Raw genomic sequence first — 72,089 nt, 5'->3', positions numbered from 1 at the left:
ATGATCTGGCTATTTTAAAGCTGAACTAGTGTGTGTTGAGGGATGTAAGGTCTCCTAGGTCACCTACATCATTGTTTATTAGTTCAGTAGATGGACCACCTTTATGCAAGGGCACTGCAACTAACATTCTTCTCTCCTTGAGGACATAACCAGTTGAGAGACTCAGGCTAAAGAGATGACGTAGGGATTTTGCTAAGTGGAACTTTACACTTCTCAGCAGGCATCCAGGAATATTGTCAGGACCATGGAAGTAGTATTTTTAATTCTGAAAAGTGCCAAAAGGACTTGGTCCAAATTGATCTCATGGTGTTTTTTATTTGGGATTTTGTGAAATAAGAATAACAATGCTGCCTATCTGGAATGTTTTTCCAGTAGCTGGCATTTTTAAATTATTAAACATTCAATTATATCTGTAACGTAAATATGAAGTATACCTACTTACATGTCAATAATTATGTTTTCTCATATAATTTCAATAAAATTGAATTATTTAACAAAGATTATAAAATTTCCTTGTTGCTCTAATGCTCTCTAAAATTATTTTATAGTAGTAAATTCTTGAACTTGGTCTGACAATTGGCACAGAGGATTAAGAAGCTGTTAATGAGTTGGTTCCAGTGGTCCAGGGTTTAATTCCATCAGCCTCCATTACCTAACGATGTGACTCTGAACATGTCACTTAACCAGATAGTGTTTCTGGACTGAATCTGAAAGAGATCAGTGGAGATCAGTGCTGTACCCCAGTATACAAATACATTTGCTGAGGAAACTATTCGTATGTTCAGCAGTAATGAAGGCATGTTCACTCCCTGTCAGGTCACTGTGGGTAATATTAATAAGTTGTTATATAACCTCAAAATGCTGGTAGAAATATATTTTTAAGTCATACCCAACAACCTTTATCAGCTTTAAAAACAGTTGTCAATGAACCAACATGACCACTGTAGGCAGACACAACAGACACTACATCGGTAAAGTGTCTTCCTGGCTGCAGTGTTGGTTCATTGACAATTGCTTTCAAGGTTCTATTTTTATTTTAATTTTATTTCATCAGCCTTAGCATGAGAGATTTTATGAGTGAGGTAAAGATGCTATTTGTATTCTTTTTGTTTTATTTTTTTAACAAATGCCTCTTTTCAGGGGTGACCTATGTGAACTGTCTGGCTAAATGCTCTGAGTTGCTCAATTTGCAAGTAGAGACTGAGGGGCTCAAGCCTGTGACAACAAGGGTAGCAGCATAAAGCCTCAAACTTCTGATGAACTTTCAGACATTATTAGGAGCAAGAAGTTAGTCATAGTTACAATTATGTCAAATGATAGGTGTCATGTAAGAAAATATATATATATTTTTAAAAAAGACATAATTATGTGTAACATTTTATACTCTTCTCAGAAAGAAAATTCATTTGTCCTTTGTTGACTGGGTTAGTCCCATTAGCCTATAAGCCTATTTTCAGGGAAGACTTGTGGTGGTATTTATACTACAAGGGGAAGTTTTGTCCAGGGCAAAAGAGAGCTTCCCCTACTCTAATAAGTGCCATGGGATCTTTTACATCCACCCACACCACCACCAACACAAGCTGATGGGACTTCAGTTTAATGTCTCATCTAAAGGATGCCACTTATAGTGTCAGCAGTAGATCTACCTGGTGCAGGAATGGAACTGTCAGCCTTCTATACCAAAGGGGAGTGTCCTACTTATTGCACCACTGACACTGACATATACTATTGGTTAGAGCTGTAAAAGAGATTGGAGGTACTGTTTTAACAGAATTGGCATAGCTGCTGACATACTGGATATGAGATTTGCTTCTCTCATTTTTAATGTATTGAGATTTTGTTGACTCTAACAGAGTACTGATCCAAGTGGTCCATTTTCAGGCTCAGCCCAGGATTTACAAGCAAATAAGCAGAAAAAACAAGATACAAAAGTAATATGATAAGTAGGTTACACGATGATTTATAATAGAAACACAATAATGTAAATAATGATGCAATAACATTTTAGTAGAAATGTATGAATTGTCATTAGAACATTTGTTTTGCTTAAATTAAGGATTTGTGCATTTTTAATCAGGTTTCTGTTTATGTTTTTATTAAATTCCTGTTTCAGTCTATCGTTTGCATTTATTTCCTGTTATACTACTACATGCTATGTATAGATGTTTTCAGTGTGGAATATTTAGTCTGATGTAGCAGTCTTTAGTGTTAAAACAAAAGTGCTTAATTATTTTATTAAAAGTGTTTTCATGCTTAATTAAGAGTGTTTTTTCTTTATTTTCTGCCACAACTGTACTGCTCAACTGTCCAGATTTTCACAGAATGTCCAGATTTTTGCCTAATATTTTGATCTGTTCCTTATAAAATTTTGGGTTTTCTGACAAATCATTAAGGATTGAAGTCATTAAGTAAAGATAGACATTTCAGTTTCTGACTTCATACCCTTCAGAAAATTCATACTAATACAAAAGCTGCTATTCTGTCAACTTTCTAAGTTTATGAAACTGATATTTAAGAATTGTCCCTATTTTTAGGCATTTCTCCACCCATTATTTATGGATTTGTCCAGACTTTTTTGTGCTAATAGGTTGAGAGATATGTCCACAAATGCAGTAATTTTTGTTGTATGTTATATGTTAATAACAACCAAATGAAAATGTTAGAGACTTAACTGTTCTGAACATTTGAAATTAATTGGTGCTCCTTAAGTTGCAATCAAAAAGGCACACAGGCACTAACACACACACACACACACACACACACACACACACACACACACACACACACACACACACACACACACACACACTCACATGCACCCATACACACACATAAACACACACACACACACACACACACACGCCAGACAGATACACATATAATTAAAAGCTGAGTCCATGTTAATGTTATGCTCAAGAAGTAGCACAGAGATGGAATGTCTTTGGTATTTTGACAGCTGTTATTTTATTACTTGTCAATAAGTGATCAAAACAGGAAAGTCTTTGTAAGCATTCTATGTATCTTATTGCACATGCTTCCCTGATATGGTTGCTACAGTTACCTGGTACTAGATAATGCCCTCAGTTTCTTTAGGGTGGTGCATTTATGTATAACAATGCCAAAAAAGTGTGCCTGTCCTTAGTTGTCACACTTTCATCCCACAAGGATGCGGTAATTTGTTTTGAAGATCATGCCAGATGGCTGTGACATAATGTACAGTATTTGAAGCTGAAAGCAGTGGTGCCAGCTGACTAGAATCTTTGTGAATTAATCTGTCTTTTCTGAAATTGTCAGCTCACAGCACATGACAGATAAAATGCATCAACTCCACTGTTTCATTTCCAAATCTCACAACAGTCTGTCAGCAGGCTAATTGGTATGTATTTGTCAGCTGTCTTCTATACAGCCAGTGGTTTGCTAACATCAGAAATGAAACAGTTCTGAGTCTGAAATGATTAAAGCTAAGAGTTACAATCAAATTAAACTATGAAGCAGCTGCATTAGCAATGTCAGCACTTATTCTGAATTTAGTTGTAATACATAAGAACTAGGAACTTCAGTAAAGATCATACATTTAAGACTATGTACTTATTTTCTAAAGTACTACAAATTTAATTAAATATTAAGGTTGCATAAATATGCATCTTTGGTGCTAAAAATTCTTTATTAGTATATAAAAGTAGGGGTTATATTCCTGCTCTAAAAGCAGTTAAAAGGTCACAGGACACTTGTAAATGAAGACTAGGAGAACATATTGGCCACAATTCCCAAAGTCAGCATAAATGCTGTCTCATATCCACCCAGAAAGGCACATGGGTCCAATGGAACCTGCCCATTCAATACAATCTAATAAATGAATATTTAATATATAGTAACTCACTGAATTAATTGGCCCCCAGGTACAGGAAAAAAGGTGATTGTGTTGGGAGAGTCTGGTATTCAGGGGTAACTACAGGTAAGCAGTGGGTTGGAAGATAAAGAAAGGAATGGGTAGACAATGTCTACTTCTTCCTCTGGACGGAGCTGCGGAAGCTGTATGACTGTAAGACTTTTACTTAGTTGAAAACTGATTTTACTGTTTGTAGTGATGGCAGATTAATAATGCATCTACATCTCGGTGTACCTACTCCTTGATATCACGAAAAGCCATATTTTGTAAGAGAAGAGCCCTTTAATCACCGGCTTGAAGGAAACTCCTCCTCTTCTAGGACTATATAGGGATGTAAATGTAATGCCTAATGAATCCACTAAGAGGCGTATCTTGTCCCAGTCCTTTATTTATTTATTTAACGTTTGTTTACTGGGAAAGTCCGAGTTGGAACAAAGCCAACTTTCAGCAGAGGCCTGGGGAGAAACACTCCAGACACGTCTTTGTAACAAGGGAGGAAACCGGAGCACCCAGAGGAAACCCACACAAATGCAAGCAGGACATGCAGACTGCACACAGAAGGCACTTCAGCCGAGAATTGAACCAGAGAACCTCTTGCTGTGAGGCGACAACACTACCGCTGCACCACTGCTCCATCTGAGCAGTTTGCCATAACAGAAAGATATGGACTTAATGTAACTTGTTTGCTTTGACCAAAGTGATTCTATTCAGTTTCTCAATACCTTTACTCCTATCTTAAAATGCTAGTTACACTGACACTAGTATGGCAGTTAGCACACAGGATTAAGGCTATCAGCTGTCAGTGAGCAGCTTTCTATGGTCCAGGATTTGAGTCTCTCAATCTTCATTTGCCTACTGTGTGACCTTGAGCAAGTCACTTTGTGACACCCCATTACTGGAAAAGAAATCAAGGAGTCCCAGTCCTCGCCACTGGCACCAGTGGGGGATGTACACTGGGAGGATGACAAGGTACACACACAGTATTTCTAGATGCAGATCTCTGCATCAAGTGCAATTTCCCTTAAGAGCACACAGAGACCACAGTCAGTCCAAGGCTGGTTTCTCACTCTTTCTCCAGATCCCCGATAAGACTCTCCACTGGCACAGCTATAGAGTTGAGTCCTTAGGCAGGGTTCCAAGCCAAGTCCTCCAACAAACACTCTCTATGTATAACCAGTGCTTCGTGTCCCTGCCCAAGTAGCTGACACACACATTCTTGGAGGTTTGTTTTACACACACACACACACACACACACACACACACACACACACACACACACACACACACACACACACACACGGAAAAGGCTGGCACAGGTTTACTAGCTATGCCCCCTTCTGTCCAGACTATAAGGTAGTTATCACTGCCACCAGAACCCCTCATCACCTACTTTAAGGCCCTTAACAAAGGGTGTCCAATCTTACTGTGTAATGTTACTATTAATACAAATGGTAGTTTGACCAAGTGCAATGCTATTAGGAGTGGCCCACAGTGTCACAAAGTAAATATGCAAGTACTCTCAAAACTTAAATATCTCTAGACAGATCAGCCACAATGAAAGGTTTAAATATATTTAATAATAAATATTAAAAGAGCAAGAAAATACTCAGTATATATTTATAGTGACATCAGAGTTCAAAATCACAGGAAATATTTAAAACAACATTGCAGGGCAATCTCAAATAAATAAAGAAAAACATCTAAATTAAGTGATTTATATTCCTGGCTATATATGAGAATTATAATGTTCCCTAGGCTTACTTACTCAGAGCAAAGCAAATGTGTGGTGAATGGATCTTTTCCGATCCAAGATAGAATACAGAATACTCCTGGCTATGCTCATGTTCAGTCCCAGGTTAACTGACTCACATCTGCTTAACACCGTAACATAACTTACAAACCTCCAAGTAGTATTCTCACTACTAGAACATCTCCAGTCGGTAGATGCTATCACTCATCTGTCTTGGTCTCCTTTCCTTTCCCCGCCTTTTCTGATTTATAATACACACAATATATTTAATGTCAAGGTTGTATTCATTTGCTATACATTTTACCATCAGTGTTGTGCTGTTCTATATTACACTGTAATTTTATGTAGACCTAAAACATTTGTGAATCTATGTACTGTTTTTTTCTAACTTTAGCAATCTGTATGCTGTATTATTAGTAGTACAGTCTATGCTTTACCATTTTTTGTGAAGTGTTTCTGTCCAGGCCTCCACAGAAAATGGCTTGTTTTTCTGGCCCAGATGAACTTTCCAGTCTACAGTAAAAATATAAAAATAAATGTTTCATGCTATTCCAGCAGTAACCAGAAGCTTAAGCCTTTCAGATGAAGTATGCCATATCAGAAGGGTTGCTCAGAAACCTTCTATAGAAAAACTTTCTTAGGCAATTGGAAGAGGTTTTCCTTATGGTGACTGAATGGAATTTGCTTTCCTATATACTTAAAACTCTAGTCCTTTAATACTAGTCACACCTTTTCAGTCAAGGTCTTAATAATTCTGTTGTTCAAATCCATCTCTTCAGCAGGTGCAACTTTCACAAAGGCATAAAGGGGAAAGTGTTTGATATCTCTGAAAGTGTGTTGAATGTACTTGAGGGATAATCCACTGTCAGAATTCTACTCAGGTAGCTCATTCTCCTAAGGATTTGAATTTCACGTGGTCTCTTCTGTTCTGTTGAAATATTACTGCTGGGCTAGCTTGCAGAATGGCATAATTTCTTGTCATCTGACTCCTAGTTCCCAGGCTCAAAACAACCATTTATGACAGCTGGTAGCATTTAGCATCTACCTGTGAAAATACATAGACCTCAGATATTTTGGCAGATGGTGGAAGTCATAAAACAATTTACATTCCTCCACATTTAAAGGCAATATAGGAAGCTCCCTAGTATAGACATTGTGTCTGCTGCTGCACTGAAACTGAAAGATAACATCTTTTTATGGCCTACCCATAAAGTAATTTAATTTCAATTATTTTTCTGAAGTTAACCTCCTGTATTCCAGTTTCCAGTGTTAAAATATACATTTAAACAGTTACAAGAGTGCATATACATTTCTGTTTTAGTCCAGTAAGGTACACTGTGAATACATTTCAACAACACTTTGTAAAATACCTCTTCAGCATACATCTGTACAAGCCATCTTATATGACATACAGCTCTAATACATTTTAACACAAACATCTTATCTGAATCATGTTGATATTCATAAATGACATATAATTATTTTCAAAATTCCAGATAGCTGTGCTGGCAGTATCTCCTTTTGTTACACTTCTATATAAATCATGTTAATATTACCAAATGACATGTAATTATTTACAAAATTCCAGATAGGTTTGCTGGCAGTACCTCATTTGTCACATACTTAACCCAAAAAAATCCTTTGGGGCAGTTGTGAATTTGGCCAAGGCTCTTCAGTGGTCTCCTTAACTGTATGCCTATGTAGCTCATAACCCTCAGTGCCAGTCTTAAGAAATTAATTTAGTTCCAGTAAAAGTTAAAATTACTTCCACAATCTCACTACATTACCTTTTTTGTGAAACAATGCTTACACGTTATTCTGTATAATGATTGCTAAAGGTGAACAAGTAGGAATGTTTAGAATTTCATGTATGAAAGTTATTCCTTTCATTTAATTTGACCTTGTAACACACATTTAATTAATGCCTGATTTAAGTATTTCTGCCCCTGATTCCTGCTGTTCTTGATTTTGTAATGTCTTTGCAACAGTATTTTAGCTTTCTATAAAGACTTTTTTCCTCCTTTTTGGAATGTAATGTGATGTTCAATGCGTGACTTGGCCCATTGCAACAAGCTCTGTCAAAGTGAGATGTTTATTCACCGATGAGCAGGCAGCAGAAGTGTGAATGAAAGGAGAAAGTGGTACCTGTGACTGAGACTGTGAATACACAAGGTAAGGCACAAACAGCTAAAATATTTAGGACAATTGTTTTTGAATCTAGTTTTGTCTTCCTCACAAGATGACCATCAGCTACTTCTGATACTTCTCCTCAATCAGCAGGTTTATGGAGCCTTCCCGCATCCCCAGACTTGCTCAGGACTGGTGAGAAGATTGAGGCATCAAAGGACAGTGTAATACTGCTGCCAATAAAGTGTTTTACCTATTAATTCAAATCCCTATAGCAGCCTAGTAGCACCCTGAAGGTGGGGCATGTGATAGCTGGTCTGCCTCTCACTTCCACAAAGTGCTGATGTCAGATGGATGCCCCACTGATGTTGCTGCCTTAGGGTGTGAGTGAGACATCCTGCTGATGTCAGCCGGATGCTCCACCCACCCAAAGGCAGCACCATGGGGCTGTTTCCCTGGTATTCCTCAGAGAAATCAAACCTCATGAATGAGCTCCAATTTCAGAAGGTCGATCTTCTGAAATATCGATCATATGTTCTCGACCATATGGTCTTCGATATTTCAGCCGTTCGATCTTCTGAAGTGTAACTAGGTTTTTCGTCTGTAGATGGCTTTTTATTTCTGTAGTTATTGGAGAAGATGGTGGTTTACTGTGTTATACAATGAGTTGCTTATTTATTGATTTTTGTGCATTTTTTATAAATTCTGAGGTTTAGATGTCTTTTGTTGCCTCACAGTAAGACGCTGTCCGGTTCGATTCTCAGCTAGAGCGTCTTCTGTGTGGAGACATGCGTGAATGGGCATACCTTCATTGAAGGTTGTGCATCAGGGCTGGTAACTCGGCACGTAAAAATCAACTACCAATCATTAGCGGACTGGTGTTCCGCTGTGGCGACCCCTAACCTGGAAAAGCCGAAAGACACAACAATAAAAAGATGTCTTTTGTGTTGTTGTTTAATTTTTTTCAGGAGTTTGATTTTGTTGATCTTTGTGGGATGAATGCTCTTTTGTCCACAATTTATATGTTTTTGTTTGTTTCATTTTTTCCTTACTATGTATTTTATGTTTCTTTACTGATTTGGTGAAAAGGTTTGTTTGTTGTTTTTAGGGTTTAATTAGCTTTGCTGTTGTTGGATTTCTTTTGCCAGAGGGCATGATTAAATTTTAATCTTATTGTCATCACTTGCATATTTTACCATGTTATACAAACAGGTTAATGGAGTTTGTTTTTTATTTACTGTGCATTTCTAAGGATTTTGTTGGGAGGGGTAAACTAGTTTGTGCTTGTATTTATGTATAATTTAATTTTGGTTTAGGGTTATTTTTGTGTAATTTCATTAGATTCTTGAAGTGATTGGGAATTTGCTTGTAGTGACTATACCCACATTTTTTTATGTGGTTGTATGTGATAAAGTGATAATAGCCAGGCAGTTTCTACTCCCATCATAGACATCCGTGTTAGAGCTGGAGTGGAAATAACTAGATCATTATTATTTCATCACACATTTGTGTATTAAAAGCTCAGTGAGTATGTCTCTGAGCAGTTTTATTTGGTAATAAAAGTTTTATATTTATATAGTAGCTGTGAAACGTTGAAATGGCTGTGTAGATAAGCAAAGGTATCCTGCCTGGTTATCGCAAATCACATTACATAATGTGGCACACCAAATAAACATCCCACGTTTTTAAATTTCATGACTGTTGCTATAGTTAAGTGTTCTGCACTAGATCTGATTCACCTTTTCTTCTTTAACCATAAAAAGTAAGTTCATGCCCTTTGTCAAAATACTTACATAGGATTACATATTTAATTTTTTGACCAAGTACTAAAAAGTATTTGATAACATAACTAGTCTAACAGCTGTGTGGATCCTGAGACTGACACTGCTCCTGGTGGCATTTCCTAGGGAAAAGACTCAGTACTGGGCTTGAGCTCTTATTTTTTTATACCTGTCAAACTATCTTATTGCAGCACTTTGAGCTGCTGTAGAACCTAGAACTGCAAAATTAACAAATTTAATATTAAAATGCAAAACCCAAGAGAAAATGAATATAATTACGGAGTGTCAGTGGCTCAACAGTTAGCAGCCTTTCTTTATTTCTCCCTCAAAAATGTTTTATTTTTCAAATACAGTTGAATAAATTCCATAGTATTTGTATATAACATCTTAATAACTATGTACACTATTTACATCAGCCTGACACTATAACAGAGCTCAATATATACAATTACTTTATATGTTTAACAATCCAGTTATCAGAGTGTATCTGTTCAGTTATTGTAAAGTAGTAAACCAAAAGGTGGTGCTGGCGCTTAATAAAAGCAAACTATGAACCAAAAAATAAGCACCTGGGCAAAATGTACTCCAGAAATACGTAAAAAAGAAATTAGTTCTCCACCAGTAGAACAAAAAGTTTTTTGTCAGCAATTTATTGAGGTTAGTGCTTTCGTCAATCCACAGTTGACTTCCTCAGAACAATGAATCACACAAAATACCAGTTTAAATAGATAGCCCATATAGATAATTGGTTAAAATCTCTCCAATAGCATATGACATTATATGAGTATATGAATATTAAACAGCACATGAATATTAAACATTCAGTCATCAAAGAAACAGGTTTAAAATCAAATATCATTAAATCAGATGTAAATCACATAATTCATAGTGGGGACTAAACTGTTTCTGCTTTTTCTTTTAAAATGGGCATAATACTTAAAAATGGTCATTCAAACCGGGGGGGGGGGTGTGGGCCACTAGCCTCAGCTGCCATAACAGTTCTTTCTTACACAAAGTATTTTGCCAATCACCCCCTCTAAGGTCTGTGTCTAACATATCCAAGATAGCAAACTTATAACCCATAAACCCTGCACAATTCAAACTGTGCCTAAACAAGGCATTAGTTTCTTTTTTGTTTTTAACATCATAGAGATGTTCATAAATTCTTGTTTTAAACAATCTCTCCATTTTCCCAACATAGAACGAAGTGCAGGAATTGCATTTAGCAAAATGCACTAATTTAAAAGGCAGTTACCTTTCCTAAAGTATAGAGTATAAGTACTGGTGTTAACCAAGGTGATGGATTTTGTTACCAAGATATATTGGCAGTAGGGGCATCTTCCACAAGGTCTAGTTCCACTCAATTCTATCTTTGTTGTCAATTTTGGCATTTTTCCTCTCCAAAATAGTCTTCAGATTAGAACCAATCTTAGTGGCAAACATAGGTTGGGTGCCTAAAATATCATATATTTCACAGTCAGTTCTAAAGATACTCCAGTTTTGTTAAGAATATCTTTAATTCCCTTGTAATGGGGGCTATATTGAACAACACAGCTTGCTGAAAATCAATATTAGCCCCAGTATCCACATGTTTCCCCATGTATTAAGCCCCCTCCCTAAAAGTGGTGGATATGTTTTACCCCACTCTTCCAGAACATCATGAAGAATGGGATCAATAAATTCAATGGGGTATCCCCTATCCAAAAACATCTCCTTAAGAAATCCAAACTCCTTAATACCTTCATCCTTGATGGAGGTCATTCTAGCTATTCTGATAGCCTGACCCTTAATAATCCCTTTCTTCTGAAATGTAGGGTGATGACTGTTGTAGTGTAAATAGCTATTACAAAAAGTTTTTTTCCGGTAAACCTTGGATATAAAACACTCCTTTCCTTTTATTATCTTGGTGTCCAAATAACTAATTTCTTCTGAATGACAGACATAGGTAAATTTCAAAATACTAGTCATGTGATTTAGATATTGAATAAAGGCAGGTATTGTTTCCTTGGACCCTTTCCAGAGGATAAAGATATCATCCAAAAATATATTGTAATGATGTCTGAAAAAAATTCACTCTTAAATACATGCTCAAGTTCCCATCCCAATAAGACCAAATTAGCATATACAGGGGCACAAGCGACCCCCATGGCCACTTCTTTGGTCTGTTGAAAATACTGCCCCTCAAAAAAGATATAGTTGTTCTCCAAAATAAGTGCCATAATCTTGCATATCAGTTTAACCTCATCTGAGGGGAAAAATATAAGTATTTTTTGATTATTTTAACAGATTACTGTTTTTATAATTTAATATATATAAAGCACTTTGTCTATTCAGAATCTTCAGAAATCTTTTTCTGTTTAAAAACTTTCATAGCTTGTTGTCTTAGGCTATTGTATAAACTGAAACATTTACTCTGTGTAATTATCTCTTGGCTAGTGGGGGCTGGTTCTTTAGTGTTCTTGTAAAAAAGTTGTTGTTCTGGTCTTTGGTGCAGGCTGGAGAAGTTGTTTGACCGCAACTGAGCTACAAAATATAAGTATTTTTGATTATTTTAACAGATTACTGTTTTATAATTTAATATATATAAAGCACTTTGTCTATTCAGAATCTTCAGAAATCTTTTTCTGTTTAAAACTTTCATAGCTTGTTGTCTTAGGCTATTGTATAAACTGAAACATTTACTCTGTGTAATTATCTCTTGGCTAGTGGGGCTGGTTCTTTAGTGTTCTTGTAAAAAAAGTTGTTGTTCTGGTCTTTGGTGCAGGCTGGAGAAGTTGTTTGACCCATAACTGAGCTACAAAATATAAGTATTTTTGATTATTTTAACAGATTACTGTTTTATAATTTAATATATATAAAGCACTTTGTTTATTCAGAATCTTCAGAAATCTTTTCTGTTTAAAACTTTCATAGCTTGTTGTCTTAGGCTATTGTATAAACTGAAACATTTACTCTGTGTAATTATCTCTTGGCTAGTGGGGCTGGTTCTTTAGTGTTCTTGTAAAAAAAAGTTGTTGTTCTGGTCTTTGGTGCAGGCTGGAGAAGTTGTTTGACCGCAACTGAGCTACAAAATATAAGTATTTTTGATTATTTTAACAGATTACTGTTTTATAATTTAATATATATAAAGCACTTTGTCTATTCAGAATCTTCAGAAATCTTTTCTGTTTAAAAACTTTCATAGCTTGTTGTCTTAGGCTATTGTATAAACTGAAACATTTACTCTGTGTAATTATCTCTTGGCTAGTGGGGCTGGTTCTTTAGTGTTCTTGTAAAAAGTTGTTGTTCTGGTCTTTGGTGCAGGCTGGAGAAGTTGTTTGACCGCAACTGAGCTACAAAATATAAGTATTTTTGATTATTTTAACAGATTACTGTTTTATAATTTAATATATATAAAGCACTTTGTTTATTCAGAATCTTCAGAAATCTTTTCTGTTTAAAAACTTTCATAGCTTGTTGTCTTAGGCTATTGTATAAACTGAAACATTTACTCTGTGTAATTATCTCTTGGCTAGTGGGGCTGGTTCTTTAGTGTTCTTGTAAAAAAAAGTTGTTGTTCTGGTCTTTGGTGCAGGCTGGAGAAGTTGTTTGACCAACTGAGCTACAAAATATAAGTATTTTTGATTATTTTAACAGATTACTGTTTTATAATTTAATATATATAAAGCACTTTGTCTATTCAGAATCTTCAGAAATCTTTTCTGTTTAAAACTTTCATAGCTTGTTGTCTTAGGCTATTGTATAAACTGAAACATTTACTCTGTGTAATTATCTCTTGGCTAGTGGGGCTGGTTCTTTAGTGTTCTTGTAAAAAAGTTGTTGTTCTGGTCTTTGGTGCAGGCTGGAGAAGTTGTTTGACCAACTGAGCTACAAAATATAAGTATTTTTGATTATTTTAACAGATTACTGTTTTATAATTTAATATATATAAAGCACTTTGTCTATTCAGAATCTTCAGAAATCTTTTCTGTTTAAAAACTTTCATAGCTTGTTGTCTTAGGCTATTGTATAAACTGAAACATTTACTCTGTGTAATTATCTCTTGGCTAGTGGGGCTGGTTCTTTAGTGTTCTTGTAAAAAAAAGTTGTTGTTCTGGTCTTTGGTGCAGGCTGGAGAAGTTGTTTGACCGCAACTGAGCTACAAAATATAAGTATTTTTGATTATTTTAACAGATTACTGTTTTATAATTTAATATATATAAAGCACTTTGTTTATTCAGAATCTTCAGAAATCTTTTCTGTTTAAAAAACTCTGTACTGTTTGTCTTAGGCTATAACAAAAACTTACTCTGTGTACTATGTATGGGGCTCTTGGCTTTGGGTCTTGGTTGTTCTTTGTTCTTGTAAAAAAATTCTGGTTCTTGGGTGGCTGGAGAAGTTGTTTTTGTTTGAACGCAGCTGAGCTACAAAAATATATATTTTTTGATTATTTTTAACAATTACGTTTTTTTAATTAAATATATATAAAAGCACTTTGTCTATTCAGAATCTTCTGTTTAAAAACTTTCATAGCTTGTTGTCTTAGCCTATTGTATAAACTGAAACATTTACTCTGTGTAATTATCTCTTGGCTAGTGGGGCTGGTTCTTTAGTGTTCTTGTAAAAAAAGTTGTTGTTCTGGTCTTTGGTGCAGGCTGGAGAAGTTGTTTGACCGCAACTGAGCTACAAAATATAAGTATTTTTGATTATTTTAACAGATTACTGTTTTATAATTTAATATATATAAAGCACTTTGTCTATTCAGAATCTTCAGAAATCTTTTTCTGTTTAAAACTTTCATAGCTTGTTGTCTTAGGCTATTGTATAAACTGAAACATTTACTCTGTGTAATTATCTCTTGGCTAGTGGGGCTGGTTCTTTAGTGTTCTTGTAAAAAAAGTTGTTGTTCTGGTCTTTGGTGCAGGCTGGAGAAGTTGTTTGACCGCTGAGCTACAAAATATAAGTATTTTTGATTATTTTAACAGATTACTGTTTTATAATTTAATATATATAAAGCACTTTGTCTATTCAGAATCTTCAGAAATCTTTTTCTGTTTAAAACTTTCATAGCTTGTTGTCTTAGGCTATTGTATAAACTGAAACATTTACTCTGTGTAATTATCTCTTGGCTAGTGGGGCTGGTTCTTTAGTGTTCTTGTAAAAAAAGTTGTTGTTCTGGTCTTTGGTGCAGGCTGGAGAAGTTGTTTGACCGCAACTGAGCTACAAAATATAAGTATTTTTGATTATTTTAACAGATTACTGTTTTATAATTTAATATATATAAAGCACTTTGTCTATTCAGAATCTTCAGAAATCTTTTCTGTTTAAAAACTTTCATAGCTTGTTGTCTTAGGCTATTTTGTCCCACCCTCCCTCCCTGTTGGTGTCTTGCTCTTATACTTGGTGGCTTTGCAGTTGCCCGCCCTACTGTGACACACCTCCTAGTCTAGTGTCATTAGCTCATTCTTCTTAATACAGAGAGAACATTTGATAAGGCCTTCTGTTCCTCCTTTTACCTTTTCAAAAGTAAAACAAAACTTTTTTTTCTTAGCCTGAACCTTCTTGTGTTCTGACTGTCCTTCTCAAACATATTGGAAATATACAGTATATTTCAGAGCATTTGTTATAACTGTATTTGCTATAACTGATTTAAGTATTTTTTCTGGCTTTTGAATATTTACTGCTTAGCGACTGCATCTTAGCCTGTTTATACAGCTCTGCATTCTATTTAAACTGTTTTGTGTTGATTAACTGTTTTGCACTCTTAAAAGTTATTTGTTGCTTAATTTTACCTGTAGGCTAACACACTCAAGTGTGCTAGCCATAAAAGCATTTATAGCATTTACTGTCTGTTTTTCCTTGTCTCTGTAAAAATCTCTTGTTTTCCCACCTTACTGAACTAGAGTAGTCCAGTTTCAGAGTTGCTGATCCTGGGCTTTGTTTTTAGTTCCTGTTACTGATCCATTGCCTTATTAGGAAGGAGGAAGTTTCTTTGCTTACCAGTGGGAGTGGGAAGCACTGAGCAGCCTTTTGTCCGAATTGGTGAAGTTTCAGCCAGTAACTAGTAGTCTATTAATCGTAATGGGCCAATTCCTAGCTCCTATCAGCCCCATACTATAAGACACGCTTAACACCTGTTTTCCAGCTTGTACCAACTCTGCACAGATCCTCGTGGTGGTCTGCAGAGTGATCCAAGCAGCAGAGAGCTAAAGTGACTTTCTACCAGATATAAGTATTTTTGTGGCTTTCCCACTGTTATTAAGCTAGCGACTGCATTTGTTCTGTTTTACTGCTACTTTAACTGATTTCTGCATTTTACACTGTTTATTGCACTTTAAGTTACTACTTGTTGCAAATTGTTTCTGTAGGCTACACACTAAGATTTACAGCATTTATAGCATTTACTGTCTGTTTTTTCCTTATCTCTGTAATAAAACAAAAATCTCTTGTTTTCCCACTTTACTGAACTAGAGTAGTCCAGTTTCAGAGTTGCTGATCCCTGGGCTTTGTTTTTAGTTCCTGTTACTGATCCATTGCCTTATTAGGAAGGAGGGAAGTTTCTTTGCTTACCAGTGGGAGTGGGAAGCACTGGCCTTTTGTCTGATTTGGTGAAGTTTCAGCCAGAAACTAGTAGTCCATTGGTCGTTTTGGGCCAATTCCTAGCTTCCTTCAGCCCCCTGCTATAAAACACGCTAAACTGTACTGCTGATCTAACCAGCATATCCTATAACTGAAAAGTTCATCTCTACTTGATTCCCAAGTAGACTATTCTCTATCTGTAAAGCCTAGCACTTACTCCTACAGTACTTGCACCTTGATAAAGCACTCTTATTATAGATAGTACCCCACCAGCCCAAAACCCACTTCCCCGAGTCCTTTGAAAGTTCTTTATCTACTACTTCTAGTATGTCGAGGATCAGTTGCTAGTGTCCTCTCCAGCTCAACTGGTGAACCTGGGAATATTGAGGCAATGTTACAATTGCCTCATGTACTGAACAATCCTCTCCTTCTCCCACAAAACACAAATACATGCGAGAGATGCAACTATACGGCCAAACTGGAGGCTGAGCTCTCTCAACATAGGACTGGCAAGACCAGACAGGAGGAGAAGGCAACCACACACAATACATACCCAGTCACACATGGTACCATCACAACTTCAAATCATACACATACTCACACAAAGACATACGGAGGCTCTGGTCAAAAATTTACCAAAACAGCAGAGGCCACCAAAGCAGACACCCAAACAACTACCACCTCACGACCCAACACATGCAACACATAGACCACACAGTCAGAGTGTCAAACAGTCACAGCCCTTAAGGCCAAACAAAATGCCAGACACACTTGTCATTGGTGATTCCATAGTCAGACACACTGGCGTCCCGCTCACCAGACTGAGTAAGGAGAAGGTCACAGTAAGCTGCCTGTCGGGCGCTAGAATCCGCCACATAACGCAAGCACTCAGGTCTCTCAACAGCAGGTACCGACTCAGTCATTGTCCACGCTGGTGTCAACGACCTGAGCCTCCTTGGACTACATCAAAAGGGACGCCGAGGAGCTCTCTGATTATGTAGCCCAGGCAGGTATGACCCTGACCTTGAGCAGTATCTTACCTTCACCTAGAATGATGCCACAATACAGTGATAAGATGATCAGCTTTAATAATTGGCTTAAATTCTGGTGTCATTCAAAGGGGATCCAATGTCTGTCTGCCTGGGATGACATGCTGGACAAGCCACGCTGCCGCAAGGGGCGGCTTGCACCTGTCACCCTGGGCTTCGGATATTGGCAAAGGCTCTTGCCACCCCATAGTGCCTTTTTAGGCAAGGCTCAAATTCTAAACCTACCACCCTAGAACACCAAAAAGGAAAAAACTAAGGGTAATGCTGCTCAATGCCAGAAGTCTCAATCTCAAGATGCACTTTCGAGGCCCTTCTCAATATGGAGAACATCGATGTCTGTGCTGTGACAGAAACCTGGTTCAAGGCTCCTGAGAGCACCCCAGCACTAACAGGTTTCACCTCATATCAGGCCCCAAAATCCGGACAACACCAAGAAAGGAGGGTGTCCATATTCATAAAGGACACCCACACCTCAAGGTTGGTGGCAACGACGATGCATCGGAGACCATCCAGGTGCAATTAACCATAGGCAAGACTGCTCTGCAATTTGTAGCATGTTACAGGCCACCCTCTCAGACTCAGGAACCTCACATGGCCTTCCTGAAAACATTGGAGGGGATAAATGTATCTCCAAACACCATCATACTAGGTGACTTCAACTACCCTAATATAGACTGGGAACACTACTCAAGCCCAAACACTCTAACCCAAAGATTCCTGGAGTTCATAAACTCAAATGCCATGGAACAACTAGTCACCATCCCCACAAGAGGTGAAAACATACTTGATCTCATCATCACGAACATGGGATCAAAATGTTCAACACCGAAGTATACCCTCACTGGTGATATCAGATCATAAACTAATCTCGCTGGAGGTCCTCATCCCGCCCCACCTAAAACAAAAAGACCACAGTGAAAAACTTCTCAAAAGCCGATTTCACACTTCTAAAAACTAGTGTGGTCTCCTTTAAGGCCCCTGAGCCAGTGGTAAACATTACTCAAACCGCTGAATCACTTACAAATGCCTTCTACCAGCACCTACAGGACTGCATGGATCAGGCAATCCCAAACAAAACTAAGACTCTCTGTACCAAAGGCAAGCGTCCAGTCTGGTGGACCCCAGCCATAAACAAGCTCTACAACAAAAGGAGGAAGCTACTACAAGATAGAGCAAAATCCTTGAAAGGTAAGACACCTTTGATCATTATAAGTAAAAAACTAAGAGCTCTCATAAAATCATCCAAGGCAAATTTTGAGAGAAAAATCGCCAAGGACTCTAAAGACAATCATAAGGCCTTCTTTAGCTATGTTAGAAACCTAGGAGGAAACTCCCAGATATGCTCAGAATTAGTTCAAAATGATGTGAAAATTACTGAACCTACACACATTGCTAACATACTGGCTGACAGGTTCAGTGCAAACTTCTCCCCCCCAAAGGAGAGATATCTATTCCAGAGGATTGTAGCCCCAAACATCTCCAACGCCCAGGTGAGAACTGCCCTCACTAAGGCAAAACACAGCATCCATGGGACGGATGGTGTCCCCTGTGTGCTTCATGAACTCAATGAGGAATTAAACCCACAGTTAGGACAGCTGTTTAATCTTAGCCTCACCTCAGGATACACCCAAGGAGTGGCACTGTGGTCCCACTTCATAAGGGCGGTGCCTCCACAGACCCTGGAAATTACCGCCCATTAGCTTGACAAGCCTTATCTGCAAAGCCATGGAGAGGATCATAATGGAACTCATAAATAAAGACATAGGGAACTTGCAGACTTTGGATCCAACCCAGTTTGGCTTTGTCAAAGGCAGATCCTGCCTCTTAAACTTGGTTGACTTTTGAGACAGTCACCAAGGCCATTGATGAGGGAAAGGCAGTCCATACAGCCTACCTCGACCTGGCAAAGGCCTTGACACAATACCCCACTCAGGTATCATCGAAAAACTCATCAGCTTGAATGTAAACCCATACATCACAAGATGGGTTGCAAACTGGCTAAGCGACAGAACCCACAGGGTCAGAGTTGCTGGAGCCATGTCAGACTCAAAGCCTGTCACAAGTGGTGTCCCACAGGGCTCAGTCCTGGGTCCACTCTTGTTCGGCATCTACTTTTCTGAAGTACAAGCAAACACAGGAGGGTTATGGCTGACAAAGTTTGCAGATGACTGCAAACTGGGCCATAGTCGAAAACACATCTGACACAGATATCCTCCAGAAGGGCCTCACAGAAACGGATAACTGGTGCCAGAGCCATGGCCTGAAGTTAAACGCCAAAAATGCATAGTCATACCCTTGGGAAAAACAAGGTTACCCCTAGCTACCATATAGGTGACAATCCACTGAGCACAGAAAAAGTCATCAGGGATCTGGGGACCCAAGTTGACAGTAGTCTTCGTTTGACACTCATGTTGCTAAAGTAGTTAGGAAAACCTTCTATATCGCCCACCTGATCATGAAGGGATTCACATCTAGATCAAGGGAGGTCATCGTCCCCTGTACTCATCACTCATTAGACCTATGATTGAGTACAATGCCCGTCGAATGTATCTGACCAGACACCTGATGCAGCTTGAAAGGCCCCAAAAGTTCCTCACCAAAAGGATAAAGGGTCTCAAAATATGTCTTATGCTGCCCGACTGAAAGAACTCCAGCTTTATTCAGTCTCATACCGCTTGCTCAGAGGTGACCTGTGCCTGACATATAAGGCCATGTCAAACCCAGATTTGATGAATATGCTTCACCTCAAAAATCTAGATCCCTCAGAACCACAAGGCGGAGACTTAAACCTTGACACGGTTATAAATAGAACGTGCTGGAGGGACAGATTCATCACCCAGAGACTCCCTATGCTGTGGAACAAAATCCCGGTACATGTGAGGCAGAGCACCTCGCTGGCCTTGTTCAAGAGGAATCTTGACCAATGGATGGGAGATCGCAGATATACCCCAGGGATTACTTCAGTGTCACTGCTTGACAGAGGCACAGAAAAATGATAGGCATAGTTTTTATTCAAACTAAAGGGGTGGCGAAAGCCACATAACTATGGGCTAGGCTTATAAATGCCCTTGGGCAGATAGCCTAGTATGAACCTATGAACCTATGAAGAAGGGAACAAGTAAAAAGTACCTCTTCAAAGATCTCTAGGCCCTCCTTCTTGGGAATACAGGTAAAAATATCCTGCACATCTATGGTCAAAAAAAAAAAAACAGGTCAGAAGAAAAAAGGTCAGTTTTAATCTTTCCCAAAAAGTCCCAAGAATCTTTCACTAAATGTGGCACTCCTTCTACCACATGTTTGATCTTTTTGTCAACATATACCGTTAAATTGTGTGTCTTGGACCCTCCAGCTGCCACAATAGGGCTAAAAGGTGGGATGATTATGTTCTTGTGCACCTTGGGTATACCAAACATCACAGGTATTTTGGGATGGGAATTCGAAAGAACCTGATGCACATCTTTGGTAATTCTTTGTTCCAAGATATATTCATATAAAAAACTGTCAGTTCTCTGGTAAGAAATATGTACCTCATTTTTGGATACTTGAGAATAGTTTTCTTCATTAAGCAATGTTTCTTGCATTGTGTTAGTGTAATCTTCAGAATTATATATAATGATACCCCCTCCTTTATCTGGGGTCATAATTCGTACAGAATGGTCATCCCTCAGTTGTTGTAATAAAACGTTTTCTTTTGGTGACAAGTTGGAAAAAAATGCTCCTGTTTTCTCTCCACATCTTGTATAAATCATCCCTAACAGCCATATCATAAGCTGCCACCAAGGGATGAAAGGGTGGGTTAAATACACTATGTTTCTTCAGCCCAAAATCCTTTTCACCTTCTTTTTTAAAACCCTCATGTTTTTTTAATAAGATTTTAAAATTTAATTTTCTAAGCTATAACTGTAAGTCAATTAAAACCTCAGCAATGTCAGGTATTTTAGTGGGCACAAATTTAAATCCTTTGGAAAACAGGGTAAAGTATTAATTTGTAATAATCCTGTCCGTATAATTATAAATATGAAATCCTTGATAAGTATGAAGAAGATGTTGTTCTACCTCCTCTGTATCTAGTACCTGCCTTTCTTCCACTGGGTGAACCCATTCTGGTATGTACTCCATTGATTGAATACACCCTGTGTTTCTTGTCTCTTGTCTGCTATTCTCTGGGACCATCTTAACACTGGAAAATCCTCCAACCTACCCTCTTCTCTACAAAAATTGACATCACCTTCCTCTCCCAATTCAAAAAAAGATTGATTTCCCTTGTCCCTCATAGGTGAACTTGAATGGAAGCCAGTTTGGTTGTGTCTGAAAACCAATTTGTTGGTAGGGTACACTTCTTGTTTTTGATACTGTATTTTATCCCTTTCAAGTTTCTTTAGTTTCTTGTGAAATATATTGTTACATTTTTATCTATCCTGTCAAGAATCTTAGTGTAAAATCCTTCATATCAAGAAAACAGCAAATCAGTAACAATCATGCCATTCAAGTCATCCACTTCTTTTTGGAGTCTATTTTCCATTTGTTCATAAAAGAATACAGTATTGTTTAAAAGTCCCCACTTGTCAAATAATTTAAAATAACTGTTTAAAACATCACCATCATAGTGCAAACCAAAAGGAAACTTGTATACTCTTAGTCCCTGTGGGACAATCTGTAAACATAGACATTCATTAAAATATAGAATTTCCATTTGTGTCATTTTAAATTTGAATAATGGTTTGAATGACCATTTAAGTATTATGCCCATTTTAAAAGAAAAAGCAGAAACGTTTTAGTCCCCACTATGAATTATGTGATTTACATCTGATTTAATGATGTTTGATTTTAAACCTGTTTCTTTTATGATTGAATGTTTAATATTCATGTGCTGTTTAATATTCATATATTCATATAATTTCATATGCTATTGGATAGATTTTAACCAATTATCTATATGGGCTGTCTATTTAAACTGGTATTTTGTGTGATTCATTGTATGAGGAAGTCAACTGTGGATTGACGAAAGCGCCAAACTTCTCAATGAATTGCTGACAAAAAACTTTTTGTTCTACTGATGGAGAACTATTTTCTTTTTTTGCTTATTTCTGGAGTACATTTCACCCAGGTGCTTATTTTTTTGGTTCACAGTTATTGTAAAGTGTCAATCAATGATAAGACTTTTTTTCCATGGCTTGTTAATAAATGGCTTAGGATGAATCCTTAATTCTTTAATTTTAATTACCAACAATGCTGTGGTCTTCAGTAGGCTGTAGAAGTCTTCCAAAATTGGTATTGTGTTTGTATTCCATCTTCCTGTTATACACTTTCTTGAGATTGCAAGTATTGTCCATGCTAGATACATATTTGACTCATTCAAATGAGGACCTTCGTACATATTTAATAATACAGCTTTAGATATGTTAAACGATTTATTAGATAAAGCTTGTAAAATGTTTTTAATACCATTCTAAAATGGCTTAATTTTAACACAGTCAAAAAAATCTGATTCCAATCTACATTGTGTATTTCCTCACACCTCCAACATATTCCCTTTGTGGAAGAATTAATTTCAGTAATTCTGTCTGGAGTTAAGAATGCTCTGTGCAAGCATTTCCAATTAAAAAACTTTCCAGTATTGTGTAAAGAATGTATGTTTTATTGCTAATAAAATATTTTATTTAATTTCTTCAGTTAGCTTTAATGATTGTCCTTTTGTTATATAATTCCAAAATGAGGATTTGGGTGTTGTTTTATAATTTATCAATATCTTGTAAAATTTCGAAATACTATTTCCCATCTCATAATCATTATATATGATTTCATATAGGTATTTCATAAATTTAGGTTTTTCTTTAAATGAAGAGTTACTAATTATTCTGCATAAATCTTGCGAATACGTCAGAATGCTTTGCATAATTAGCCAATCTTGTTGTGGAATTTTGTATGTTGTTTCTATTATTTGCATTTCCAGAACTTCAAGTTCTTTGATACATTGAAACCAACAAATAAATCCTTTCTTTTCCCAGGAATTAGTTATTTCTCTGTATATTTATGTGGATAGCTCTTTGTAACTATGAATGATGTTAAAAGATCAAACCAGATTTTTAAATCTATATTTGCATTAATAATTTTTCTAAATGAGTCAATGTAATAATTAATCATATGAGTTTTACTGGGCTTAGTTATGTTGTACTGCATACTAATACATAATATGTGCCATGGCAAATTGTTTTTATCTGTTATTTGAATTTTTTTTGTAAATCAAATTAATTTATTGATATTACAGTTAGTAATTCTTTCCAATTTGCAGAATAATTTGGACTTATCCAATCTGAGATTGTTTTAGATATTGATGCTTTTATATATGTTTCTATATCAGGAAAGTTTAATCCTCTCTGTTTCCATGGTCTGATATGATGTATTAAAGCTATTCTGTTTATTTTGGTAAACCATAAAAATTTTATTAGGCATGAGTTTATTTCTTTGAGTATATTCCTTTCTGGTAACAGTTGTATTGCCAAATCTATATATAGAATCTTGGGTAGTAAAACCATTTTTATTAACTGTAGTCTGTCTTCAAATGTTAATATTATTTTGTTCCACTTTTCCACAGAGATTTTAATTGTATTGATGATATTATTGTAGTTTTTTTAGACTAATTCATTATTATCCTTGCATAGCTCAATTCCTAGCTCTTTTAAGGTAGATTCTTGTTTCCCTATAATGTGATTCCCCTTTGTCTGCAATTTTTTAAATTTATTTAAAAATAAAAATCTTGATTTTGATTTATTGAAATGGAGTCCTGAAGTCCTGTAAAATGTGTCAATTAAAATATCTAATTCTTCTACTCTCGCTTTTGTATTGGATAATGTTAATAATATGTCATCAGCAAAGAGCATTACTTTAGAATTATATTGTTCATAAACATCTACTCCTTTGATTTTTGTATTGTTATGTATTGAATCTGCCAATATTTCAATAGCCAAAGAAAATAGAATTGGTGACATGGGACATCCTTGTTTAGTACCCTTTGTTATTTGTATAGATTCAGAGGTAAAAGGACCTAGCTTAACATACGTTAAATTATTTGTATATATATTCTTTAGTAGTTGATCAGAGGATGGAGGAAGTTCAAATAACACCAGCATTTTGAAGAAATAGTCCCAATTTAGGGAATCAAATGATTTATGTATATCTAAGCCAATTATGAGTGTTTATTTTCTTTATTGCCATAATCTATAAGAGAAATTATCCTTTTAATATTGTCATGTGTGTGTCTATGGTATATAAATCCAGTTTGATTATTATTTATTGTTTTGGATAGTGGTATTTTCATTCTGTTAGTTAATATTGTCATAAATATCTTATAGTCATTATTTAATAACGATATAGGTCTATATGAGGTACAGAGGTTTGAGGATTTGTTTTCCTTTAGGATTATTGTGATTAAGGAATATCTCCAAGATGGTGGTATTAAAGCTTGTAACTGAATTTCTAATAGAGTTTTATGGAAGAGGGATAGTATATTTGAAGGAAAAAGTTTATATATTTCCATAATTATGCCATCTATACCTGGAGCATTATTATTTTTACCCTCTTTTATTGTATCTGTAATTCCTTTGTAGGATATGGGTGCTTGCAGATCTAGTTTTAATTTTTCTAGTATTTTTTTTATATTAGAACATTTTTCATCTAGATTTAATTGATTGATATGTATATTTTCATTTTGGAAATGTTCCATATAGTGATTTCTGTAGGCATCAGGAATGTCACCTATATCCGAGACATTTTTTCCTTTCTTTTCATGGAAGATACTTTTAATGTTATTAGCTTTTGATTGTATTTTGATTCTTGTGGATAAATTATGTAGATATTTGGGAGAAGTGGCCAAAGTATTAATTTTTTAGGTTTTCTAAAGCTAAACTAGTTTTATGTGTTAGAATTTTGTTGCATTTATTGTTTAATATTTTTACTTTTCATCTCCAAATGATTTTGATTTTTTTCAGCTTTTACCGACAAAAGTTTGGTTTGTAGATCTAATAATTCAGAATCCTATTCTCTGATTTTTTTTATACCAAGTTAGAGTTTTACCATATATGTAAGCTTTTAATGAGTCCCATGTCATTATTTTATTTATCTCTGTGGTATAATTAATATATAAGAATAACTGTAATTAAGATAATAACCAGGGTTTAAACTCTTTCATTTTAGCTATATATGCTGGAATTCTGGGGTTAAAGATTAATGGTTCATACCCATTTTGAAGTTTTAGTATCAATGAACTGTGATCTGAAAAGGGGCAGGGAGTGATTGAGAAATTAATGATTTTAGAGTGTAAGTTATGGGCAGCAACTATTTGATCTGTTCTAGTTTGGGTACCAAATCTCTGATCTTGATGGAAAAACAACAAAGATTTATCTTCTTTAAATTTGAAAGTATCTTGAAATGATTATACCCACTTATTTAAAGCTCTTGATACAGCAGATGTGCGCAGCAGTCTTTTATTTGTAGTATCAGAAATATCAGATATACAGTTAAAATCTCCTCCTAATATTAAGTTGCCTTTATAATTATTGGAAATGAAATTCAAGTGTTTTCTAACGGTTCCTGATCCACTGCCTGGGAATCAGTATAGATTGGCTAGGGTCCATATTCTGTTATTATTTTTAACTATTACTAATGCTGTAAGGCCTTCTTTATCTTCATACTTAAAAATGATTTCTGGGTTAATCACATTTGTTTTCCATAAAATTGTTACCCCTTTATTTTGTCTTATAAGTGGATTTCACCAATATCATATATTCCTTAGGATTCCATTTGTAATTGTCATTTGTTTTGAAATGAGTTTCTTGAAGGAAGACAATTTGTGCTTTGTTCAGTTTTAAACATTTCGGTAGATTTGATCTCTTGCTAGGATTGTTTAAGCCATTGGTATTTAAAGATAATACAGTTAAATCCATCTTAGGTTATTTAGACTATGTATTTTTTGTTTTATTGTGACTATTAAACATTTTCCTCTGATAACTATAAAGTATATATTTGAGCTTTTAAAGGAAATTATCAGTTTTATACTTTGAGTGTTTACCAATAAAGTAATGTTTTGGTCAGGCATACTAAAAATGTTTTTGTGAAATAATAAATTTAAACTAATAGATGTTAAAACTAAGATCCGCACTAGCCATGGAATGAAAATCATTCCTAATCTGATGGATAAACCTAAGTCCATCAGATTATCACTAATACCTTGACAATCCAGAACATCTGAGCTCCATAAATTGAATTATCTTATGGAGAATATTTGTAATAGGAATAAGCAATATTTACATCATTTTGAACAGATATAGTACTGTTGTAGATTAGACAGAATTCTAATACAATGTAAATGTCTACTTATTGTATAAGCAATTAGTATTTACATGAAAAATAGATGACAAGCAATTTAATCATAGTAAAGTAGGATGCACCATATACAAGACCTCAGTAAAAGATTATAGCACACAGTTATTTAACATATTCACCTTTATTGAGGAAGTCTTTCAAAACTTATTACTTAATATAAATAAATGGTAATAATATTTATACCTAATGTTTATAATAGTGTATTTTACTAGATATATCAGAAGTTATATTTCATTGTTTGCCAGCATTTAAGTAATCACTTTGTTTGTTGCTAACTTACTTAAAGCATCAAGTTTGTTTTATGTAAACATTGATGAAAGTTAGTGCATTTTAAATATCAGTGCGTCCCTCTTCCTCCCATTTCCTACACATAAGGATTTTCATATGTGCCATTTCTTATTATAAAATGAGTGAAATTATAGGTTAAAAGCAACAAATTCACTTATTGTGATTAATGATTACAAGTTCCCTTTCCACATTCACAAATTGCCATTTTATGGCATATACTGAAAGTTTTTAGATTTAAATGGCAACATTCTATTTTGTGTAATCAGCAAAGGTTAAACTGAGTGATTATTGTCAATTTAATACTGTTTGTTCAGAATGTGATTGTTACATTCTGTGACATTCCTAGTTCAGGCTTCTATTGTTTCCCTTGAACAAAGTTGTCAGTTTGATGTCATGTATAAAACATTAGTTACCTTAGTAACAGCTTAAGTATTATGTATGGTCAAGATGTATTACAAAACCACAATTCAAGTTAAAGCAATTATATGACTTGTTATACACATTTACTTATATGAGAAAATCATCATGCTTCCCTTGATGTTCAATATAGTGTATGTAATTTATGACAAGTTAAAACAGTAGTGTTATTATACACAAGCCCGTGTTATTAAACTGAGTGTCTATTGTCAATTTAATACTGTTTGTTCAGAATATGATTGTTACATTCTGTGACATTTCAAGTTCAGGCTTCTATTGTTTCTCTTGAACAACTTTGTCAGTTTGATGTCATGTATAAAACATTGGTTACCTTGATAACTGCTTAAGTACTATATATGGTCAATATGGGTTACAAAAACTACAATTCAAGTTAAAGCAATTACATGACTTGTTATGCATGTTTACTTACATAAGAAAATCATCATGCTTCCTCTTGATGTTCAATGTAGTGTATGTCATTTATGACAAGTTAAGACAGTAGTGTTTTTATACACAAGCCCATCTTATTAAATCCTGTCTTTAATATCTAAATTTAGCAGACTGCTTCATCTTAGATGATGATTATATATTTTATATCTAGATTTACTAAAAATCATACATTACATAACTATTGTGTGTGTGGTTTTTTTTGCTGTTGCTTAGTTATTTGAGAAACCACAAGCTGTAATGTTTATTCTTATTATTAGCTACTTCCAAGCATGTTTATACAGTCCATATACTTTTAATTATGAGACCCTTTTAGTTTCTTATTTGTTATAAGTATATTTCCATCCTTATATACACACATATTAGTACTTCAAGCATGGGCAACAATGCCCATCCAGTTTTGCCAGAATACCATTCGCTAGTTCATGTGGTGTGTTTCCAGGCTGTTCTTAAAATATCCAAACCAATATTTGTCCTGTTCCATTTTAGCAGCCTGTTCCATGCAGTGGCCACTCTGCCAGTGAACCTCTCAACACACTTTCCATTCCCACAGATATTTCCATGAAGGAAATCTGATGACTCTCTAGCACTTCCCAACAACCCCAAACACCCCTAGAATCAGCTATCCCCATATGCCCAGACCACTGCAAAGGGTACTGCAGAAGACCAAGTGCTCTTAGTCTTTCACAATAACTCCGACTTCCACTCTTATGTAAGTCCTTAATGTGTTTGGACTAAAATACATTTAAATATAAAATTGCGCTTATTATTATTATTATTATTTTATTTATTTATTTTTTTTATCAAGAATCAACTTGAGTTAAACGAAGTGTTGGGAGACCATCAATATATGTACATGTGGTTTAAAACAGCCCTTTTATTTTATAGGTTCATAGGTTCATAGGTCCATACTAGGCTATCTGCCCTAGGGCATTTATAAGCCTAGCCAGAGTGTGTTTGGCTTTCGCCACCCATTTTAAATGAATTTTGCTATGCCCTTTTTCGAGGTTAGTATACTGTGCCTCTGTCTAACAGTGACACAGAAGTGAAACCCGGGGTAAACATACTATCTCCCATCCACTCATCAAGCTTCCTCTTGAAGAGAGTCAATGTGGGACTCTGCCTAACCTGGACTGGGATTTTATTCCAGAGTGAAGGAAGCCTCTGGGTTATGAATCTGTCCCTCCAGCATGTCCTATTTATTTCAGTGCTGAGGTTCAAGTCTCTCGAGCACGTAGCTTGATGGGATTTGGATTTTCTGAGGTGCAGCATGTCCATTAATTCTGAGTTGGACATGGCTTTATACGTCAGGCACAGATCGCCTCTGAGCAGGCGGTATGCCACTGAGTAGAGCTGGAGTTTGTTTAACCAGGCAGCATATGGCATCTGTTTGAGCCCTTTGATCCTCTTGGTGATGTACTTTTGGGGGTCTTTCCAGTTGCTGCAGGTGTCTGGTAAGGTACATCCCAAAAGGGGCATTGTACTCAATTATGGGTCTGATGAGGGATGAGTAAAGTGGCACGATGACCTCCCCTGATCTAGATGTGAATCCCTTCATGATTAGGTGGGCTATATAAAATGTTTTTCTAACCACTTTGGCCACGTGGTTGTCAAATGAGAGATTGCTATCAACTTGGGTCCCCAGGACCCTAATTACTTCTTCCGTATTTAATGGATTACCACCTATGTGGTAATTTGTGGGCACTTTGTTTTTGCCAAATGGGATGACTATGCACTTTTTGATGTTTAGCTTGAGGCCATGGCTCTGGCACCAGTTGTCTGTTTCTATGAGGCCCTTTTGTAGGATGCTTGTATCGGCTGGAGAGTCGATTATGGTGCCCAGTTTGCAGTCATCTGCGAACTTGGTCAGCCACAGTCCTTCCGTGTTAGCCTGTACCTCCGAGAAATATATACCGAACAAGAGAGGTCCCAGGACTGAGCCTTGTGGGATGCCACTTGTAACTGGTTTGGAGTCTGACATGGCTCCAGCAATTCTAACCATGTGGGTTCTGTCCTTGAGCCAGTTTGCAACCCATCTAGTGACATAGGGGTTTATATTTAAGCTGGTGAGCTTATCTATAATGCCCGAGTGGGGTATTGTATCGAAGGCTTTTGCAAGGTCCAGGTAGGCTGTGTGGACCACCTTCCCCTCATCAATGGCCTTGGTGACTGTTTCAAAGAAATCAACCAGGTTTAAGAGGCAGGATCTGACCTTAACAAAGCCAAACTGGGTAGGATCCAGTGTCTGTAGGTCCCCAATATCTTTATTTATGAGGTCCATGATGATCCTTTCCATAGCTTTGCAGACCAAGCTAGTCAGGCTTATGGGGTGATAGTTTCCAGGATCCGTTGAGGCACCACCTTTGTGGAGGGGGACCACTGTTGCTGTACGCCACTCTATGGGTACATATCCTGTAGTAAGGCTGAAGTTGAACAGTAGTTTTATGTTTGGGTTTAGTTCTTCTTGGAGTTCATGTAGGACGCAGCCCGGGACACCGTCTGGTCCCATTGATGCTGTGTTTTTTTATTTGGAGCGGGCGGCTCTTACCTGAGCATCTGAGATGTCAGGGGGGGCAGCACTCTGCTGGGATAGATATTTGCCCTTTTGGTGGGGAAGGGGAGAAGTTTGCGCTGAACCTGTCAGCTAGGATGTTGGCAATGTCTGTGGGTTTGGTGTATTTTTTGTCATTTTGGACTAATTCTGAGCATATCTGGGAATTCCCACCCAGGTTCCTAACATAACTAAAGAAAGCCTTGTGATTATCCTTAGCGTCCTGTGCAATTTTTCTCTCAAAGCTGGCCTTAGACGATTTTATGAGTGCCCATAGTTTTTTGCTAATACTGATCAGAGATGCCTTCCCTTTTTGGGATTTTGGTCTATCATGTAGTAGCTTCCTCCTTCTACTGTATAGTTTGTTTATGGCTGGGGTCCGCCAGACAGGATGCCTAACTTTGGAGGATTGGGTCTTGGTTTTATTTGGGATTGCATGATCCATGCATTCCTGAAGGTGTTCATAGAATGCGTTTATAAAGGATTCTGCGGTCTGGGCTGTATTTTCCACAGGCCCGGGGGCTTTGAAGGATTCCACCTCGGTTTTGAGGAGTGTGAAATTTACTTTAGAGAAGTTTTTCACTGTGGTTTTCTGGGCAGGGGCTGGGGTCAGGATGTGAATACTTAGTGAGATTAGTTTATGGTCTGATCTTACCAGTGAGGGATACACTTCTGGTCTGGAGCATAGAGTCCCCATGTTGGTGATGATCAGGTCCAGTATGTTTTCCCCTCTTGTGGGAGTGGCAACAAGTTGTTCCATAGCATTTGAGTTTATAAATTCTAGGAACCTTCGGGCTAGGGTGTTGGAGCTAGATTAATGCTCCCAGCCTATGTTAGGGTAGTTGAAGTTGCCCAATATAATGGTGTTTGGAGAGACCTTCATATTTTCCAGTGTTCTCAGGAAGGCCGAGTGGGATTCCTGGGTTTGGGAGGGTGGTCTGTAGCAGGCTATAAACTGGAAGGCAGTTTTACCCACTGTTAGTTGCACATGGATAGTCTCTGATGCTTCGAGCTGTGCCACCAACCTGGAGGTGTGGGTATCTTTGACGAATATTGATACTCCCCCTCCTTTTGTGGTTCGGTCCAAGTTTTGGGGCCGAAAAACATGGTATGAGGTATAACCTGGTAGTGCTGGGGTGCTCTCGGGAGCCTTGAACCAGGTTTCTGTTACTGCACAGATATCGATGTTCTCCATGCTAAGGAGAGTTTTGAGTGTGTGCATCTTGAGGTTTAGACTTCTGGTGTTGAGTAGCATTACTCTTAGTTTCTTATCCCTTGTGATACCTATGGAGATGGGTTTGTCTTTTGAGCCTTGCCGAAAAAAGGCACTATGGGGGTGGCAAGAGCCTTTGCCAATATCCGAAAGCCCAGGGGTGACAGGTGCAAGCTGTCCCTAGTGAAGCATCATGGCTTGTTGAGCATGTCATCCCAGGCAGAAAGACATTGGATCCCCTTTGAATGACACCAATACTTAAGCCAGTTGTTGAAATTAATCATCTTGTCTTCATATTGTGGCATCATTCTTGGTGAGGGTAAGATGCTACTGAAGGTCAGGGTCATACCGGCCTGGGCTACATGCTCAGAGAGCTCCTCTATGTCTCTTTTCATGTAGTCCAGGGAGGTATGTCTCAGGTCATTTACACCAGCATGGACAATGTCTGTGTCATATTTGTACTTGCCTTGGAGTGACCTGAGTGCTTGTGTTATGTGGCGGATCCTAGCACCCGACAGGCAGCTCACCGTGACCCTCTTCTTGTTCAGCCTGGTGAGCGGGATGTCAGTTTTCCTGACGATAGAGTCACCTATTACAAGTGTATCAGGTGTGTTGTTTCGCCTTAAGGGCTGTGACTGTTTGGCACACTGGCTTTGTGAGCTATGTGTTGCACGTGTTTTGTTTTGGGGTAGTGGTTTCTTGGGTGTCTGCTTTGGAGGTCTCTGCTGCTTAGGCAGATTTTTATTTAGAGCCACCGAGTATGTTTTTGTGTGTTTATGTGTTTGGTTTGCTGTCGTGGTAGGTCTATGTGAGACTGGAATTGCAATGAGTGTGGTTTCCTTCTCCTCCTGACTGGTTATGCCAGTACTGAGTTGAGAGAGCTTAGATTCCAGTTTGGCTATATGGTTGCATCTCTCACATGTGTTGGAGTTTGTTGGGAGGAGAGGGTTGTCTGTGTACATGAGGCAGTTGTAACATTGCCTCAAGATTCCCAGATTCACCAGCTGGACCGGAAAGGAGATTGACAACTGACCTTTGGTCATGCTAGAATAGTATTGGGAATTCCTTTATAATTGAAAAAAAAGGGCCAATGGGGAACAAAGTACTCAAGGAGAGTTTGTGAGGGTGTAGTGCTTTTAATGTTTTAGTGCTGACTTATATAATTGCTTTAGTGAGCAAGTGCCAGGCTTTAGAGTGGGAATAGGGTGTTTATTATGAAAACTAGATCAGTTCTAAGGGAAAAAGTGAAGAGCAGACTTTGTGGAGCCGAGAATGGTTTAAACTCACGGGCGCTGGCTGATGCTGCGCGTTTTATAAAAAAATCGTGGCAAAACAGCTAAAAGCGAGTTTTATACAGGGGGACTTGAAAGAGCTAGAAATTGGCCCAAAACAGCCAAAAGACTACCAGATTCTTGTGCTGGGAACAGTCCTCCAGGGATAGATAGGCTGCTCCAAGCTCCCCACTGCCACTGGTGAACAAAGAAGCCTCCCTTTATCCAAGAAAGGAAATGGGCAACACAGGAACTTTCCAAAAGTCCAGAATACAGCAAAGCCTGTATTTGGACTACTCTAAGTCAGGAAAGATGGGAGACAAGGAACATTTTTTTTTCTTTTTTGCAACAAACAGCAGGAAAGTGCAATAAATATGTAACACAGGCTAGCACACTTGAGTGTGTAGCCTCAACAGGTAAATGCAACAAACAGGGCAAACTTTAAAAGTGCAGGTGCAAAAACAACTTTAAACAGTTTAAAACAGTTCAAGAAGCAGAAATACTTGCAGTTTAGCTAGATCGACAGTTGCCCAGGTAGTAGCAGGATGCAAAATCACTTTAATCAGCATTGCAGTTGCTCTTTTAGCCTCTCTGCTGCTAGCACCACTCTGCAGGACCACGAGGAGCTTGGCTGAGTAGTAACAAGTGCAAAAACCATGCCAAAGTGGGTTTTATACAGGGGGACTTGAAAGAGCTAGAAATTGGCCTAAAACAACCAATAGACTATCAGATTCTTGTGCTTGGATCACTCCTCCAGGGATAGATAGGCTGCTCTAAGCTCCCCAATGCCACTGGTGAACAAAGAAGCCTCCCTTTATCCAAGAAAGGAAATGGGCAACACAGGAACTTTCCAAAAGTCCAGAATACAGCAAAGCCTGTATTTGGACTACTCTAGGTCAGGAAAGATGGGAAACAAGGATATATTTTTTTTCTTTTTTGCAACAAACAGCAGAAAAATGCAATAAATATGTAACACAGGCTAGCGCACTTGAGTGTGTAGCCTCAACAGGTAAATGCAACAAACAGGACAAACTTTAAATTACAAACTAAAGCTGGCTTTAAAGCAGGGGTTAGAAAGAGATAGGAAATGGCCCAAACGGCCAATAAGCTACAGGTCACTGGGCTGGAACCACTCCTCAAGGGACAGATAGGCTGCTCAGAGCTCCCCACTCTCACTGGTGAACAAAGAAGCTTCCTCCTATCCAAATAAGGATATGGGCAAGACAGGAACTATGACACAGCCCAGAGATCAGCAATACCTGAAGACTGGACTATTCTAGTTCAGTAAAGGCGGGAAACAAGGATTTTTTTTTTTAAATATATATATATATATATATATATATATATATATATATTTTTTAAACCAAAAACGTCATTGCCGAGAATCATCTCGGAGGCTCCTCAGAGCCAGTAAGCATTAGCATCACTCTGTATCCATTACCATAGCAACCTGGGAGCATCTGTTTCTGTTAGTGTGTCTCTGTACTTCATACCAGAGGCTCGTGATGCACCTGAAGCAAAGCTTTACTTCACTTCAACTTCAAACCTAAATTCCCTCTCTTTCAGCAAGGCAGCAGCCAGGAAAAGAACAGAGAGCAAACAGATCACAAAAAAAACAAACAAAAAAAAACCTCCCAACAAGCCGCCACAATAAGAGACAGCACACAACTCCTGCCATCCAACCTCTCACTCAGCAGATGTACAAACAAACCATTCTCTGCCAAAATATCCCAAATCACAGATCTATCCACCCCCTTCCCCTGCATCCAGGCTAAAACACCAAATGTCTCTTCCTAATACACAAGCATCAGTAAACCTTGATCACAAGCCACAACTCACAGCTTCCCGGAGATGAAAACGGCAACATATAACAGCTGCCAGACACAGCTGCATCCACATACACCATATCAGGGTTAATCAAACAGCACTCAAAGCTATGATACCTGTCATAATTGATATTAATTATGTTTAGACAGAATAATAATGACATTTGTACTAGCTGCCAGACACGGCTGCATCCACGCACACCATATCAGGGTTGATCAAACAGCACTCGAAGCTATGATACCTACCATTATTGATATTAACTATGTTTAGACAGAATAATAATGACATTTGTACTAGCTGCCAGACACAGATGCTTCCACGCACACCATACCAGGATTGATCAAACAGCACTCGTAACTGTGATACCTGCCATAATTGATATTAACTGTATTTAGACAGAATAATGATGATATTTGTACTAAGAGCTTGCTACTATTATTTAACCAGGATATACATGACATTTCTAAATCATACTTTAACTGAAGAAGGCATTAGTCTCCATGACAGCATTTTTTTTTCAAAACACTCTACTGTTACTGCTATTATATATGATGTTAATTTGCTACATTTGAGTCTGAACTCTGATGAATGGTACCTTGTTGAATTAGTTAATTAATTACTTAAATTATTATAAGTAAAATCAATGAAAAATGAACAAGATAAGTATTCATTGACTTCAAGTAGGGGAATAGAAACTTCTATGTTTGTGTTATATGTTGCTTTGTTTGGCTTATATATAATGTAAATAGTAGCCCATCTTGACCTACCTTTGTTTGTGAATAATTATTGGACTCTTTAAACATTCTGAATAAATCATTACTGTTTCTCAGTTGTTTAAGAATCCCTCCTTTTTTAAATAAAAACAGATGACAAGTGATGTACCATATCAGATGATACTTTGAGACATGTAGTTGAGTTATTTTTTTTGGGACAGCTATCTTGGAATCAGTTTTTTGTTTCTTCTTTCTAGCATCAGACCAAGGATTTGTTTCTTTTATTCATTTAAGAGTAGGGGTCATACATTCCATTTCATCTGGGATAGACACTATGTTGTTGTTTTTGATGAATGTAGTAGCTTCTAAGTCATTAAATGTTCTCATCTCATTGGGAAAAAGTATTTTTATCTTGGCTGGAAAGGCCAGCTGTGCTTTAATGTTGTTTTGTTTCAACAGTTTTATTATTGGCAGTACTTTTTTCCTTTGTTCTAGTATTCTGGAAGAATAATCATTGTCAAACCTTATCAGGCTTTGATTGTATTTTAAGGGTGATTTTCTCCAAGCAGATTTTAATATTAGTTCCTTGTCCAGAAATGAAATAAATTTTATAACTATGGATCTAGGTGGAGTATTTGTTGAGTTAGAAGCAGGTTTCCACAGTGCCCTTTCAATTCCAAATGAAAGTCCCTCTTTCAAGTCTAAAAATTCAGGAATCCAGGTTGTTAAGAATGAAATAAGGTCTTCTCCTTCAGTGTTTTCAGGCAGACCAAAGATCCTTATGTTGTTTCTCCTTTCCCTGTTTTCTAAGTCATCCATTTTAAGCAGCCATGTATTCTGTTTAAGCAGAAATTCTTTATGAAATTCTTCCTCTTTGAGTCTCTCTTCAATGTCATTTAGAGAAGTCTCTATTTGTTATTTTGTATGATGTTGCTGTAATAGTTCATTAAGAGTATCAGTCTGTTTTTGAGAATTTAATTCAAGGTTTTCTAAGTCATTTTTAAAGTCATCCATCTTCAAAGATAGTTCCTGTAAGGTAGATGTCATCAACTGCAGTTCTTTTTTCAAAGCAGCATCTGGATGAAAATTCTTTGAGTTGTTCATATTCAGTGACTCAATATATCTCCAAGTTACTTGACAGGTAATTTTCTTTATATCTTCACCAAAATTTATATTTATGTAGTTCAGTAGTTTATCTATAGATCTCTGATGTTTTAAACTTGAAAATAATAATATTTTCCTATTATTATACTAGTTTATGGAGCTCTCAAAATTCACTGCTCTCAGCTGGCCATCTAGGCTCTGCCCCCTCACCAGTCTTTCTTTTGATGCTGGAAGATCTGCAGTCTGTGGCTTCTATTCACACACAATGTGCTTTAATAATTTATTTATTTATTTTTACACCGGGGTTATCATGTATTATATGCTCTATTTGGGATAAGTACTATTAAGTGCTTGCAAAGAGTAGTAACAAGTTTTAAGTCATCTGCTTAAAACAGTATATGGCTAGGCAGAGTATGGTTCTCGCTCTTGCTTACTCTGTAATGTTCCTGTGAGAAGAGAATTCAACATGAGGGTGGGCACTGGCAATGCATAAATAGTCTTATGACTTAATTGCCCTGTATTTAGTATGATTATATGACCATAGATTACTTTTGACACTGAAGTAAAAGAATAAAATTTGTTGTGCATTTTTTAACTGACTGCAGGTGAGGTTCTTTAGGCTGTTATTTTCTGAAGTTTTCAGCTGTGGAGCATTTTCCATTTTAACACGTGCGTTTAGATATTCTTATAAGGCAATGGTAATTTTCTGTGGAATCTCTATGCATTATCCTGTGTTGTCAGAATAATATATGCCTTTATTTCACAAAACGTGTGTGTGTCACAGACATTCAGACTCTAAACTACCTGGTATGACCATTTAAAAAAAATATTAAAATATGTATAAACTTGATTTTATAAGACTTGTCATGTCTTAATAAACATAAGGCTAACACAAGAATACATATCCTATAATATTTCAAACCATATTTTATTAAACTGTCGTGAAAATAAATGTATTTCACTTGTTTACATAATACGGACCAATGTCCTTGCACAAACTGACAAAGACAGAGGGAGTATACTTGGATACTGTAGGGGAACAACTCACTCCTTGCAGTCTCTGTAATGATACAGAATTAGAATTGTGTAGACATAGTAAGGCTTTGCCGAGTCTAGTTATGGTGGCTGCCAAAAACGCAATTACTAGAAAATGAAAATCAAAGTCTAAACCAACTGTATTAGAAGTAGCGAATATGGTAACAAAGATAAAACAACTGGAATTGAGATCTTAAAAAAGTGTAGGAACAAATTACGTCGCAAAAAATGGGAATTGAGGGAACAATACATACAGGAGAGGAATGAGGTTTAAAAGAAGGCAGGACTTGAATGAGCTAAAATGTTTGACTGACAATGATTGGCTAGATTATAAGTGGTGTATAATGTTTGCAACTAGGATTAAGTCATTGTAGTTTGTGATGTAAAATGCTTGCAGCTGGGATCATGTCAATATGGTTTGTTTTCATTTATATAAGTGTATGATTGACTTTGTCATAAGTGATAATTTAATAAAGATGTTTCTTTATTAAAAAAAAAAGAGAGCAACTGACAAAATCAAAATAGTACTTCAGTTCAAAATTAATCTGGGACTTTTTAGAACATTTAGTTTACTCTACTCAGTCAGATAAAGAACTATATATTACTGACTGTCATGCATGATTCATGAAGCATTAGCTGTTCGGAACAGTATAAAAATTATATTTACATTCCTTACCTAGTCAATTGTAAGGGTCTCCTTCAAGTCTATGGGAGAGGGATTTGCACATTCAGTATTGAGACCCTCAACACTTTCAAGCTGACCAGGAGAGAATAGCTTCTGGGTACGTGGTTCAAGTTAGAGGTGATCAGGACTTCACTCCTCTGGGCACTACAAACTTAATTTTTTTTTATCACAGTTAGGGGTCATGGCTCTTATATTTTTAGTCAATTTTTACTACTAAGTGGGCTGTCACCATATTCAAAAAAAAAAAATATATATATATATATATATATATATATATATATATATATATATATATATAGGTCTATATTAAATAAGCGAATGCTTAAAAAAGCGAACGCTAATTCTACGACCCTAGTTCAGCGAACGCTGAAAATGCCGAACACTCAGAACAGCGATTTTTTTCCCTGGGAAAAAAAAAATCCCTGTTCCACAAAAAAACACAAAACAAAAAAACCTAACTTAAAACAGTATTTAATGTGGTGGGCTTCGCCCCCACACCCCCCCCCTACTTAAATATACCAATTCCAAGATTGCACCACAGTGGAGGAAACAACAAACTCCCAAAACCAGCCCAGCGATTTCTTTCCCTGAGAAGAAATTCGCTGTTCCGGGTGTTTGGGATTTTCAGCGTTTGCTGAACTAGGGTCAATGAACCAGCGTTCGCTTTTTTAAGCGTTCGCTGATTCAATATAGACCCTATATATATATATATATATATATATATATATATATATATATATATATAAATAAATTTTGTGCATTCATACTCGGAACAACATTTTTACTATGATTAACTGCATTTATAAAACTCTCATACCTTTTGCTTTTGAACCAAAAAATGTCTCCTTTTTAATGTCTAATCATGAAGTACAAAACTTAACTTCTTATTTGGGCCATAAAGCTACTGACATGAAAAAAGTGAGAATCTATAAAGTTTAGATGTCTACCTTTTTAGTTGTTTCATTGCAGAAGTGAACATCTTCATGTGGTTCTTTTCTTGATTTTCCTGCAGGATATAAGATCTTTCTTCTGCTTATCTACCACACAGAGTTGCTTTTTTTAAAAACATCAGTGGGAAAGGGTGCCTTTGGCTACAGTATGTATGTAATTTTTCATACCTTATAGCATTGCTTCATGCTAAAAGCTACTGTGCTGTATATGGATCTATGATATTCTCATTACTAACTACATAATGGCCTTTGTGCACAGTAAGCTATATGCCATGATAGGTACCAAACCACAGAAATCTTGCAAATATGTTTGGTGTAAATTAAACAAATATGAGTACTATTATTCATGCGCCACATGGGATGCCTTTTGATTCTGTAAATGTGAAAACTATGGATATGCTGTCTGAAACTATGATCACCACATCAGCATTTAATTCAATGATGCAGCAAGTTGGCAGTTGCATTTCATTGACTTGCACTTAGCTAACAGTTTGAACTGATAATATGAAATAAACAGTATTGCGCTATTGAAGGTTTACATTTTTGCAGAAACTGAGGCTAAGAGAGGGGTCAAAACACTTGACCTGAACTTCAGAAACAATTAGAGCTCTGCACTATGCAGAACAGTGCTATGAGTGGTGATGCATAGGCTGTGCTGATTCAAACATAGGTAGCTCAATGGCTCTACCTAGGAAAAATAGTGCACATACCATAATATGCAAATGATCATATAATGAAATGCAGATGAGAGACATTATGGAACTAAGACTAATCATACACGTAAGTAGGAGTAAACATGCCAGCATGCTTCAAAGACATAAAAAATAGTATGATAATACATTATGGGCAACAGGTGTGTACACTGCCATTTCTTGTGAATAGAGAAAGACTAAATTAAGATGCTAGCAGTAGCATCCATATTAGCTGGACAGCATATGGTAAGGGGCCATTCTCTACAACTGTCTGCAGTGGTGCATGCTGTTGTCCTTCATATGCAGATGAATTTGACCATACCTATCATGCCATTGCCTCCATGAATGGACGTAACTTGTAGAGATATGTAGTCCTCCCATGCAATTCCATGAGATATGTGAAATACCAGTCCTTGTGGGCACTAAGGTATTGACCTTCTTTGCTATGTGGACCTTTTGGTGGCCATCAGGGGACATGGTGAGTCTCACAGACATCTGCCTTATTAATACTACACCAATTTTTTTGATGTTATGCTGCATCATGTGGTGGAGCATATGTGTTTCCTACAGACTGCAAAAGAGAGAAACACCACTATGTAGGCATTCTATGATGCAGCCCATTTTCCTCTTGGGGCCACAAACTGCAACTACATTTTCATCTAGGGCTCATGTGGTCCAGATGGATATCAGTGCATAAACTGGAAAGGTTTCCACTCCATCAATGATTAGGTGGTGTACAAAGCACAGGGTATTATTTACAATGTGTCTGTGTCCCACCCAGGCAGTTCCCATGGCTCCCACATCTGACCTATAGCAGCAATTAATGCAGGATGATTTCTCACAGGGCCATCTTATGGCTGATGCCAGATATGCCCTGGAGACATGAGTCAAGCCACTGATACAAAATCCATGGGACATGACCTAGATGATGTAAAAATCCACAGTGTTGAAGACCTGCAACATCATCAAGTCTGTGTTCTGAGTGCTGATGGCCTACTTCTGGAGCCTAGAGTCCTTTGGTGGTGTACTGCAGGATGCACCAGAGACCTGCAGCAAGGTAATTGATGTCTGTGTAATGCTGCACAAAATGGGTGTATGCAGTCTTCTAGAGCAGCGAATTACCATCGCAGGAGCAGACAGAAGGGAGCCAACAGCTAAGGAGGTAACAGGTGAAGACTCATTAGAGGACTCAGCTGCAGGGGAATCCCCTGGTGAGGCTGAGGTGGGCACAATATGCTGTGGCACTATCAAAGAGCTGGCATCTGGTTAAAAACTATAGGCCACATCAGACAACAAAGATTAACACTGATGCCTGCAGTAGTAAATCTAGCCTATGTATTTCAGTGCATTGACCGGCTATGCTGTGCATCAGATTTTAACACATTTTACACATTGATGGGTGGGGAAAGTTGTCATCATTTACACCAGTGGCATGGGATACACTAAGTGGGATCAGAAGCAGTCACTTAGGTGGAAGTGAGGATGGACTAGGAATGTCGAAGAATTACTTTGTTACAAGGCTGGATGACTGGGGGAAGCTTAGTATACTGTACAGAGAGGGTGGTCCCTTTTGTTTATTTGCACTTCCTTTTGGCTCTGCAAAATCTAGCCTATGTATTTCAGTGCATTGACTGGCTATGCTGTGCATCAGACTAACACATTTTACACATTGATGGGTGGGGAAAGTTGTCATCATTTGCACCGGTGGCATGGGACACACTAAGTGGGATCAGAAGCAGTCACTTAGGTGGAGGTGAGGATGGACTAGAAATGTCTAAGAATTACTTTGTTACAAGACTGGATGACTGGGGGAAGCTGAGTATACTGTATAGAGAGGGTGGTGCCTTTTGTTTATTTGCACTTCCTTTTGGCTCTGCACAGCTGACCGTAAGCTGCTGCAGGGTCCTCTCCTCATCCTCTAGGTCTACTGGGTCTGCCATAGTCTCTCCTGGGCTAATCCTGACCTGATTTCTAGATAGTGAAGAGGTCAAAGAACCTGGAGCAGTGTCACTGCTACTGGGGTGTGGTGGGATGGGTTCTCTTCATTTCCCACTAATCATTCATGCTCCAGTAACAACTTGGATATGCAGTGGGAATCAGTACTGACCTGCCCTTCACTTTCAAAAGTAGCTGATGTCAGCAGAATGCCATGCTTACACTGAGGCAACATCATATGGTTGTTGCCCTATCTTCATTGGGGAAATCAAACTGCATGTGTGCACACCCAACTCTTGGGCCATGGTCAGGGCTTTTTCTCTCTATGTACCACCTTCACAGGCTGGGGTCAGAGGGGAGTTGGTGGTCCAATGTTGTGAGAATTGCACAGTACTGGTTCCAGTGCACACAGCTGTAACAAATGGTGGAGCAATGCATTGATATGGATGTGACATTGACTGAGGGTCCACAGGTGGGAGTGATGCAGATTATAAATAGCTGCCAGCAGCACCCACCTGCATGTGTGATGTGGACTTGCATGACTCTAGTTTCCTGACCATGCACCATGTAGGAAAGCCATTGAGGCTATTATTGCAAGGCTGGCCCTGTCATGCCACATCAGGCTAACCATTAGTACCAAGTAAGTGGCACTGCGTGACCTCAAGATTTCTGCTTTGTGAGGATTATTCATAATAGAAAATGAGAAGTAGCAGTCACGTTTATGGCAGGGGCCCTGGGGCATAGAGGGAGGAAACCCATGGAGGCAGCAACGGTTGTCAGACTAACTGAGCAGGTGATCCAAGCACTGCAGGCCCTCACATATGTCATCATGCATGTCATACAGTATTCTAATCATCCTTGCTATGACATCAGTGGCGTCCATCTGTTTTTGGATCACTAACCTGCACATCTATTGATTTATTCCCAGTGTGACACCTAATTCAGGTACCAAGGAGGATACATGGTGCAGATGTCCACTGCCATTCTGCATTCTAGTGTTGCTGTTGTCATACTCTTTCATGGTGCCAGTGCCCACTGCAGGTGCATGAGCTGGTGCAACAGTGAACCTTGTATTGGGGCTACCAGGTGTGTCCGGTTCTTCCATGCCCCAATGTAGAGGCAGGGACAGGTTCCACAGGTGATGCAGCTGTGTAAGTGGAAGTGAGTGGGAGGGTGCCCTGTACAGTAACCACTGCTGACAGAGACACATTGTGCTATTGGACAGTGTAAGGATGAGGCTGCCATCTATGTCATGCTCTGATACTGCACTGACATAAGGCATGCCTTTATCCATTTCAGCTGAACCCCATGAACATTGCGCTTGTAAACGCAGAGAAATAAACCATATTTGATCAACTCTAGTAAGACACTGTTGGCATAATGGTTAAGATCTTCACCTGATAAGCACAAGGCTGAATGTTTGATCTTAACTCCTACCAATGTTTGTGAGGAATTTGTATAGACTCCTGTGTCTCTGAGGAATTCCACCCCCCCCAAAAAAAACTGTATGGTGTTTCCACCTCAAACTCACCCACAAGTTGAATGGTGTTATCAGCAGCAGCACAGACTCTAGGTGTTCCCGAGTGGGGGGAAATTTGTTTAGACCAACTTCCCTTGGCATCAACTGTGGTGCATAATATCCTGTAGACAGGAGAACACAGATCACAGACTGTGGGCCAAGTCAGGGCTAGCCACTTGACATTGCAAACATTGGCTCTAGGGGAAAATGTACATGGGAGGAGTCTATGTGTCTATAATAGCCATTATGTGCCCAGCAGCCCTTTATCAGTAAGTTACTGTTTTTTGTTACTTGGATAATTCTTTTGAGCAAAGGTTGATTGTAAAACCATTCTACTTGCCAAACATGAACCAAGGATTACTAAAAGGAATATATGGAGATTGGACATCCTGTGTATCCAGGAGGCAAGGTCAAAGGGCAGTGCAGCAAAGCCACTTAACTGGGGATCCAGAGTCTACTAGTCAGGGGAAGACAGGCTAGAAAAGATGTGGGAATTGTGGTGAAGAAGCATCTTCTGAAGACAGTGCAGAATGTCATAATCAGTACATACCAGAGAAAGCAGGACACCATGAGCTGATGTTGATAACTGGGGACCTGACTTCTCATAGCTGGACAGCCAGAACAGGCTATAAGACTGGGGCAATATGTATAAAGAAGGAGAGGCTATTCTAAACTTCTATATGGTAAATAGCTTGGTATGGCCACCACATGGTTCAACAAAAGAGACAGTCCCAAGATCACATTCAAGAGTGGCCAATATACAGTATAGGTAGTCTTCCTCCTAGAAAGAAAGTGCACATGGGTACAACCAGTGATTGCAAAGTCATCCTCAGTGAAGCAGTTGGTCCATAACATAAACCACTGGTGGTCGCAATCATCTGCAAGTAGTGGTCAGACTAGACTGTAAGATCAACAAAGACTGGCCTGGATACCTGGAAGCTGACAGGAGTCAAAAGCACAAGAGTTTAAGGAAATACTCAGGGCTCTAGCACCTCAGTAAGAAGAGGAAATGGAGTGGTGGAGTCAAAGAAAAATGGTAGTGTCTCAAAATATAGAACAGATATGCAGTTGAGGCAGGTATTGAAAAAAAGGTACATAAGGAAAGCTGACGGTGGAATGCAGAAGTCCAGGAAGTTATCAAAAGAAAAGAATGCAGAAAAAAACGGGGAATAAAAAACAACATGGACCAGTCTAAGAAGAAATAGTGGCTGGCTAAAAAAAGATGATCAGAGAAAAGTCAGAATAGCAGAGAACACTCTACCAGCTTCTGCTGTTTAATTTCTCCAAGTATTTTGGATTTCTAATACAAAGATGGGAATGGACCACATTCCTAAGTCAGGGTACAATTAAAGTTCATGAAATTGGTATTGATTCAGTCTTTGATGTTAGCCAAATGTGCTCTTTGCAGCACCTGCAGTGTGCCCAGAAGTGACTCCTGCAATTTGTATGAAGTTACATGCACCAGTAGCATATCTTAATATGACTGTAAATTCTTTTTTATGAGACCTTTACTCCTACTACTATTGGAACTGTCTGAGTATCCTTCTTCCACAGTGTCTTATTTTCTGCCTGCATGTCCTGGTATTTTATGACTTTGCATCTCTCTGTATATAAGACACTGTAATCACTGAGTGTACCAATTTCTGTGATCAGTGCCACTTTTGTCTTTTTTCCCCTGGACTACTGTATCTGTTTTTCCTCACATCTATTTTTTGGACTGTTAGTAACGGGTGATCCCATATGATAGAAACTTCATCATTCTCCAGAATGTTTTGTTGTTGATGTTTCCAATGCTTCTCATCTACTTCAATGTTGTAGTGTTTATACAATTCCTAATGCAACAGTCTTGCCAAATGATTGTGCCTTTCAGTATACAGGCCCTTGCCATTTGAGTATCACTCCTAGCAACAAGATATGTGACCATTTCCCATTCTGTACGTAGCCCACTGTCCTGGTTTTACTTCACCTCTTAACCATTCCTATATCAAATCCTGATCGACATGAGGTTGTTCCAGGAAATCTCTGTACTTGCCGCAATATTTATGCCTTTTCCACATTTCTTTCCATCTCATCTCATCCTTTTTATATTCTTTCTTCTGTTTTTTGGCACATTCAGTTGCTGTCTGATTTTTGTCTACTTCTGGTTTGATTTACATTCTTACTTGATACCAAAATGCTTCGACTAAACTAAGCAGAGAAGTCATCTTAGACTTCTTGTTCTCTTATTTTAAAACTGTCACTGTATTTCAGTCTAGTGAGGTTAGTAGATATGTATGCAGCCCTACAACTGCAGATCTATACATGTAATCAATGTTAAGGAGGCCCATACCTCTTTCAGAATGAGGAATATATAATCTTGGTATACACTGATTTTTATATAACATTTGATAAGCATTTTCTTGTTTTCCTGTCCAACTGATCCAGTATCTTTTGGGGCCAATCACCCCAAAACTGTAAGTTAGAACAAGAACAAATTGGTTTATAGCTTGGACTTCATTCTTAGATGTCAAGACAGTTTTCAGTATTAGTTTTAGTCTTCTGAAGTGTTCCTTACTGAGTTTTATTTGTACTTTTTCATGCTGTATTGCTGGTGCTTCGTCATTTCTCAAGTATTTATACAGCCCTCCTACTCAAGATCCTTTATGTCCTGTTGCAAACTGATATTAATTTGGTGTTAGAGCTTTCCTACTTTAAATGTTGCTTTTGTACATTTAATTGTGCTTTTAACTCCTCATCTGATGAACTATGCACTTTTAAGTCAGCCACAAAAAGTAGATGACAAGTCTTTAAACAAGGATGTTTTCTGGAAGCCAAATTGTAACCATGGCCTAATCTTTTAAGTAAACAGATTAATGGGTTAAGGGCAAGACAAGACAGCTGTGGTGACAGATAAACACACTGCAATATTCCCCTTTGAATTTTTATGTCTGCAATAATAATTTGCCCTTTGTCATGGTTTAACTATAAAGCGGTTTGCATTTGTTTCATGAACATTATCATTTAATTGGTAAATGTAGTGGGTATCTTATACAGTTGTAAGCATTCCTTTATCCATGAATGTGGAATGCTGTCACTTTTTTTTTTTTTGTAATCTATCCATGCCATACTTAGATTCTTCCCCTTTTTATAATTCTCTGTTGTGATTTAATTTTGCAACAAACTATCCTTTATTCCATATGACTTTCTTTTGTTACCCTTTTGTTTTATTGCCATAGTTGATTTTTTTCTACATGGCTATAAAATCTATCTGCATCAGTTTCAATATATATTTTGTATTTTGTCAGAAGGTAAGGTAGGGCTTCCACTACGAGTGGATAAAAGCGAATGCACTGAGGATTGAACTGCATTCATAAAAAACATCTTGTCAAAAAAACACATTTTTTTTAATCTTCCCCTGCAACTCCCATTGTGGGGGGCAAGCACTCTACAGCCCCAAACTTATATATACCAACTCCACGGTTACACCAACCAAGAGGGGAAATTCCTGCAAAAGGGAATCACTGTTGACACAAGTAGTCAACAGTGATCTCCTAGGGAGGAACAAATGTTTGGCAAGTTGAAGCTTGGGCAGTTGAAGCTTGAGAGCTTCATCCACCAGGAGGATAATCATTTTTAGGATGGCTTGCAGGTTCAGTCTTAAGGAGGAATATCTTTTTTTTCCAGTTGTTAACTAGGTTGGTGTTCCTTCAGGATGTGCCTATAAGTAATTCTTACTCAGGGCTAAATCTTTGTTTAACAATGTTAATACTTTTAGCCAAAATTAGGTACTGTGTCTAGGCCTCGGAATTTCATTTATCTGGCCATTACTTCATCTCATTTCATATCCTCTACATTAAAACTCCTTATTGTTTCTTTTAATGTTGTTATCCATTGTTGTGTTCCAGAGAATCTTTATAAATATTTCTCTAAAATGTGTCTATTTCTTCATTTCTTTGATGGTGTTTCTATTCCTTTTGCTTTGTTTCCCAGTTCTCTATGAAACTTTTGTGGGTCATCAATGAATTGCTTATTTTGTACTTTTCCTTTGTATTTATTTGCATTTTTCCTAAATTTTTCTTCCTGCGCTGATCTTTTTAGTTTACTATTTGCAATAGTGTATGATAGATCCTGGTCTGTTTTGATACTGTGCATTGCTTTTACCATGGCTGTCTTTCCAAGTATTTTTAATGAACTGTTCCCTTTTCTATACTCTTCTAAAAGTGATACTGCTCGTCTTAATTGCGTAATGACTTCCTCTATTTGGTGCTTCCATAGTGGCATTTTATTTCTTTCATTCCTTTCCCTTATTGCTCTGTGCTTTTGTGGTAAGACTTTATATGTTATTAATTTAATAGTTCAGTAATATATTCTTTTTATTTCTGTTATATCGCAAGAATTTCTTTTAATAGTCCTAACTAGTGTGTTCATCTGCTTTACCAAACTTCTAACATTTTCAGTTTTATTTACTTTCTGTAATGTATTTCTTTCATCGATCTTAATATGTCTATCCATCTCTATTAAATCAAGCAGACCTTCTCATTTTCTTGAAGAATAAGAGCACCTTCTTTGCTATCCATTTACGTGGGTATTCTACAGAAAGTTCCAGAACATCATCCTGTGGTGTATACTCTTCAGATGTACGCTGCTTCATCTGCTGCTCCTTCATATGGGAGCTCATTGGCCGATCACCCCGCAACGTTGTCTGTGACAGAGTTGTAACTGTTTCCTGCTCCTTCCCTTTCCGTGCAACTTCATCTGAACTTTTGTACCAGTCTCCTGCAGAAGGCTCCAGAGCACTACCATGTGGTAACTCTTCAGATGCCTCCTTCATCTTGGTACTCATTGTTCCATCATACTGTGACATTACCTCTGTTGGAGTTTCTGCACTAAATTATTCACTTTGCAGATAATCCATTACTTCAGTTTCTATTCCATTAACTTCTTCCTCACTAATCCTCTTTACTATGTTCTCCCTTTGTTTTCGTATTTTTTGTATTGTAAAATTTTACATATCCTGGTGTCTTTGCCTGTATGTCTCTTCAAATGTTTTGGAGCTACATTTTTTGTATTGCTTAGTTTGGCTTTCTCCTTTGAATAAATGTTGTACTATACAAAATCTCTTTATCTTTCCAGTGTCCATGTTTCTTTTTTATATGTTTCAAAAATATCTGAGTTTTATGTTTATATTTTCTTCTTCTTCTGTTTTTCCTTTTACCAGGTGGCCCGAAGTTTCTACATCTACGTAATGTTTTCGATGAATCTGTTGTATTAATGAACACACATTTTTATTTGAAGCTTTTGACAAGTTTTGCTTGTGTGGATATTTTTCTTTCCTGTAATTTCTTTCTGAATATCTTCTATTTGGAAATTCTGGGCTTCTTGTGTAATAGTAACAATACATAACTTCTTTCTTATCCTCAACTGCCCACTCTGTCATCTTTATAGCTATTTTTTTGGCCTGTCAATTTTTCATATTTTTACGGTTTATTGTTTCCTTCTACAACAGTGGAGGCCAAAGTGACTCAGCAGATGATAAAGAGAAACTCTGCCGGACTACAAGGCAAATACAGAAAGGCAAAGTAGATAGTCATCAGACACCATTCCTAAGGGATGCCAGCAACAACCTGTTCACCAGTCCATAGAACATCAAAGGCAGATGTACAGAGTAGTTCCAGCAGCATCTGAATGATAAAGACCCTAAGGAAGCTGTACTACCCCGTACACAGCCTAAGATGAGAAAGGAAGAAGAGCCCATCCTAAAAAAAATAAAAGAACATCCCTAAGGAAAATGAAGTCAGGGAAGGCAGCAGGCCCAGATGAAGTCACAGCAGATATGATCAAGATGTCGGATGAGTTAGGAGAAAAATGGCCCCTGAGGGTACTCATAGCAGTGTGATGAGAAATAATAACCAAACTATTCTGCCTTAACGCAGTGCAAAAAAATGAATTGCCAGACAATACAATACTACAAACTTCTTGTACTTTATTCAAAATAATGAAGCACTTTGGTCTGCAAAAGTGATAGAACTTCATCAGAACAAAATACTTAACACTGAATCCAATTAATAAAGAAGAAAATCAGGGATGTTTTTTATCATATAGTATTTGATTTTCTTCTTTATTAAATGGATTCAATATTAAGTATTTTGTTCTGATGAAGCCCAATCACTTTTGCGGATGAAAGCGCTTAACTCTTTTTAATAAAGTACAAGTTTCCAGTATCATATTGGTTGGCAAGTCAGTTTTTACACTGTATTAAGGCAGACTAGTTTGTTTGGTTATTACAAGTGTGTTAGAATTGCTGCCTGTGGATTTGAGGGGAGGTGATTTTGTAAATAAGACTGAATGCATTGAATTGAAATGTATTTTGCAGTCACATGCAGATAAAGGTTTTGGTCTTAATGATACTGTCTCTTTAAAACCTGCATTGAAATCCAGCACTTTATTTCATTAGTATCACCTGCTATATCCATTTAAACTGTGAATGTTTTTAGCATTTTTATGGTCTGAAGAATCTCCTTGTAGCATGAAAGTTCTAACTTATTTTCATTAAACGTTTTATTTAATTCTAGTTTAGCCATGTTTGGTGAGTTTGTTTCTCTTTTTTACTACTTCGTTTGGTTATTAGTCTGATTTCTGCCCTGCTGCCTTAGTTGTTACTAACAGTATGAAGAGAAAGGTGTAGTCCAGATAACTGGAGAATAAGCATTTTAGTACCAGCTTGCATGAACAAAAGGTTCATTCACAACTGCGGCAGTACAGAGCTATCAAACTCCTGTCACACTGCATGAAAGTACTGGAGAGGGTGATTAATAAATGAAAACGGAGAGTAGTAGAAAATAAGATGGGAGATGAGCAGTTCAAATTCAGAACAGGATGCAACACAACTGACCTGATGTTTGCAGTGAGATAGATATTGGAGAAGAAGCTGGAAATGAGGAAAGAGTCCAGCTGGGCATCGTAATCCGAAGAGAAAATTCTAGCAAAAGATAGTGGAATGCAATGCAAAACTGAAGGTATATGAGTTGAAACTGAATACAGGCAAGACAGTTGTCATAGCAAAAAATGGGGAAAAGCAGAATCTGAAAATAGAGATAGAAGGGGAAATAGTAGAGCAGGTTAACAGCTTCAGGTATCCGGTAGGGGCAGTTGATGAGAGGGGAAGTCTGAATGAAAAAGTTAGAGCCAGAGTCAGAGAGGCTACAGCCAACTAGTTCAGAGTGTCAAGGATAGTGTGTGAGAGAAGAATGCCATAGAAGTTGAAAATTAAGGTGTACCAAAACAGTGGTGTGACTAGTACCACTGTATGGTACTCAACCCTGGGCAGTGAAGGCAAAGCAGTTGAAGAAGCTAGAGGTGATGGAGACAAAGTGCCTGAGATGGGTGGCAGGATGCACACTGTGGGACAACTGAAGAAATTAGGACAACAGGACAGAAACCCAAGTAGCTCCAACTGCAGAGAAGGTCAAAGGTAACATATGATGATGGTTCTGGAACATGTGCAGGAAAGGAGAAGACATTCTGGTAAAAAAGATTTGTGAGTGACAGGAAAAAGGCAATGTGAGGGAAGACATGCAGTACTCAGGCATGACTGTTGAAGAAGGTAGGAGAGTTGAACTGAATCAAGAGAGATGGCAACAGTTGATGTGATACCCAACCCTATATACAGGGGCTTGTAGTAAAGGATAGTTTGCTGAAGAAAAAATTCCTGAGCTGCATGGATTATCTGAACAGAGGTATAATAGCTATCAAAATAATATTTCTGCCAACCCATCCACTCTCTCTCTTTCCCTCTTGCACTTAATCACTCACTCTCTCCCTAACACCCGTCTGCTTTTATAGTGCTAGATATAGACTAGGTAAATAGCTTTCTGCGCACCAGCAAGATGAGACTTCCATTAAGAGAAGATCCAGTGAAAGGCCAAAGCTCTAAATGTTTACAACTTATCAAATTTATTAGAAAAGCAGAAAAGTCTGAGCAAGGGTCTGGCAGATAAAACAACTTACCAACTGGTGCACTACTAAAAACCCAGCTGATCATTTAAAATTTAAGCAGCTTAGAAATACTACCAGAACATTGATACTATTAGATAAAAGAAACTTCTACTTTCAACTTCAACAAACTAACCAACATAAACCTTAAAAATTCTAGACAGGTATCAATAGACTCCTACATCCAGGTCAGTCCAAGACACCAACTCCATCAGGGATAGCCCATGAGAATCCCAAACAAATTGCTGATGCCTTTAATACCTTCTTTACTGAAGCCATCCAATCACTTGCTAACTCATTACCTCCAGTATCCTTTAACCTGCCTTCCTCCTCAACTAGCTTATTGCCTTCATTTCAATTACAACCTTGTTCCTGCATCCCTCATCTGCACCCTTCTTAAAAAACTCAAGCCATCTCCCCCCTCAGCTGACCTATTACCAGCCAAATAACTCCAAATAGCAGCTAAAGTTATAGCCTATCCCTTTTCTATCCTAATAAATAGAACCATAACAGAAGGAACCATCCCATCTATTTGGAAAATCTCCCATATAATCCCCCTACACAAAGGCAGTAACTCAACAGAACTCTCAAACTTTTGTCTGATTTCCTTACTCTCTCCCTTAGCTAAAATTATGGAAAAATGCATCCACCATCAACTGTTAGACCATCTTCTCCAAAATAGCCTATTAGCTAACTGTCAGCATGGTTTTAAGCCTTTCCACAGCACCACCACTGCCCTCCTATCCTTTTCTGACCACATTAACAAAAAGCGTAACAGTAATACTCTTTCCTCCACAATCTTTATTGATCTCTCAGAAACCTTTGACATGGTCAGCCATCAGCTACTTTTGAATATACTTAAGTCCCTCTCACTTGATACACAGGCATTACTGTGGTTCAAGTCCTACTTAGATAATAGGCAACAGGCAGTGCTTTGGGATAATAATCTATCTAACCACCTTCCTGTCACCCTTGGTGTACCTCAAGGTTCTATATTGGACCCTCTTCTATTCTCAATTTTTATCAATGATCTAAATGTAAACATCCTTCAAGCTACCTGCATACAATATGCAGATGACTCCACATTAATATGCTCTGCTACCGGTCCTTCTGAACTGCAGTCCCTCACCCAAAATATCTTTGAAATAGTAGAAAAATGGTTCTTACAGCACTGCCTCTTCCTTAACCCCAAAAAGACAAAATTATTGCTCTTTACTCCCACACAAAAATCCACCCCAATTGACTTCACTATCAAATCTAATAACGGCACTATCATATCTCCTGACACTACTACCAAACTCTTAGGAGTAATAATAGACCACAACCTTAACTTTGATACTCACATCAATACCACAATAAAATCAGTTAACAGAAAATTAGGCTCCCTTTATAAGATTAAACCCTTCCTTACTCCCATAGCTAGAACTACTATTACCCACACCCACCTTATCTCAACTTTCCTCTATGCCTCACCTATTTTACAGTAATCTGTCTAAAAGCAAACTCAACAAACTGGCAACCTCCTACAATAGCATTGCCAGATTTGCCACTGGCTCCCCATTTAGAACCTACCACTGTCAAAATCTAAAACAGCTAGGTTGGCTGGAGCTGCATAATCAGATTCAATTCCACCAACTTATTATTGCCCATAAGACCCTTTATCAACCTAGCAATACATCAATACTCATTAGTCTAATCACCCTGTATAAAAATCTTACAAACCTATGCTCAGGAAATAAACTACTGGCATCCAGACCAAAACACAACAATAAAGCAGGGGATTCACTTTTCTCTAACACTGTGGGAAAAACCTGGAACCTACTTCCCTGTGAACTCACATATCTTTCTTCAACTCCACTATTCAAAAGGAAGCTCAAATTATACCTTACAACTCACTGGCTATGCCCATGTACTAACCCAGACTAAGAATCCCCTTCCTGTTATCTTATGTTCTCACACTAAATACTAATTTCTTTACTGCTACATTAAGTCCATCTCCTTCTTACACCTCTGTTAATCTGATCAGTTAAGCTATTTTGAGACTGTATAAATTCCATCCTTCTTACAAACTATTATAGGATATGACGATATTAACCCAGCTTGGACTTTATGAATGCGTCACTGCCTTGTAAATAACTTTTTTGTGATGTATATCCAACTTGGACTTTAGGAATGTGTCACTGCCTATTAAATATTTTTTTCTTCTATTATTGTTTTGTCTTAAAAAAAAAAAAGACATTTTATTATCTCTCATGATTTCTAAGATGCTATGTATACAACTGTATTGTCTGAAAAGTGTACTGTATCTGTAGTTGCAACTAACTGTTTGATGTGGAGCTTTTCTCCCCAGGCCTCTACAGAAAATGGACATATATCCAGTTAGACTAGTCTGGTCAACAAATGTAAAATAAAAAATAAATAAATTAATTAATAATTTTATTTATTTTATTTTATTTATCATTTGCTGACCGGGAAAGTCCGACTAGGTTCCACAGAGCCTGTTTTCAGCTGAGGCCTGGGGAGAAATGCTCCAGATGCATGTCTTTGGAATATAATATAATGGAAATAAATTAAATGGGTGGACAGAGAAGAATGTTGGAAAAGCACAAGTGCTAGGAAAATATTTCTGTATTCTTTTCATGGAGGAGGAAGGGGCATTTATCATATCTAATCAGCAGACATTGTGGGGATAATGGGATTGTTGCCATTACTTTGAAGGAAGAAAGGGCCGTGAAAGCACTGCTAAACTAAAGGAGGATAAGGCACTTAGGCCTTAATGTTATTCCTAGAACAGTAAGGAAGAAATGGTATCACTGAATTGCTTTATAACAAGTCACAGAAGAGAAGGGTATGACTTCAGAAGATGAAAAAGGAAGTTGTACTTTCTCTTCAGCAAAACAGGAGCAGTAGAGGAACTGAAAACCGTAAAAGTTAAAGGAAAGAATTTTGAGTTGTCTAGAAATAGGTGGGCCAATGGACACAAGACAGCAAAGATTCAAGGCACAGTGGTTATGACAATCAACTGAAGAGATCCTTCACTGGACAGATGTGACTGTAGAAGGGAAAGGAGTGGTAGACATGGCTACTTTAGACTTTAGGAAGGCATCTGACTCTGTCACATAAACATTTAGTGAACAAAGTAGACAGAAGTGGAGTAGGCCGTAGAGTGGCAGCAGCAGGAGTAAAATGCTGACTAGTCGAATGACACAAGCGCTAGTAGCAACTGGAATACTCTCAGGTGAATGGATTCTTACCAGTGGGTATCATGTGTCAGTACAAGAGCCATTTATTTTTAATGTGTATATAAGTGATATCGAGGAGGACAGGAAGGAAAAAGTATGTGAAACAGAGACATGCTACAGGGCATTTATTAAATGAACTAGTAAAAGCAAACATTTTCAGTCATAATGTGAGTTGCAGGTAAATACTGGGCACAGTACATTTGAGCTGTGCAGTAGAGAAGTAGTTTCTGTTTACAGAACAATACACTATGTGATATTCATACAATATGACATGTATTGTTTCCTTGTTCCACACTATTGTTACTGCCTGAGGCATAAGAGTGATATTTGGGTTTGTGGTTCAAAATTCACTTAATATAAATAAGCTGCCATTTAAGTAGGCTCTATTGCTTATTCAGAAAGTATGGAAATGGGCAAACTAAGTGGGTGAAACTATTCCTTATCTGCTGTTGGAATCAATGTTTCAGCTAGAAATGCATGAAGATTCACTCACTTTTTGACTACCATTGTCTCTGTTTACTTAATTTGATTAAATCCACCAACACAAAGGTTCATAGGTAGGTACTAGGCTATTGGCCCAAGGGCCTAAGTAAGACTAGCCAACAAGGTTCCCTGGCTTACGCCACCCAAGAAAGTTATTTTCCTGTGCCTCTGTCAAGCAGAGCCACCAAAGGGATCCCCGGGGTGTATTTCCTATTTCCCATCCACTCATCATGATTTTTCTTGAAGAGTGCTAATGAGGAACTTTGCTTGACATAGATGGGTAGCTTGTTCCAGAGTATGGGAAGTCTCTGGGACAGGAATCTATCCCTCCAGCATGTCCTGTTTATTGTGGTGACAAGGTTTAGGTCCCTAGAGCATGTAGCTCAGAGGGATTGGGATTTCTGTAGGTACAGCATGTTCAACAGCTCTGGTTTTGACATAGCTTTATATGTTAGGCAGAGATCACCTTGGAGTAGGCGATATGCTATGGAGTAAAGCTGGAGTTTTTTGAGACAGTCAGTGTAGGGCATCTGTTTGAGACCAGTAATCTTGTTTGTGAGGTACTTCTGCGGCCTTTCCAGCTGCTGCAGATGCACATTCCAAAAAGGACGTTGTACTCTATAATAAGTCTAATGAGTGTCGAGTAGAGGGAAACAATGACCTCTTTTTTCCTGGATGAGAACCCTTTTGTGTTGGGGTGTGCCACGTAGAAGGATTTCCTGACTACTGTGGCGATGTGATTATCAAAGGAGAGACTACTGTCCACCTGGGCCCCAAGGTCTCTTATCACACATCAGCATTAAGTAGACTGCCACCTATGTGGTAGTTCATGGGTACAGAGTTTTTACCAAAAGGGATGACAATGCACTTTTTGGCATTGAGCTTGAGGACATGGCTCTGACACCAGGCATCTGTCTCAGTGAGGCCCTTTTGTAGGATGTCCACATCATTTGGGGAACTCGACTATGGCTCCTGGTTTTCAGTCATCTGTGAACTTCATTAGCCAAAGGCCTTCTGTGTTAGCCTGTACTTCAGAGAAGTAGATACCAAACAGGAGAGGTCCCAGGACTGAACCCTGTGGTACTCCACTTGTCACGGGTTTGCAGTCAGATTTGGAGTCTGCAACTTTTAGTGCAGGTTCTGTCAGTGAGCCAGTTGGCAACCCATCTTGTGAAGTAAGGATTTATACCTAGTTTAATGAGTTTATCTATAATTCCAGAATGGGGGATGGTGTCGAAAGCCTTGGTGAGGTGAAGATAGGCTGTGTGAACCACCTTACCCTCGTCTACAGCTTTGGTGACTGCCTCAAAGAATTCAATCAGGTTCAGGAGGCATGATCTGCCTTTCACAGACCTGAACTGGGTTGGATCCAGAGTTTGGAGGTTACCAATGTCTTTGTTTATGAGTTCCATGATGATACGTTCCATGGCCTTACAGACCAGGCTCGTCAGGCTAATATGGCCATAGTTCCCGGGATCAGTGGTGGCTCCCCCTTTGTGGAGTGGGATAACTGTTGCTGTGCACCATTCAGTGGGCACAAAGCCTGATGTGAGGCTATGATTTAACATGGTGCTTAGGTCGGGAGCCAGTTCGTTCTGAAGTTCATGTAAAACGCAGCCTGGGATGTTGTCCTGTCCCATGGATGCTGTGTTTTTGGCTTTAGAGAGTGCAGCTTTTACCTGCGTAGTTGTGATTACAGGGACTCTGCATTTTTCCTGTATAGATATGGGCCCTTTAGGGAGTGAGAGGGGGGTAAAGTTAGCACTGAACCTATCTGCCAGGATGTTGGCAATATCAGTTGGTTCTGTAATTTTCGTGCCATTGTGCTGTAACTCAGAGCAGATCTGGGTGTTGCCATTGAGATTCCTGACATAGCTATAGAATGCTTTGTGGTTGTCCTTAGAATCAGTGTTGATTTTGTTTTCATAGCTAGCTTTGGAGGATCTTATAAGGGATCCTAGCTTCTTACTGAGGCTGACCTGGGAGCTCCTCCACTCATGGGATTTTACTCTCTTTTGCAATAGTTTCTTCCTTCTGTTGTAGAGTTTATTTATGGCAGGGGACCACTAGATTGGCTACTGTTTTTTGGAGGATAGCGTCTTGGTTCTGTTTGGGATAACACAATCCATGCACTCATGTAAGTGCTTATAGAGTGCATTTGTGTAGGATTCAGCAGTCGTAACTGTATTGTCCATCTGCATGGGTGTCATGAAGTTCGCTATTTCTGTCTTAAGAAGCATGAAGTTGGCTTTGGAGAAATTTTTTACCATGGTTTCCTTAATGGGGGTGGGGGGTGGGGGGTGGATATCTAGGGTGATTAGCTTATGGTCGGATCTGACCAATGAGGAGTTGACTTTAGGTATGGAACATTGATCACTCATGTTGGTAATGACTAGATCTAGGATACTTTTGCCCTTGATGGGGGTGTGGATAAGTTGATCCAGGGCATTGGAATTTATGAATTCCAGAAAGCGTTGAGTGAAAGCGTTGGTACATGAGTAGTATTCCAAGTTAATGGTGGGGTAGTTGAAATCACCCATTATTAGGGTGTTTGGTTGAACCCTAATATTTTCCAGTATATCAAGAAAAGAGGAGTGAGAATCCTGGGGCATGGTGGGGGATCTATAGCAAGCTACAGTTTGGATTGCAGTTTTGCCCAGAGTTAGTTGCCCTTGGATAACCTCGGATGTATTATGCTGAGCAACTAGTCTGGAGGTGTGGATATCCTTAATGAATATGGACATACCTCTGCCTTTGGTGTTCCAGTCCAGGTTAGTTAGCCGAAAAGTGTGGTATGAGTTATAACCTGATAATGCAGGGGTGCACTCTGGAGCCTTGAACCAGGTCTCAGTCACTGCACAGATATCGATGCTCTCCATTTTAAGGAGTGCCTTGAGGGAGTGCATTTTGAGATTTAGACTTCTAACATTGAGTAGCATTACCCCCAGTTTTTGCTTGCCTGTTCCTGTTATGGTGGTGAATTTGTCATTTGAACCTTGCCGAAAAAAGGCACTATAGGGGTGGCAAGAGCCTTAGCCAGTATCCGGAATCCCAGGGGTGACAAGTGCAGGCCATCTCTGGCAAAGCATCGTGGTCTGTCGACCATGTTGTCCCAGGCAGACAGATACTGGATCCCCTTAGAATGACACCAGAAGCTTAGCCAATTGTTGAAGTCAATCATTTTGTCCTTGTACTGCGGTATCATTCTGGGCAATGGCAGGATGCTACTCAGGGCTAGGGTCATACCTGCCTGAGATACAAGATTTTTGGCTGACAAATGGAATGGATGGATGGATGGATGGATGGATGGATGGATGGATGGATGGATGGATGGATGGCACACTTCTGAAATCAGACACCAAGAACTATGACTGAGGTCTGTGATCACAAGCAATGTGTTTGCGACATGAATATCAAGAAATTCACCTCAAGACAGGAGCAAAGCAAAGCTTTAGGGGGGAATTTATTGGTGACAATGTCTTGAACACATAAAAAGATGGTTAAGATCAGAGACCAAATCATAGTTCTTTGTAGTAGGTGGAGCTTTAGCTTCCCTGATGTACTAGCAACAAAAAAAAGTGTAAGAGAGCAAAATATTTACAGCCTTGAAAGCTGTAACACACACTTCATTGCTTCATAGTCAAGAAACTGCAGTCTACCATACTTTTGTCATATGTGTGGCAGTGTCAAGTATATTACAACTTTTAAAGCTGTGACATAGGAAAATAGGAACAGAATTAGACAAGTGATTACTGGGACCATAGGATTTTTAGCCATGAGCACTTTTAAGTAGACACAGTTAAAAATTCTTGCCACAGCACTTAATGGTTCTCACTACCCAAATCTAACAGCACCATACATGATGCCCTGATTAAATTTGGCTCTACCCATCCTGTCATCAAGACTAGCCTTAAAGCTAGCCAAAGAAGTACTTTGTTTGACATGTAGTCATAATTTATTCCATAGGCTGGGAATATGCTTGTTAGAAACCTATTCCTCAAGTGAGTCTTGGGTTTATTTGTTGGTGCACATTTAGATCCCTCTGTGAAGACTGTGAAGAGCCAATGATTTTGTGAAGAAATAGGAAGTCAAATAGGGTTGTGTATGCATGGTTTGAAAAGTGAGACAGAGGTCACCTCGGAGCAGCTGGCAGGCTATTGAGTATAAAAAGAGTCATGCTAATCTGTTGTGATAGGTGAGGACCTAAAGCCTTTAATTTTATTGGTAAGAAATCTTGGATCTTTCCAGTTGAACTGATGTGGTTTATTTGTACATGCTAAAAGGTATATTATATTCAGTTATGGGTATGATAAGGGAAATGTACAATGGCTTGGTGAAGTCTTCAGATTTTTGAAGATATTTCTTTGGAAATCAATTAGGTCAAGTAGAAGTATTTCTTGACTATGGCGAAAACATTATGTTCAAATGTTAAGAGTGTTATCCACTCAAGAACCTAAGTCTGTTACAACCCTGTGTCTGAAAAGAAGTGCAGTTTATAATGAATGTATGATGTGGGAGCCAAATACTACTGTGATGCACTTTTTTGCATTTAGACTCTTTTTGATATACTAAGTATATGCATATTCTAGTCATTACTGGACTGTTTAGTATCAGTGGAGTAATGGGTAACAGTACCCACCTTGCAGTTATCGGCATACTTGGTCAATTACACTACTGGGATATTGGATTGGATAGCCACAGCATAAATGCTAACGAGGAGAGGGACCAACAGTGACCCTTGTGGTACCCACTAGTTATGATTTTATGTTCAGAGAGGGTAGAAGGAACTTTCACAACTTGGGATCTGTTGGCTAGCCAGTTTGCTATCCAGTGGACAGTGTTGGGGGTTATATTAAATTTGACTAATTATTTAATAATACCAGGATAGGAAATAGTGCCAAACCCCTTGGCAAGGTCAAGATAAACAGTGTGCTCACAGTGACCATCATGCATAGCATCTGTAACCTTTTTCAAAGAAGCTTACAAGGTTCATGAGACAGGACCTTCACTTCACGGAACCAAACTGATCAGGGTCTAGATCAGTTAAGATGCATATGTCTGCATAAATAAGTTCTGTTGTGATAAGTTCCATGGCTTTGCACATTAGGCTAGTGAGGCTGATGTGCCTGTGATTACCCTGGTCTGTAAGGGGCCTTCCCTTGTGTAGGGGAGTTACGTTGGTTGCTCTCTATGCATCAGGCATAAACTATGAGTTTAAACAACTTACACAGAGGCTCATATAGTGCTGCTTGGCACTGATGAGAATGCAGCCTGATATGTTGCCTGGTCCCAAAGAAGAATTTTATTTTGTCTTTGACTGGAATTCAAAGACTTGTTCCAAGGTGATTACAGGGGGAAACTAAAATTTCAGGGATGGTGTCAGCAACAATGTGGGTAGGTAAAGTAAAGTTAGCACTAAATTTGTCTGCTAACAATCAGAATGTGTACTATTATTACTGAGCTACTCCATAATAATATTACACATTCTGCTAATATGTTGGCTATATCCTTGAGATAGGAATGTGTAATATTATTATTATGGATAAGCTCAGTACATTGGTGGGCATTACTCCTTAATTTTCTGAAATAACTGAAGAAAATGTTCTAGTTTCCTTTGGCATCTGTAGCAATCTTAAATTCATACTCTTTTTTACATTTTCTGATAGTACTTGTAAGTTCCTTGCTGATTACACTGTTTTGTAGAGGCTGCCATGTGTGCTGCAACACGACCCAATCATGATTCATAACAACTTTAAAAGGTGAATAACAGAAGTTGTCATGCATCCCTAAAAGCTGATATGATCATGTTTTGTGGTAAAGAAGTGCACAACTGCATATCTTTTTGTGATTTTTGGAGCATACTTAACTAGCTGTGTATACTGCATTTTATGTCTCTAAAGTGGCAGGTACAACATACAGCCACCCATTATGGGGATGGGAGGTGTATTTATAAAACATTCAAATTAACACAAACACAAAAAACACAAAAAGGACAAATTCTGAGTGCCAAACCACTCCTTACTTCTGGTGAAAAAATGTTAAATTTGGAACCTTTAATTTTATTTTTTTACTTTCCAGCCATAATTTATAGCATAGTTTTCCATGAAGACTTCTGCTCACCCCTACTTTTGTAATCCAACAGCAACTGTAATAACTGCATTTTGTAGAGGCTTCGTTGTGTATCCATCCTTTCACTTCAGGCAAGTTCTGTGTGTAGAAATTTTAGGGGGAGTGCCTCCATCAGTGTAGATATGTGAACTGTGTAACAGGATTACAAGTTGGGGAGAAATACATATCCATCTCCAATTGTATGAGATGCAATGCTTTCTATGTGGGTAAAACTGAATGCACACTTTCCCAGAGGATATACGAACATATGTATGATATATCGAAGCAGAAAGTTACCAATGCTTTATATAAACACAGTAGTGCTTTTCCTAATCATGGATTTAAGTTTTCAGTTTTACAGCAGGTGTTTAGGAACCAAGGGGGGGGGGGGTCCCTGGAAACTTGTTTTGGAAGAAAGGGAGGTATGGTGGCAGATTTTTTTTTGAATGCTACCACCCCCTGGACTAAATTATGTAATTTCTATAATGAGCCTTTAAAATAAAAAAACTCTTGACAGATAAATATAAAAAGATAATAATATTTTATTTTTTATGATTGGTATCTGGTGTACAGTTTTGAATTTTAAGGAATGTTTTTACATTATTATTATTTCCATTTTTGTTTGGTTTATAATTTATTTATGGAACATTTATTTTTTCCTGTATGCAGGGATTGGTTATTTTGTATCCTTGTGTTACATAACTTCCTTTATTAGATAGAGGATATATGTTATTCTTTGTTTATCTGAAGAAGTTTGGTTATTACTAAATGAAAGTGCTTATTAAAGTTACTTTTTTAGCATTGAGTCTTATTTTATAATATGTTTATCAATGTCTGTTAGTGTTGTATTTTATCATAGTTTTTTTTCCACGGTTGTTAAAATCCCATTACTTGTCTGTCTCTTACCCGTTACTGTAAAAATACGGTTTAAACCTATCAATGTACATATTTTCTTTTCAATGCTCACAGAGATCTGTATTTAATTTAAAACTTTTATTATTTTATTTCAGATATTAAAGCTGAAACAGTGATAATAATTGCTGAACAAAAAAATCCCCAAAAAAAGCATGAGCAACAGTAAACTTCTTCACCATTAAAAGTCATATTTACTGTCTGTGCATCTAGCAAGCTATTAAACCACATGAGATGTGTTGGGATTCATAGTAAAATAACAGACTATGTCTAATAATCCATCCATCCACAACCCCTTTTTCCATTTTTACACAGGGGTCAGGGTGTCACTTCAACAGTGGCAATCATCTAGAGTCAAGATTTATACCGCTGGGTGGCTATTATTAGACGTTGATAATATTTAATAATAATAATAATAATCATAATAAATTAATTAATTATAGTTTAACTTTTGACCAATGTGTTTCTATTGTTATAAGAAAGTTCTTCTATATAGCACAACTTATAAACAAAGGGACTGTGTCTAGATCTAGGGATGTCATTTTCTCTCTTTACTCAGCCCTCATTAGACCAGTCATTGAATATAATACCCCCTTTGGCATGTATCTGTCCAGACACATGGAACAACTGGAAAGCCCACAGAGATACCTTACTAAAAAGATACAAGACTTACACAACATGTCCTACATGGGCCGACTCAAAGCCCTGTCACTATACGCAGTATCCTACAGACTGCTAAGAGGTGACCTGTGTCTGGCCTACAATGCATCCTCTGACCCATTACTGATGGATTTACTGCACATCAGCAAGTCAAATGGTATCAGAAATATGCAGTCTAGGGATCTAAACTTCTTCTGCAACACCAATGAAGTATATTTCTCAGGCGTTTATATCACGTTATCGAAAGATGAAAATAGCGAATGCTATTTCATCGAACCTAAAATAACTAAACTACATAATATCGAACATTCAGAACAGCAAATGTTTTCCTTGGGAAAAAATTCACTATTCCAAAACACATACACAACACAAGCACACCTAAAAACATCAATACACACACATACACTTATAATCCTACAACTAACCCTACACTAAACTATACGTACACTAGTATCTATTCACTTACTGTAACCCAAACCCTAACCTCACTATCACACACTCACCTAACCCGCGCCCTAACCCTAACTCACTTAACCCGCCCCTAAACCTAATTCACCTAACCCGCACCCTAACCCTAACTCACCTATCCCACGCCCTAATCCTAACTCACCTAACCCGTACCCTAATCCTAACAACCACACAATCGCACACTTACCTGAACCCAACCCATAAATCTCCACTACACCACTGAAAATAGCGAAGCCACAGAACCGGCCAACCGAATTCTTTCCCTAGGAAAGAATTTGGTGTTCTGCAGCTTCACTATTTTTAGCGTTCGATCAAAACAGGTCGATATTAGAACATTCAAAGTTTTAAAACTTCGATGTTCTGATATAGACCCTTTCTCAGAGGATACTGCTGAGACAGAGTCTCCATCCACATAAAACAAAGTTCATCCCTGTCCATTTTCAAGGGTTTATATCACATAATCGAAATCCCAAAATATCGAACATCATAAACTCGAACTTGGAATTTCGAAATGTGATATAATCGAAAGCTCAGAACGGTGAACTTTTTCCTAGGTAAAAAATTTGCTGTTCCGAGAAACACACACACAACACAAGCACACCAAAAAAACGAATCCACACATATACACTTAAAATCCTACTTGTAACCCTACACTAAACCGCACATACACTACTATCTATCCACTTACCTTAACCCAAACCCTAACCCTAAGGTCAGTAACTATCACACACTCACCTTACCCGCTCCCTAACCCTAAGGTCCGTAACTATCGCACACTCACCTTACCCGCTCCCTAACTATCGCACACTCACCTTACCTGCTGCCTAACCCTAAGGCCCCTAACTATCACACACTCACCTTACCCACTCCCTAACCCTAAGGTCCCTAAGTATCCCATTCCCACACTCACCTTAACCCGGTCCATTTGCACACTTACCTTAACCCGGTCTGTAACCTTTGCACCACAGTGGAGAAAAGAGCAAAGCGGCAGAAACAGCCCACCAAATTCTTTCCCTAGGAAAGAAGTCGATGTTCTGCAGCTTCTCTATTTTCAGCGTTCGCTGTTTTGAGTTCGATCTTATAACATTCAACATTTTACTACTTCAGTGTTATGATATAAACCCCATTTTCAAGGGCAACTTAGATGAGAAAAAGAACATTTACCCCATGACTGCTCCCTGTAGTACCAATAGACAGAGACAGCTCCTAAACGCTTTATTCCATGCATGGGTCACCTCATATTATCTATGGTATGATCCCAGTTATTCTCATTAGGGGTAATATATGATTATTGACCATGGTATAGGTAAAACCAATCTATAACCAAAAGGGGTAGGTTATTTTAAACACAAAAAGGAAAACTGTCTAGGCTTAAAATGGTTCACAAGAGTGGCTAGGCTAGTACTTACCTATGAACCTAAATAGCATACTGTGAAATTAGCAGCTATCTGAAGGGTGCATGGATTAAAAATACAATATGCACCACATTTGCTAACAGCCTGAGACAGCCCACAAGTGTCTGTCTTCTGAGGCAGCTCAACAATACTGTTTGGTGATGTGATTTGGTCAGTCACACAGCAGAAAAAAACTGAGTGAATCATATCTTGAACTACAGTGTGCATCTCATTAACAGTGCATAGCCTTAAGTGCCAGCCAAACTGCTGTACTCATTATACCGCATTCCACACTCACATGCTTGCACAGAAAAAAAACAGAAAATATGAGTTTTGCTTCTGATGGATTGATAGCTCAAACAAAGGATTATTTTAGGCCATTAATTTAATCAGTGTATTGAGTAGATGTTCACAACAATAACCAAACTGAAAAGCAAGTATAATGCAAATTATCAGACTGTAGCACTAAAAGTGCATGAGCCAAAGCTAATGGGTCCTGCTTTTCAAATGCTATCTCTTTATCACCACTATGAAACTTTCAGCTAACAACAACATAATGTTCAGCTGCAAAGCATACATAAGGAGGCAATTCTAACCTCAGACCTTCTAATACAACACACTTCTCAATCTGACTACAAAGCTTTAACCAACTGAAAGGCATTCATCCTACATGTACATTCACTCAGGACAGAACTTCAAATGTGCTCAATTTCCAGATGTCAGTACTTAAAGCATTTCATATAAATATGGAAAAATGAAAAAAAAACAAACCTAAAGCTCGAACATCAGGAAACTTATACCTTTATTAAAATAAAGATTTTCTGGTGAACAATCTGAGTTGTGAGAAGAATGTGCTTAATTGATTGTTTACAGTAATAAAAGAATCCATTTTTCCTGATGTTCAGGCTTATTTTTTAATTGCTTTACCACATGGCTATTAAAAATAGAGTGGCAATCAAAACAGCAATTGTTAGAGTTCTCCATGAAATGGGCATGTAAATTGAAAGAAACAGTTCAGGAAGAGGTAAAAATGACTTGTGGGGTTTGAAGCAGAGCTACAGGCAGCTTCATCTGCATCTACCTTAATCCATGCCAGGATATGAGTGGGAGTGGGGTACTTTTTTTTGAAAAGCTAACTGAAGTTACTTAGGCAATGGGCCACCTAGCTAGCACTGGGCCCTAGGCTGCTGCCTAGGTTGCCTTGTGCTGGATCCAGCCCTGCTTATGAGTTAATCAGATTATCAAAATAAGTGTATTTAAAAATCAATGTAATCCTTAAAAATCATCTGATCTTTCTATACTATTGTGATGGTAGGTATGTGATTGTGGCTATGGTAAGTGATGGTAGATATGTAATGGTAGTTATGGAACTGATGGTAGCACCTTGTTTAATTTCTTCAAGTCTTTTGGGTTTCTAGTGCCATGATGGTAGTTATAAGTGATATTAGGTATGTACTGGTAGTCATAGGTTCATAGGTAGGTACTAGGCTATTGGCCCTAGGACCTATATAAGCCTAGCCGAAAAGGTACCCTGGCTTTCGCCACCCAAGAAAATAATTTTCCTGTGCCCCTGTTGAGCAGAGCCACAGAAGTGATCTCTGAGGTGAATTTCCTATCTCCTATCCAACCATCAAGATTTTTCTTGAAGAGTGTTAATGAGGAGCTTTGTTTGATATAGATAGGTAGTTTGTTCCAGAGTATGGGAATTCTCTGGGACAGGAATCTATCCCTCCAGCATGTTCTGTTTATTGTGGTGACAAGATTTAGGTCCCTAGAGAGTGTAGCTTGGAGGGACTGGGATTTCTTTAAGTGGAGCATGTCCAACAGCTCTGGGTTTGACATAGCTTTGTATGTTAGGCAGAGATCGCCTCTGAGTAAGCGATATGCAACGGAGTAAAGCGGGAGTTTTTTGAGATGGTCTGCGTAGGGCATCTGTTTGAGGCCAGTAATCCTCCTTGTGAGGTATTTCTGTGGCCTTTCTAGTTGTTGTAGCTGTCTTGTGAGGTACATACCAAAAGGGGCATTGTAGTCTATAATGGGTCTAATGAGTGATGAGTACAGGGGAACAATGACCTCTTTTTTCCTGAATGAGAAACCTTTTGTGATGAGGTGTGCCATGTAGAAGGATTTCCTGACTACTGTGGCGATGTGATTATCAAAGGAGGGACTACTGTCCACCTGGGTCCCAAGGTCTCTTATCACACTTTTGGTGTTAAGTAGACTACCGCCTATGTGGTAGTTCATGGGTACAGAGTTTTTACCAAAAGGGATGACAAAGCACTTTTTGGCATTGAGCTTGAGGCCATGGCTTTGACACCAGGCATCTGTCTCACTGAGGTCCTTTTGTAGGATGTCTACATCGTTAGGAGTTTTGATTATGGCTCCTAGTTTGCAATCATCTGCGAACTTCGTTAGTTAAAGACCTTCTCTGTTAGCTTGTGCTTCTGAGAAGTAGATACCAAACAGGAGAGGACCCAGGACTGAACCCTGTGGTACTCCACTTGTCACTGGTATGAAGTCGGATTTGGAGTCTGCTACTTTCACAGTGTGAGTTCTGTCAGTGAGCCAGTTGGCAACCCCTCTTGTGACATAGGGATTTATACCTAGTTTAGTGAGTTTATCTATAATTCCAGAGTGAGGGATGGTGTTGAAAGCCGTGGCGATATTTAGATAGGCTGTGTGAATCACCTTACCCTCATCTATGGCTTTGGTGAAGTCTATCAGATTTAAAAGACATGATCTGACTTTTACAAACACGAACTGGGTGGGGTCCAGAGTTTGGAGATTACCAATGTCATTGTTTATAAGTTCCATGATGATACGTTCCATAGCCTTGCAGACCAGGCTCATCAGGCTAATGGGGCAGTAGTTCCCATGGTCTGTGGTGGCTCCCCCTTTTTGGAGTGGGATAACCATCACTGTGCACCATTCAGTAGGCACAAAGCCTGAGGTGAGGCTATGATTGAACATGGTACTTAGGTGGGGTGTCAGCTCGTTCTGTAGTTTGTGTAGAATGCAGCCTGAGATGTTGTCAGGTCCCATGGATGCTGTGTTCTTGGCCTTGGAGAGCGTGGTTTTTACCTGTGCAGCCATGATTACAGGAACTTTGTATTCTTCCGGCATAGAGATGAGCCCTTTAGGGGGTGAGAGGGGGGTAAAGTTAGCACTGAACCTGTCTGCCAGGATGTTGGCAATATTAGTTGGTGCTGTATATTTAGTGCCATTGTGTTGTAACTCAGAGCAGATCTGAGTGTTGCCATTGAGATTCTTGACATAGCTATAGAATGCTTTGTGGTTGTCTTTAGAATCAGTGGCGATTTTGTTTTCGTAACTAGCTTTGGAGGATTCTATGAGGGATCTCAGCTTTTTACTGAGGCTGACCAGAGAGTTCCTACAATCATGGTAGGTAATGGTAGTTAAGTTAAATGATGGCTGTTGGATGATGCTAGGTATGGTATGTGATGATATGCTGCTAATAACAAGGGGTTATAAGGGACTAAGTCATGCCTGATGTACTCAAAAATGGGCACTTCCTATAGGGTCTATATTACTAGACCAAAAGATCACAACAGCGAATGTATGTACATCGACACATGTACGTCGATGTACCTATAGAGCGAAACAACTAAATGGCGAAATCCGGAACGTCGAACATGTTTCATCATCATAATGTGCTACACAGGTAGGTAAAATTTAAACTAAAATATTAAATTAATTAGCTTTTAGTGGAAATGTGGAACATTAAAGGACTACAAAATAAAGAAAAAAGGAAACTATTTTTGCATTTAGCCCTGAAAACCAAAGCTAATCTCATCTTAATACAAGAAACACATTTAACTTCAGAGCAATGGACAGATATTGGGAAAAAAAAGTGGATAAGACAAATTATAGCATCTGGGGAAAAAACTAACAGTGCTGTGGTGGCCATAATAATTAAAAAAACATTTTTAGGATAAAATACTTGAAACTAAGGCTGACAAAGAGGGAAGGTGGTGCTATGTAACATTTACTAACACAGTATTTCCAAAACCCATAATGGTGTTAAATGTATATGCACCTTGTAGCAACCATTATCTCTTTTTCATGTCACTGTACCCAATTCTAAACCAACTGGAAGATCATTATCTAATAACTGGTGATGACTGGATCACATATCAAAACCCAGAAAAGGATAAATCGAACCCGACCAAACTACATAATAGACAAGCTGCAATAGCTTTAAATGAACTTAAACAAGACTTCAAACTATATGACCCCTTTAAATATGAGGATAAAGATAACAAAACTGGGAATTACACATTCTACTCCCAATGCCATAAAATGTGGGCGAGAATAGACTTCTTTTTAATCTCAGACATACTCATTAACATGGACCCTACAATAGTCATACACACTAGATTTCTGTCGGATCATTCTAAAGTTCACTGAGTATCGACTGGGACAAAAAAAGGTTTTTAAACAATAGACCTAATAACTGGTCATTAAATCCTAATCTGCTCTTCAAAACAGATGTAGTAAAAGAGATTGAAGATATATTAAAACATCCCTTGTAAATATCTTCAATTCCCAAACATCATTGGATATAGAATGGGCATCGACCAAAACACAAATCAGAGGAACTTTCATTAAAAAAGCAGCATATTATAAAAAATCCATCTGAAAGAGGAACATAAAATAAAGAAGAAAATAGAACAATGTGAGAAAGAATTGATAAATAACCCTAATAATCAAACAGAAATGGACCTCCTAAAATTACAAAGAGACCTATATATGTTCTACAATAGAAATGTATCTTTTTATGAGACAAGACAGTTGGCTAATTATGCAGAAGAAGCCCAAATTCCTTCCAGAGCATTGGCCAGAATTATCGCTCAACAAAAATCCACCTCAGTTATAGCAGAAGTAAATTACAAAGGGAAAAACTATACAAGAAATGAGGAAATTATCAAAGTATTCGAACAAATATATACTCAAACATATGGAGAACAAACTCTACAAGCCTCAAAGGAGGATAGGGATCTTTTTCTTCAAAAACTAAAATTCCCTAAACTAGATTTAGATCAACAAAAAAAAAAAACTAATGGAGCCTATTTCCATTAACGAGATAGCCACAACAATTAAACATCTAAAACCACACAAGGCCCCAGGACCGGATGGTCTTACCTCAGATTTTTATAACTCCTTCAGTCCACTAGTTGCCAAATTATTATACCATGTGCTGAACTATATAATAAATGACAACATACATGATATTCACTTTAACGCCTCTAAAACTATTTTTATATTAAAAGACCAAGCAGACCCTAAAAATCCATATAGCTATAGACCCATCTCTCTTCTAAATATAGACACCAAGATCCTGACCTCAATATTCACAAACAGAGTTAAAAATCTAATAGAAAAAATCATTTCTCCAGAACAATCTGGGTTTACACCACAGAGACAGACCAGTGACAACACGCTAACATTAGAAACGTTAATATCCTTTGCAAATCAGAGAAATACCAACATCTTCACAATTGTAGTAGATGCTCACAAGGCTTTTGATAGGGTCAGTCTTGAATTCTTGCTGCAAACGTTACCTCACTTTGACATACCAAAAAATTTTATACAGATCATTTAAATTCTCTGTAGTAATCCATATACATCCCTATATATGAACAAAACACGGTCAAACAGAATTTCGATAAAAAATGGAACAAGACAAGGCTGCCCACAATCACCCTTTCTTTTCAATCAATACCTAGAACCCCTATTCCTATATATTAAACAAAATACATATCATAACCCCCCAATACATAACTTCAAAGTTTATCTCTCAGCATTTGCAGACGATTTAAACATATACTTTACTACACCAAGCTCAGACACGACCAAAATAATAAACACAATTGAACAATTCTCATACATGTCTAACTATTAGTTAAACCTTAATAAAACTAATATATTCCTCTTAAGGCCACCTAGACTCATCTCCCTAATACTTATCTTAGACAAAATAAAAATAAAAGAAGAAACCAAATACCTGGGGATTACTTTCTTTCAGAATAACAAGGAATTCTACCAACATAATGTAATTCTTAAATGGCAAAACATAACACAAGATTGTACAAGATGGAATAACCTTAAGCTACCATTTTTGTCTAAAGTATTAATAATTAAAATGAACATACCACCTAGATTAATATATCTGTTTATGACATCTCAGATAACTATACATAATAAATTCTTCAAACAAATTCATACCTTTCTAGCAAAATTTGTATGGGAACCTAAAAAGACCAGAATCTCCTATCAAAAACTAACACTTCCCAAGAACAAAGGGGGTCTGAACTTGCCAGATTTCAAAACCTACTACTCTATTATCAACACTGATAGAATACTGAGAATAGCAGAGTATGACCCCTAGGCAAAGATTGGTTCACTGGCCTGGGTAACAATATACTATAGGTATATAAAAACACTAGACATCAATCCCAAAGCACTTCCCTTCTTAAATAAAAAAGATTTACAAGCCTATAACATAACAGAGCCACTAAAACATTATATAAATATAACACAAAAACTTTTTCACTCCTAAAACCTTGGACAAACTATGTCAATTCTACAACCCCTCCATAAAAATCCTAACTTAAAAATAAATAACAAGATGCTAATCCTAGACTCCTTCCCTCGGTTAAAGCATAAGAGAATCCAAGATATCTACCCATTCCTCAATAGCACAATTCATGAATTAAGAAGTAATCTAAACTTACCTAAAGTATATATAATAATTTTAAGACAAATCAAAGAGGTGTGTTCCAGTTACCTCTAAAACCTTACCATACTCAAAAGTGACATTGAAAACTGTACCCTACTTTGGAAGACTATGTTAATGTTAAGGAAAACAATAACGAACTCATACAAAATGATAGGGGAAATCAAATTCCAGAAAGACCTTCTCTTCTCTAATTATTGGAGAAAATTAAAACCCGATATGGATGACCAGCAAATAGAAAAGGCAATCAACTTAACATTGAAAACTATTCCACTTAAAAAATTCTCTTACACGCAACTCATGATTAATAATAAAGCTTATTTCACCCCAGCAATTCTTCACAAATTCAATGCAACTAAGTCCCCATACTGTCCACACTGTAAAGACCAGATTGCAGACCTAATACATATATTCTGGAGTTGTAAATGCATTTTCAAGCTTTGGAATTCCCTTAAGTTACAACTGCAAAAAATGGGGTATCAAGCATCAACACTAACATGGGAATTTACTCTTTTACACATCCTCCCGGCCAACATCTCAGGAAAACAAGCTAACCCACTTATAATGATTTTCTTATTAATGAAGCTATATATAGCTTGCAAATGGTTAGATCCTGTAAGTATCTCTTGGGAGGAATTCAAGAAATCTGCTATTAAACATCTACTAGCACATAAAATAGTATTGGACAAAAGAAACAAAAATATGAAAGCCCGAGCAATCTGGGAACAGTCCTCTAACATCTTATTAGCATAAAGCACCAGGTACACCATATCTTAAATAACTGGAAGTATTCCCACGAGTACACAGCTTAACTATGGACGAAGTATAATTTTTGTATGTGCTTTTTTTTGACTAACTAAATTAATTGGGAAAGCATCTTTGTATATACTGTAATTAGGTATGTTGTATGAC

Source organism: Protopterus annectens, chromosome 16.part0 (genome assembly GCF_019279795.1).
Source record: "Protopterus annectens isolate FY-2018-M chromosome 16.part0, PAN1.0, whole genome shotgun sequence".
Taxonomy (NCBI): domain Eukaryota; kingdom Metazoa; phylum Chordata; order Ceratodontiformes; family Protopteridae; genus Protopterus; species Protopterus annectens.
The sequence above is the reverse complement of the archived record's forward strand: the minus strand, read 5'-3'. Positions refer to the sequence as shown.